This window comes from Acomys minous (genome assembly GCF_964271855.1).
Source record: "Acomys minous genome assembly, chromosome: 6".
In the NCBI taxonomy this organism is placed as follows: Eukaryota; Metazoa; Chordata; class Mammalia; order Rodentia; family Muridae; genus Acomys; species Acomys minous.
The window spans coordinates 22,668,721-22,740,809 of record NC_140487.1 but is presented as its reverse complement, the minus strand read 5'-3'; the positions used below and the strand labels follow the sequence as shown (position 1 = coordinate 22,740,809).

The following is a 72,089-nucleotide window of genomic DNA, read 5'->3' as shown; positions in this document are numbered from 1 at the left end:
TTTCAGAAGGGACAAGTGCTTCAATAGCCTTCTCAGGGAATAGTGACGCTGCAAGAGCATCCCAAGCTCTTAAAATTTAGTTCCAATGTTTGACACGTTTCCCAAACAGATTGCTATTCCCTGTTGAAATTCTTCATTATCTCATCTGGTTTTCTATCAAAATGAAGCCCCTTGAGGCCCAGAGCAGGTTATGGAAGGGCAGAAAGTCTGAAGGGGTGCCCCGAAAATAAATAAACCTTAGATGTTTATGAGAAGTACCAATATGCATAAAAATATCTGAAGCCGTGTCCATCGCTGTGCTGGGTTTGGTGGTCTCAGTTCTTGAGTTGAGAAGCTGTGGAGCAGAATGATGCCGCTAGTGTTCGGATCCTAATTCCAGTTCAGTCACTTAATAGGACTGTGACATTGAACAACTGGCTCGGTTTCTCTGACACTGCTGCTTTTTCTGTAAAATGAGTCAAAATCTAAAGCCAATCAACCAACCAACCAAACCTCATGGAATTTTTAAAAATATGTTAATTGGGTATTTGAGGGTCAGTAGCTAACCACGCATTTGTGGAAATCATTTGTGTCATTGCTGTTCATTTTTATTCTTCTAATATTGTTTCTTTGGCTTTGTCTCCTGGTGGACTTGACAAGTCTACTGAGGGGAACTGGTGAATGTTGAACAGGTAGAGAGAAAACTGAGACCTCTCTCTCCATAGTTGTCTGTTCTGGGTTGACCTTACTCTTCTATGGACCTTTTCAGGGGTGTTAGTTATGGAGAGACAAGTATTTCTGGCATTGTTTTCTTTGGTGACTCCTGAATTCAAGTTTTTATTCAGTACATTATGTTGCCTAAATCTCTGCTGAGCTTGCTGGCTTCGTAGTATCCACCGCAGCTTTGTTTTCTTCTGTGGTTGCCACGTAAGCTCACCCAGGACCCATAAATACCCCACAGCACCCTTTGCAGTTTCTCACTTTTCCTGTCTGGTCTCTCTACCCTGTTCTGTGGGGGCCTTCGTTTCTTGTCTGTATGCAGAAAATGTATTGGAAGGATAATACAAAACAGCTAAATACAGCTTAAAGAAGCAAATGTGTTTTAACACAGGAGACCTCATTCATATGAGGTCAGAAAGCTCTCACAATCTATAATAGTCTCGGGAAATGATTTCCTCCCCGAGTAAATTACAGCTTGATGTTTACCTTGTTTTAAATTTTGTTTTATTTCGCTTATTGATTGTATTTATGTGTGTGAGTGTTTTGTTTGCATGTACGTATGCGTACCACATGCATGCCTGGTCCCCACAGAGATCAGAAGAAGGCATTGGATCTATTAGAACTGGAGTTGTAGATGAGTGTGAGCATCCCATGGGTGCTGAGGAGCTGATCCTGGGTCTTGTCAGATCCTGATCCTGTAAAAGCAACAAGTGTTCGAATCAGTGAGTAATCTCTATAACTCCTATTGTCTTAACAGGATAATAAAAAGTCTATCACAAGGGCTGAGAAACTGGCCGATGTCTCAGTTACTCATATTTACAAACAAGAGTTTAAGATGATGCAATCCAGAAGAAGGCCGATCACTTTCAATTGCCTGTCTGATCCCAGTGACCAGTGTACACAGAAGGCGAGGTCAGGGTTTCCTCAGACAGCAGAAGCAGTTTTTCTCTCCCTGTGAAACCAGCTATGTGCTGTTCCATTCTGCTGGCAGCCACCTTGTGGTCTTGAAGGAAATCAGCTTAAAATTGAGGCTATCATTTGTAGAAAGACAGTGGAGAAAAAAATTAAAACAACAGCAATGGGCAGGAAGCTCCAGCCACTGGTGATTCCAAATCACACAGTCTTTATTGTTGAAGAGGATTTGTGTAGGAATCCCTGTCTCTGGACAAAACCCAAAACAACGACAAAAATCATCCTGTTGACTGATGAGGCTACAAGTGGAGCATCAATAGACATCCTTGCAGTTACAGGATCTGTGTTGGGAGGAGGATGCTTTGCAGGGGTAGATGCATCTATAGATAGATATAGATGCAGAGCCTTGAGTCCACTTGTTACAGTTGGGACCTTAATTAAGTGCTTCTTCCCCCAAATCTAATACTCATGTATTCAAGACTTGCATAGCACTATTAGAAGCTGGTGGAAATTTTGCACGTGGGGTACAGTGGGAGGAAATAGGTCATTAGTTGTGTGCTCCTGACGGTCATCCTGGGACTACCTTTCAGCACTGTCTTCTTCCCTCCCTCTTCCTTCTGACCACCAGGAAGCCAATAGTGGCGGTATTCCGTTCTGCCCTCATACTACAGTGTTCTGCCTCTTTGTAGGTCCGGAAATAAGGGATTTGGCCCAGTGTGGACCAAAATATCTAAAACTCTGAGCAAGAACAAAATTTCCCTCCTTCATGTTGATTTTCTTAAGTATTTTTGTCACAACGATGGAAAGCTGAGAACATAAGTGTGTACCTAGTAGTTAACGATGCTATGACAGTATGGAAATAGTTCATGGGGAGAGTGACAGGAAAATACAACAAACCTTTGAATTGGTGAAGGGTAGCAAGGCCACTACAACAGGAGCCAACATGCGTCAGGTGTGTGTTAGAAACTGACCAACACTTTTCTACATTTGAGACAGTTTTGCTACCTGTAAAATGACAAGAATCCCTCATAGACTTGTTGTAGGATTAAATGAGGTAGGAAAAAAAAGAAGACAAGATACAAGACCTAAGATATTGTCAATGGTATAAGGAAAAGTGATAGGGATTTCTGTTTGCTTCCTCTATTTCGGACTTGCTCCTTTTATTCTCTCTAAAGAGGTTTAGTGTACTATATAGAACTTAGAAGAGAGTGTGCACATAGTAGAAAAAGAAAGTGAGTTAACAAATGTGCAAGTAAGAATATTTAAGGGGAGAGTGCTCACTTAATGCTCTTGCAGACACACAGGCACACAGACACACACACAGACACACACACACACACACACACACACACACACACGTATTTACAAATTAAAAGTATGTAAGATTTAAGATGTCTGGGTGTGGTGGTATACATCTGTGGTCCCAGGAGGATGAAGAACTTAACATCACTTTGTCTACATGATGGGTTCACATTTGAGGCAAACTTAGGCTACACGAGGCTTGTGGTTTGAATTAGAATGGCCACCATAGACTCATATATTTGAACATCTGGTCCCTAGTTAGTGGAACTTTTTGGGAAGGATAAGGAGGTGTGGCCTTGTTGGAAGAAGTCTGGCCTTGTTTAAAGAGATGTGCCATTGGGGGTGGGCTTTGAGGTTCAAAAGGCCACGTTAGGCCTAGTCACACTTTCTTTGTCTGCCTGAAACTCTTGGATCATATGTGAGCCCTCAGCAAGTGAGCTCCCCACTAACACTCTGCCTTGGTCATGGGGTCTCAAAGCAATAGAACAGCAACTAAGAGGATACTATCTCAAAAAACAGCCAACTAACCAAAACCAGGCACAGAGGCCAAAGAAAACACTTAAGCAATTGAGGGTCTTCAGGCCATGGTAGCTTCTACAACACCTGGAAGCATGCAAAGGCTGTTGAGGAAAACACAGTTTCTTTCACACAGACCCATGAGCAAACTACAGTGCAGTGAGAAATTGTTTCTGAGCATGGCTGACGACAGAATTCCAAGTGTCTGGAAAGGAACTTTCTGTTTCTTATAGTATTAGTCCAGTCTCTCTTCCTCAGCAAGGTCAGCCTGCCCTGTCTTCAATTCCACACCAAAACCTGTCTCCTTAATCCCAGTGCCTGGTCGTTGGGCCCCACATGCTTCCTCACACGCCGTCTTGCCTTGCTTGTCTTTGGTGAATTGTCTCTCTTGGTTAGACTGTAAACTCCACCAGGACACATGATCGTATATTTTGTTCAACGGCATAGAGTGGGGTGTAAGGCTTGACAGATGCCTGGGAACTCTGACTGGGTGAATGCGAGAGAAGCTCCCATCCTACAAAAGGAGAAAGAAACCCCAAGTAGGGTAGACTTGGCTCATTGGTTCTGCAGTTCAGCGGTCTCCTCCAAAGCTGCGTCTTCCATCCTCACAGCTTGGTGGTGCCAGTCGAATGCCTCAGCCTCATAGGCTGCTTTTCTTCATGGTTTCCAGATAGCTGCTAAATGAGGCTAGAGCAATGACTACACGAGTGCTTGCAGAGGACCCAGGTTCGGTTCCCAGCAGCTCACGTGGCAGCTCACAACCTCCCATGATTCCGCCATTTCCCATCTACCTCCATATTGTGTATTTATGATATAGTCAATGAAGAGTGACATGTTTTTTTTAAGGCTACACTTGAGTATATGCCTGCATAACAACAAATGTATATAATTGCCTAAGTGTCTAGGCCAGCCCTGACAAAAAAGAACACATATTGTAAATAAATTACTTAATTTTAACACTGTGCTAGTCATGAGTGAGATGTGTCAGCACAGTCTACTGAATGTTAAAGATGGAGTGTCTGGATGTTCTCAGTTCAGTGGTTTATAAATTGGCTTTGAAAGTTTAATAGGTAAAAAAATTACTTAATATCTATATTTTTTTATTTTGATATACTTTTAGAGGCAAGATGTTCTATGTACATGACTAAAAAAGAGGTATTCTTGAGCATATCAAAGACAAAGTACTTGAAGAACTTGTGAAATTGTACATTAAAGTACAACTTCCCATAAGGGCACAATGCAGCTCAAATGTGGAGGTGTGTGTGTGTGTGTGTGTGTGTATAAATAGATGCATTTATTTATTTAACTTATGTTTTATATGGGTTAGGAAAGCTCACTTTGGTAGAAATGAGGACATTTTGCCCAATGGCTTGTTTGCCACATTTGAAGTCATCTCCATAAGGAGGTTCTGTGATGCTCATCATCCTCTTTGAGATAGCCTGGGTGTTGCCAGGATTTAATCTGTCTTATTGTCAGTGAATCTTTACAAATAATAGAAACAATTTTAAATGCCATATTCTGCATGTCTCTGCGGTTTTTGAAGACCTTGTCTAACTATTTTTACTTTATCTTTCTATATAATCATATATATCTGTTGCACCTAAGATGTATATTGTTGTGATAAAAATAGACTAGTAATTGATATGACCATGATTTGATCAACTAACAATTAACTTGTATAATTTATTTGTCCTAAACAGCCTGCAACAGCACTTTTGGCGGGGCTGCACTGCATGGAAATGATTCCATGAACTACATGGGGATCCAGCTATGTCTCAGTGGCCATGTTGTCTTAGGCTCTTCTCAGACATTGTATTTATTAATTAAAGGAATGAAGTTAAAAATAAAAATAAAAATAAAAATAGCAATGTATTGAACCACACTAAAAGCCCATTTGCACTTGAAAATGTCATTGATTAATAAATGTTTGCATGCCTTAAAAAAAAAAGAGAGAGAAAGAAAAGAAAGTTCACTTTTTTCTGTTCTAATAGATTTAATATCAGCTATTTTGAAGATACTATGTGAAAGTGTTCATGAAAAGGAACTCCCTGGACAAAAAGAATTAACATATGTGAGGCCCATGCTTATAAAACATAAAAGTGAAATAACTACAAATCACTCCGTTAATCCTTTCGGCATTCCTGGCTGAATTAAGTTTGTCCTTGCTAAAGAAATTATCTCCTTCCCTGCCTCAGGCATGCATGTAAAACAGTTCCTGTCTGGATAGACATGCGCCTCAGGCGGGAAGTTCAATTACCTGGTGACTGGAGTGGCGTGCTTTCTCCTGACCCTTGCTCTTCTCGTCCCCTCTCAGCCCGGGGAAAGCTGTTTGGCCTATGAAGGTCTTGACCTGAGGGAACCATCTTGGGTAACCACAGCATGGAAGAGGAAAATGCAACACCTAGGAGATTTCAGCAAACAGTAGAATCATGCCAACCTAATCTGTGTTAAAATGCTTGGAATGTGGGAGCCGCTGGTGATGTCTGTTGTCTGTGTGTCTCACGGAATCCTTTCTTTTTTAAGCGCAGCAAAGCCAAGCCTGGGAACCAGGCCAAACGCCTGCCACTTACCTTAAATTGATCAGCCACTTTGAGATTAAAACCCCCGAAAGCTGCCACGCCGTGAAAACAAGGCCTCCTTCACATTAAAGGCAAATTGCGACTTTGGGTTTGCTGTGATCTTTTTTTCCATCTTATCCAGTTTTTCACAGTATGGACTTTTTTTTTCTTCCCCTCCTATTTCCATTTATGCTCCCATGTAGAAGCCAATAGTTACAGCGTCTTGGCCAAGCATTCATTAAGGTTTATAGGAACAAAATTTATGGTTATTTAGGAGTTGGCACAGAGGCTGACTGTGGCTAAAAAAAGAGAGAGAGAGAGAGAGAGAGAGAGAGAGAGAGAGAGAGAGAGAGAGAGAGATACAGGTGGAAGCTATGCTCCTGGACAAAAGTCTGTGCTGTGGAGCAGTGTGCTAGGCTCCTAGCAGCGGGCTGACAGAAAACTGAATACTATTAGAAGCAACTCACTCCTCTGTTGTGGCTCTTTTTATTCTACGGCTCTGGAGAGTTTTGGAACAAGTATTCCGATGATTCCAGGAATTTTATTTTTTGTCTCGTGTAAATGTTACTGATCCCAATGGCTGGGGATTGGAGAAATAAATAGTGTGTGCTAAGTGGTGGCAGTTTAGGTATTGGATAAGATTTAATTCATGTATTCATATGCATTATAAATACATATACACATGCAATGCATATATATGATTAGACCCAAGGCTCTCCTATGAAAAGTTTTAGCATCTTTTTAGTAGACCATACATAATGACAAGGTCTCTGTACCCCAAAATGAAGGCACCCTTAATCTCTGAATTTAGGTAGTAATGTGAATCCATGGTGCAGGCTAGAAGCCTGTAGTTTTCCTCAGGAAATGCTTATGACTTTTCTTCCATCTTTTTGAGAAGTGGATACACTTTGATGTCCTTCATGAGGGCACAAAGAAGCCTCCTTGGGTTGTTTTTGACAATATTTGTGAAACATTTTGTGAATATTTTGTTTTGTTTTTTTTTTTTTTGTTTTTCGAGACAGGGTTTCTCTGTGTAGCCTTGGCTATCCTGGACTCACTTTTGTAGACCAGGCTGGCCTCGAACTCACAGCAATCTGCCAGCCTCTGCCTCCTGAGTGCTGGGACTAAAGGCGTGTGCCACCACACCCGGTGTTAGTATCTTTTATTTCTATTAACTGTTGTTCAAGAGTGATCGGGTTCACTGAAAAATATACAGCTCTCTTGCTTCATGGGGTAAACAAGTATCAAGATATTATTTTTTTTGTTCAACCAACAATAACTCATTATTTGGAATAATACCTTCTATCTCCTCTTGTCTGCCTTAGGCATATCCACACCACTCACCGTAATGCTACAGCCTCCTTAGTGGACAGGGCTACGGCAGTCTCTTTTGTTCCCACCATCTTACACACTCTGTAACCCTTGTGCCTCTCTCCCCCATGGAATTACTCTCTGTTCTTTTGCTGGCTTTGCTTGGGAAACCTTTACCTAGTTCCTTTTAGTCTCCAAATTCACCTCTTCGTGGCTGCATAGTTTGGACTTGCCCTCTGTACCTTTTGTTGTGGGAACGCCCCATTTGAGCATGTTTTTCTCCCAACGGCACACACTGCACACTCTACCAGAGAGAGAGCAGGGCTCACGGCCTCTTGTTATCTTCCAGTCACGACGACCACACCCTTGTGCTCAGATGAGATACCCCTTAAGTGTACAAAACGGGATGGGAATAGAACCCACCAGCACGTCCTTCCACAAACCGTGAGGCACAGCTCTGTCTGCAGACAGTACCCCTCATCTCTTAAGGCACCTGTGTAGATGTCCTAAGAAGTCACTTCTCCATTTTGTAGAGACCGGAGGAAGCACACTCCCAGTCGTGGGTCTTGTCTGCGTCAGCCTTTTTAATCCAGTTTGCCTAGCAGCTTTGGTTTGCTTAAATTTCTGTCCCATTGGAGAGACATTTATTGTGACGGCTGCTTTTATCTTAACTTCCAAGTCTTCATACTTTGTATTTCATATGCTGGTTCTCTGGTATTTTGTCAGTAATCAAGGTTTGATGGAGGGTCTGATGTGTGCGCTTCACGTTAGCCCAAGGGTAACAGGAAATTAATTCTCTATATATCGAGACGTAGTTGGCAAGAAAACACAAAGCAAACAACTGTCTACAGAGGTTCACTTTGTATTTCGTTGCGTAAGTTAGTTATCTGAAGGTCATTCGAGAGATTCATAGTAGAGTACTATTTTATAATGAGACAGTCGGTATATCAGCTCAGAGACTGCAGCAAAGCAATTGCAGACCTTTCACCGAGATGGAGAAGAGAGATGTTCTCTAAGAGAGGAAAACAGTGTGAAGAGAGACACCGAGGTGTATCCTGTGTGGTGTTCTGTAGGTGGAAAAGTGAGCCCGGGGAGAGGACATGGGTGAGTGAGCGCCCAACTAATGAAAAATCATTTGAACAGGAATTAAATCCTGGGGGGGGGGGTGGGAAATGGGGGGGATCCTATTTAGGTGGTTGTTTTTTAACGCGGAAGAGCTCTGCATCTGAAAGGAGAAGATCTGGGCTCCCGTCTTCTTTGTACCATTTTCAAGATGATCTTTTGCAGGCTAGAGACCCAGATCTCCTGTTCATTAATTAAGGGGGACAGTGTCCCCAGACTTCCCACACCATTAAGCCACTAAGCCTTACTGGTGTTGGGGATGAGTGTGTGGAGTGTGTGTGTGTGTGTGTGTGTGTGTGTGTGTGTGTGTGTGTGTGTGTGTGTGTGTATTACTGGAAGAAATGACCCATAGAGATGCAGGCAGTCTGGCATTTTGTCCCATCAGTGACTGTTTTGTGGGGCTAGAAAAGTGCTGATTTCTTTCTCTGAAACTGCATCTCCTTATCTCCGTGTCACTATAAAACACCACATATTTCTCCTTTCTCTTTTACCGGGCTCACTTTTGGAAAAGAACAGATCTTGTCCTTACAGAGGCCGAGAAAGGGCCTTTGCTTGGCCTCCCCAGAGGTCCTTGCTGCCTCTTCTGCTTCCTCCCCACCCCCTCCTATGCACCCTTCTGCAGATGCTGAGGGCATTTCATTGCCCTGCATCGCCTTGTCTTCTGTAGATCTCCAGAGCCTCTGCTGGCTTGCATGTCTAAAGAGTTTTGTTTCACACGCAAAGGAACACTTGTGAGTTTGTAGCAGCAAAACATTGGTAATGCTTTGAGGTGGTTGCTTTTAACATTTACCGTGAGGTTGACTGTAGGTTCTAGCCAAAGCAACTACATAAGAAAAAGAAATAAAAGGTATGCAAGTCAGAAAAGAAGAAACCACCATTTTCTTTCCAGGGAGCTGGGGAGATGGCTCTACAGTTAAGCGGGCATACTGTACTTCTGGAGGACCTCAGCCTGAATCTCCGTTACTCAGGTCAGCAAGCTCACGGCTGCTCTACCTCCAGCTCCAAACCTCTCCACCCGCACCTGTGGCATGCACTCACACAGGCACGTGATTAAATAAGTCAATTAAAACAAACAGGTTGCTCTCAGGTGATGGTAGCATCCCTATGGTCTAGCTCTGGCTCATGTGCTGCAGTTTTGATCCCTCCAAGAAGCAGTGTTCAGATCCACATCAGATTCCCCTTTGGGGAAATGATTGCAGTTTTGAAGCCTCTGACCTCATCAGTGTAACTTGGTGGCCTATTGGGAAGTGATAGGAGCTTATGAGGAGGCCTTAACTGCCGGGAGCCAGGACTTTGGACTACATCCCTGGGGGCTACAGCGCTTCTTCAGACCCTTCTGTCACTCATTTCCTTTCTGTCCTCTGAATACCATGAGCCCTCTCTCCTTGTCACTCTCTCCTTGCTAGGATATCCTGCCTCACCACAGGCCCACTGACTGCAGGCTAAAGGCCCTGAAAATGGAGCCAACGTAAATCTCTCTCTCTTTAAATTGTTCTTTTTCCTTCCAGCATTTTATCACAGTAATGGAAAGCTAACACACACACACACACACACACACACACACACACACACACACACACACACACACGACTTTACCAAAACATGTTAGAATTGAAAAAACAATTCAGAATTCAGTAAATGTAACAATAGTAAAATCAACAAACAAAAGCTGAGCACTGTGGCGTGCACTTGCGATCCTAGTGCTGGGGAGGTGGGTATGCGGTTCCTTGGGGACTGTTGGTCAACCAGCTGAGCCCACTTGGTGAGCTCCAGCCTAATCAAAGACCTTTATTTCAAAAGACAACGCGAATGGCTTCTGAGAAGTATACCCAAGGTTGGCTTGTGACACCCACACACACCCCATATATACACCTGCACACATTTACACCCCCCCACACACCTGCACTAGCATACACATCCACACGAACCCATACCTATACACACACAGAAAAATCAGCACACAAAAAGCATTTTCATGGGCTAATGACTCAAACTATTCAAAGAAGAAATTTACAATAGCCCCGTTGGGGTCGGTGAGATGGTTTAATGAGTAAAAAGCATTTGCTGCAATGATCTGACTCCAGTCCCTGAAACTCATATACAGATAGAATTGCTTGGAGGTCATAGGCCGGCTATCCTAGCTTACCCAGGGCCACAGAAGCCACAGGAGAGATCCTGATCCACAATGTGGAAGGAGACTTCCAAAAGCTCTCTCTCAGCTCCACATATGTGTCGTGGCTTGTGTGTATGCACACACACACACACACACACACACACACACACACACACACATTCTCTCTCTCTCTTTCTCTCTCTCTCTCTTTCACACACACACACACACACACACACAAACAATAAAACAGCACATTTTATAATAATGTCAAAAAGAAAAAAATGCTTCAAAATAAGCTTATCTAAGCATGTAAAATATTTTTAAACTGGAAAAGAAGAACTGACGAGAAGACTAAAAACCTAGCAAACACTAATGAAAAAATATGCCATGTTCATAGCATAGATTCAGATAAATGTTATTGTTAAACTATGATCCATGGGCTTGCTACAATGAACATTTATTTAAAAAAAAAACAGAAAAAAAAATCAGACCTCAAATAACTAAAACAATCGAGCAAAAGGTAAAAAGCTGGTGGTGTCATACTTTCTGATTTCAGCCTACCTTGTAAAACCATAGCAATTAAAGTAATACAAAACTGGTGTAAACGCAGGTAGTTAAACCTGCAGGATACAATAGCGGCCCAAGGGGCGAACTCACATGCATACTCAAGAAATCTCTGACAGTGGCACAAAGAATGAGCACAATAATGAGCCAGTGGGAAAAGACACATTCAACTCATGGTGTTGAGAGTATGAGAGAGGGGAGGAGCACAAATCGAACCCTTCATGTTTACACAATAACTCAAAACATGCGAAAGACCTAATTATTAGATTTTAAACCTAAGTCTAAGAAGAAAAAAATGAGAGAAACTCGTCAACACGGATCTAGCAGTAAGTTTTTGAGTACAATATCAACACACTGAGAGAAAAATAAGAAAGAGGGTCAAGGAATGCAAATTAAATTAGCTCTGCACAGTGCAGAGAGCAATCTTCAGGATGAGGAGACAATTTCTAGGGCAGGAGGAAATATTTTACAGACCCATTCCTTAAGGGGGGTTATGTGCAAAACACATACCGAGCTCATGCAACTCAGTCGCAAAGAGAATCGGTTAAAAACTGCAAAAGGAAAATTCTCCTGAAGAAGACAGTCAATGTTCAACAGGTGTTTGAAAGGAGTCTCAATATGACTAGTGTTCACAAAAATGTAAATTAAAACCATGAAAATGTATTCATTACCCCACATCTCTTAGGATGGTTAACCTAAAGGTAAAAGAAAACAAATATTGGGGAGGATGTAAGTAAAGGAATTGTTGTTCACTGTGGGTGAACAGTGCAAATTGGTCCATCCATAATGAAAAGCGGTGTTGAGAGTCCTACAGAAACAAACAAACAAACAAAAATGAAGCTAGCACATTATCCAGAATTACTACATATATGGACATAGCACCTATATTCAAAGAAATGAAACTATATCTATATGCCCCCAAAGAATTAAATCCATATATTGACTCAGCAGCTGCACTGTGCTCACTGAAACATGTTGGCTCTGTTTCTTAACAATTAAACTTTATTATACAACCCAACTAGCTTACACAAGAGGGAAAAAAGGTTAAAGGGAAAAACGAGTGAACCTTCTGGTATCCGTTCCATGGGACGGGTCCCTAGGTGTCTCTGGCCTGTGTGCTGGTCTGGCCTGTTCACTGATTCTTTTCCTGATCCATGTGCGTTCAAGCCCAGTCTGAACCTGCTACCCCTCATGTCCTCCCCGCCTGCCTGTCTGTCTCTCCTACGCAAGGTCTCCTCCTCCCATTGAGGGTCAATTAGAAACACAATAATCCAGGTGGGGTCCCCTGGTCCACTTCCTGAATTCCAGGCCCAGAATGGCTCTACCCAGTCTATCTCAAGGTTAATCTCAGGGAGTATCCTTGGTGTGTCTAAGGGCAAAGCCCACCAAAACTGCTTTTACCTGAGACAAAGCTTGCAATCCTTCTCACAGAAACATTATTTATAATAGCCAAGAAGGATGCAGGGTGGTTTCAGGGAGATGTCCTCCACAAGGCTTGAGCGTTTGAATACCTGGTCCCCAGTTGGTAGCTGTTCAGGGAGCGTTAGGAGGTGTGGCCTTGCTGGAGAAAGTGTGTCACTGGGGGTGGGCTTTGAGGTTTCGAAAGACTTGCTTAACTCCTCTTTCTGTTTGTAGATCAAGGTGTAAACTTTCTGTGGCTGCTCCAGTGCTATGCCTGCCTCTGGCAGCACAAGCCCCAGACAAACCCTATAAGTTGTGTTCATCATGGTGTTTTATCACAGCAATAGAAAAGTAATACAGAAACCTGTTGACTAACAGAGGGTAGAGAAAATGTGATGTCTGCAGACGTACACAGTAGACTACTATCCAGCCTTAAGAAAGGAGGAAATCTGAGGTTAGGGACATGGCTCACTCAGTAAAATGCTTATGGACAAACATGAAGACCTGAGCATCCTAGTACCCACCTAGTACAACCATGTAGGTCTGTAATCTCAGCACTGGGGACATGGAGACAGGAGGGTCCTGGGGCCTTGCTGGCCAGCCAGTGACGCTTAATTGGTGAGCTTCAGGCAAAGTGAGAGACTATGGCTTAAACAATAAGTTGGAGAATCAGAAAGATATCTTACACTCATATGTAGCTTCTACATGCATGCACATAAGCAAATACTTATGCACATTGCCCCTCTAATCTACACAAACAAAGGGGTGGGGGAAGAAAGTAGAAACAAAAGAAAGGAAAGGAAGAAAGAAGGAAATCACACTTGCAAGAGCTTGAATGGGCCTTGCAGACCTTATGCTATGTGGAGCTAGAACAGGCACAGGAAAAAAATAAAAGCATCACATGATCTTACATATGGAATCTAACAAAGCTGGACTCGAGAGGGCAGAATGTAAGATGGTTCTCAAGGCATAGAAGGACAAAACAGAGGGAAGTTATAAGGCATAAGATGGGTACCATCTAGACATCAAAGGGTCACTAGTGTTGAAAGTACATGGAGGGGCTGGAGAGGTGGCACAGAGGTTAAGAGCACTGCCTGCTTTTCTAGAGGACCCAGGTTTGATTCCTATAACCCACACAGCAGTTAACAACTGTCTGTAACTCCAGTTCCAGGGGCTCTGACTCCCCCTTCTGGCCTTTGAGGGCATTGCATGCATGTTGCCTAGCCACATTGAGGCAAACATGCACACACATAAAAATAAAAATAAATATTAAGCCGGGTGTGGTAGCTCATGCTTTTAATCCCAGCACTCAGGAGGCAGAGGCAGGCAGATCACTGTGAGTTCTAATCCAGCCTGGTATAGAAAGTGAGTCCAGGAGAGCCAAGGCTATGCAGAAAAACCCTGTCTCGGCGGAGAGGGCAGGGGGAGGGGAGGGGGAGAACTCAAAAATAAATATTTAAAAAACACATCGAACACGCGAAATTTCCTAAGCCAGATGATTTCTGGTGTTCTTAGCAGTCCCCCCCCCCCAACTAGGTAACCCTGAGGCAGTACGTTGTCAGTTAGCTTCACCATGGCTGTCATTACACAATATGTGTGGTTATAAAAACATTATATTGCATACCCTAATGTGTATGACAGGTCCATTGTAAATCTTGTCTCAGAAAAGATAGGAAAAGGAAAACATTCTATTTCCTCTACATTTCCAAATCTCTCAGTAATTCTTTCATTCTTATTGGTCACTGGATCCAACAAGATTCTTCCTCCTCCTCCTCCTCCTCCTCCTGCTCCTCCTCCTCCTCCTCCTCCTCCTCCTCCTCCTCCTCCTCCTCCTCCTCCTCCTCCTGCGGACACTTTCTAGGAGCCTAGAGTTTAATGGAGTGTACATAGCAGACACTCACATAACAACATGGCACAGATAAGGAAATTGTGACACATCAGCTATACACACTGAAGGAATTACCCCTGAGAGAGCTCAACGGACTGACTGTGGCGGCACTAGTTGGCAGCAGCACATGGCTGGCCCTTCAAGTCCGATTAGCGGCGTGAGCTGGGATTCATCTCTCAGAAGCTCTTCATCTACCTTGACGGCCCATTTTCGGAAATAGGCACTCCGAAGATGTCGCTGGACTATTTTGAAGGCGGTCTTCCGTTCATGTTTCTCCTGTATGGAGATCGGGAATAACGATGGGCAGGAGATAATATCCGAGGTGTTTTATTGAACAAGCTCGATCGTGTAGTGTTTGCTTTTTATTAAGCTCCATAAATGCACCCTGTGCTCAACAAATCTGTGTAAGGACAAGTTTCCCGCCCTGGGGAGCTTGGGTTCCCGCGCGTGCGTACTTACATCAGTGGGAAGGGTCTTAGCTGGGGAAGGGCTGGCCGTGAGGGAGGGGCTGGTGAGGCTGAGGGGAGGGAAACAAGGCTCGTTTCCTCAGTACACCACCCTTGAAAGGAAGAGGAGATGAAGAAAAGCAGTAAAGGCAGGCTCTTTAGTCCTTTAGCAGCAACTGAAGCGTCGAAGCCACCATATGTCAGGGAGTGGGACCCTGAGGGCATCTCTGCCACACTCCTTATAGCTCCTGAAGTCCATCTCAGCATCCTCCCTTCACCTCCATGGAGACAGGGCCGGGTAACTTGGCTACCTTGCCTAAGGTGGCAGAGCCATAAGAATGGATGAGCATGGCTTCAGAGTCAGATTTGGTACCACAGTTCGTTCATTTTGCTATTTTCCTTCAAGGTAAATGTAAGTACCGAAGAATGAGGCTTAGAATACATAGCCTGATTGTCCCAGAACTTTCCTAGCACCCTTGGCAAATTGTTCTTGTATTTGTCATATTAAAAAAAAGCCTTTTGCAAACCGGGCGGTGGGGGCGCGCACCTTTAATCCCAGAACTTGGGAGGCAGAGGCAGGCGGATCTCTGTGAGTTCGAGGCCAGCCTGGTCTACAGAGCGAGTTCTCCACCAGGGTAAACATCATTCTAATAGACTGTCCATGTGGTGCGCATTTGTATTTTACCAGTGACACGCCAAGTAACCTCTCAGCATATTTATTTTTGAATTTAAAAAAATTTTTTTTTAGTTTTTGTTTGTACGTTGTTGTTTTGCTGTTTGTTGAGGCAGGGTGTTAGATAGTCCAGGTTGGCACAAACCTCTGTGACGCTGAGGATGACCTTGAACTCCTGATGCTCTGGCATCTGCATCCTGAGTGCTAGGATTACAGACCTGTGCTTTGCAATCAGCCAAATTTGTGTGGTTTCTCACTCCCCCCTCCCTTTCAATACAGGATTTCTTTGAGTAGCCCTGGCTGTCCTGGCACTCACTCTGTAGACCAGGCTGGCCTTGTCACAGATATCCACCTGCCTCTGCCTCTGCCTCCTGAGTGCTGGGGTTAAAGGTGTGTGTCATCACTGCTCAGCTCAAATTTGTGTTTTCAATTGACAAATAGTTCTGTATATTTATAATCTATAATATGATGTTGTGATGTAAGTGTTTACCATATCAAGCTAATTAGAATTCCCATCGACTCACATATTCTCTCTCTCTCTCTCTCTCTCTCTCTCTCTCTCTCTCTCTCTTTCTCTCTCTCTCTCTTTTTGTGGTGAGAATACTTAAAACCTCAGCAGTTTGAAATGCAACACGTTGTTGTATTATAATTCACTTGAGTCACCTCATGGACCAGTAGTAGATCTTGAAAGTATATTTTTCCTGGCTGGAACACCATGCTCTTTTCCTTATATCTACTCTTTTCTCTTCAGCCTTTGATGACCAGCATTCGATTCTCTACTTCTGTGTACTGTACTTTTTTTTTACATAAAATTTTTATTGATTATTTGGGAATTTCACACATGTACCCCATCACACTCACTTCCCAGTCCTCCCAGGTCCACCTTCCACCTGTGTCACCTCCTTCCAAAAAGAAGAAGAAAGGGAAGGAGGGGGAGAGGGAAGGGAGAGGGGAAGAAGGAAGAGGAGAGGAGGAGGAAGATGAAGAAGAAGATGAAGATGAAGAAGAAGAACAAGAAGAAGACAAAAGTGAAAATCAAGTTCAATTTTCATTGCCCACATACTTACTGTTGCATGGTCAAACTTCCAGTGGCCAACCTCTTAAAGAAAACAGTCCTTTTAAGGTTTCATATATAGGTGAAAATCTATGGCCTTTGTCTTTCTGTGTCTGATGTATTTCACTTAATATTTTGTTCTCCAGGTTCATCTATGTTGTTGCAACTTATAGAATTCCTCCACTTAAAAGTCAGAGAGTATCACATTGTATATACATAGTGTGTTTTCATTTCAATATCTGTCCTTCCATTGGTGAACACTAGACTGGTTTCAAATCTTAGTATTATGAGCAACAGCATATTTATTTAGAGGAGCTGCCCCCTACTGCACCGCAGTAAGTAGAGGATGAGGTATCTTGAAATCAGGCATCCTTAAGTTTATTTCTAGATCTACTTTTTTTTTCTGTATGATCCTGAAAAAATTATAGAGCTTCCCTGAGAGTCAGTGTCTCGTCTGTAAAAATTCTATAAACATATGAATAAGACAGTATTTGTCAGACACCTGGTGGCTGACCTATAGAACATACGATGATAGCTTTCAAAGCCAATCCTCCCGTGCATGCCTTAATTAAGATACTTAAACCTGTTCCACATTTTAAGTGCTAAATGTGAATACCTTTCTTCTTGTTCCTGGGGGGGGGGGATTGGGGAGTGGGGGTGTGGTTGGGGAGGTGGAGGGGTGCTACTCTTGACTGCTGCCCTGTTGATTATGGCAAGAGCCACCACCAACTTAGCACTCATCCTGGGGAGGACACCATATGTTGCAACAGGGAAGCTGGAACTTCTGCCCGCCTGGAGCCATCTCCTGGCATCTAGTGTCCCGAGGAAGCAGGTAAAAGACATTTGTTAGAGCCACATTTGCCCTTTGTGTTCTTTACAGCCTTCATGTGGCTTGTTATCACTCACGCCCACTCACCTTGTCTCCGCCCCTTCCTTCTAAACAGCCATGACAATCATCCTTAAAATCCAAAGTTCCACCATACCCGGCTACTATGAACCCTGGTTTCTTCTTGTTGAGTCCCTTGCTTTTCCTTCTTTCTGAGAAGATTCTCCAGCCTCCCTCAGATATCCTGTCTCTCCTCTGCTGTTTACCAGCAGAATCTTAGTCTGAAGTAATGTAAACACCTCCTCTTTCCTTCTCTCCCAGGAACTTAACTTGCCTTCATTTTGGGCCTCTACCATTATAGCCTGGCTACTATCGTTGTTGCAAGGCAAACACGCAGCAACCCACTCCCTCTCTTAAATGTGTAATCTGAGAGCAACTATAGAACTTCGTCTCTCTCTGTTGGTGAGAGCCAGTCACACAGGCCCACCTAACTGCGAGCAGGCAGGAGTTGTACTCCTGTGGGCCTAGGTGAGAGAGCACAGTCACAGGCCTGTGGACAACAGACTTCGGTGCTGTGAAGACCGTAAAGTTCACGAAGAGCAGAAGATTCATCAAAGGGAGAAAGACATGGAGATAGATAGGCCAGAGAAGCCAGCATGGTGGAGCATGTGTGGTTCCAGTGACTCTGGTGGTGGAGGAGGAGGAGGAGGAGGAGGAGGAGAAATTAGTAAATAAAAGAAATATGTGCCATTTTCACCATCAGTCTTTTAACCTCAGCAAAAAAAATGGCTTCAAATTATTCTTCCATATGCTGGTGCTTGTGTACAGATGTTTTTCAAATCCAGATTTTGGCCTTCCTATTAATTTTTACTAAAAATCATCCTAGTTGAATCAGGTCATCATTGGTGCCTTAGGTTATAAATTTTAGAATTTGCCACCTAATGTGTTTATGATCTGTTTATAATTTTTTATTCTTTGACAATTTCATACTTGTATAGATTGATTTCTGATCACTTCACTCCCCATTATTATCTCTGAAACTCCCAACTCTCTGTTTCTCTCTGGTTCCCATTGAATTTAATTAGGATTTCTTGTATGAGCATGGAGTGGGTGAAAGGCACTGACGCTTTGTCATAAAAGGAGAGAGTATTACACACACACACACACACACACACACACACACACACACACTCACTCACTCACTCACAGATACACTCACACACACTCACACATTTATTTTCGCTCTGGCTATGGGTGGTCAAATGGGAGCCCACAGTCACACACGCCCTTTGTATTTTCTTCGCTAAAGACTCAGGATAGCTCTTGGCTTTCCCTCTAGGAAGAGGAATCAGCTAATGGTCTGTCAGCCCATGGCTACTGTTCTCTCCATGCGAGTGCACGCGTGAATGTGGAATCCTGGGCAAAGTCCTCATTGTCCTGGTTGTGCCCATCGTGGTACATTTTGTGTTTGTGCTGCAGCCAGGCCCAATGATGCCCAAGTGGCACAAGGAAACTACTTTGCTAATGGTGACAGTGACACTTGGCTATTGAAGAACACGTCTCCTGAGTGGTAGGCAAGGCTGGCTCGTGGGTTGAGGCCAGGCGTGGGACAGAGAGAAAGGCCCCCTCTTTTTGTAGTGTCTACTGGGAACTAGATTCACAGAAGCAGTTTTACAGTATCACAGCTACTATATTTATTTATAGCTCTATATATTCATTTCTTTTCAGGAAACATCAGTGCTTTCTTGGCACTCGATTCTATTTGCTTGAGCCTGCGATTTTTTTGTTTGTTTGTTCATTTGCTACCAATTTACAAACTAACTTTTGCCTCTCGTAACAGATGTTCTCTTTTTACTGACTTCAGTAAGCAGTACTATGTGTCACTATACTGCACAGAATAGCAAAGAAGAATTAAATATAGGCAAATCATCTTTAAAAAAAAAAGAGTATTGGCTGTGTTCATACATAACTGAGCATTTTTTCCTCTCAGACAACCAATATTTATTAAGTAAGAGCTCCGTCAAACGCACTCAGCAACAGATGTGGTGTCACATACCTGCAGTCTTAACAATCATGAAGCTGAAGCCGGAGGAACTCCATTCTGGGGCCAGCCTGGGCTACACAGCAAGTTTGGGATCAGCCTGAGCTACATAGTGAGGTGTGTTTTCAATAAGAGCAAACCACAAGTAAACAGAGAGTGAAGAATGAGCAATGACCTATCCGTGGAGCACTTCTCCATGTGAGAATGAGCAATGACCCATCTATCTGTGGAGCACTTCTCCATGTGAGAATGAGCAACGACCCATCTATCTGTGGAGCACTTCTCCATGTGAGAATGAGCAATGACCCATCTATCTGTGGAGCACTTCTCCATGTGAGAATGAGCAATGACCCATCTATCTGTGGAGCACTTCTCCATGTGAGAATGAGCAATGACCCATCTATCTGTAGAGCACTTTTCCATGTGAGAATGAGCAACGACCCATCTATCTGTGGAGCACTTCTCCATGTGAGAATGAGCAATGACCCATCTATCTGTGGAACACTTCTCCATGTGAGAATGAACAATGGCCCATCTATCTGTGGAGCACTTCTCCGTGTGACAATGAGCAATGATCCATCTATCTGTGGAGCACTTCTCCGTGTGAGAATGAGCAATGATCCATCTATCTGTGGAGCACTTCTCCATGTGAGAATGAGCAATGATCCATCTATCTGTGGAGCACTTCTCCATGTGAGAATGAGCAATGACCCATCTATCTGTGGAGCACTTCTCCATGTGAGAATGAACAATGACCTATTCGTGAAGCACTTCTCCATGTGAGAATTAGCAATGACCCATCTATCTGTGGAGCACTTCTCCATGTGAGAATGAGCAATGATCCATCTATCTGTGGAGCACTTCTCCGTGTGAGAGTGAGCAATGACCCATCTATCTGTGGAGCACTTCTCCATGTGAGAATGAACAATGGCCTAGCTATCTGTGGAGCACTTCTCCATGTGAGAATGAGCAATGACCCATCTATCTGTGGAGCACTTCTCCATGTGAGAATGAGCAATGATCCATCTATCTGTGGAGCACTTCTCCGTGTGACAATGAGCAATGACCTATCCGTGGAGCACTTCTCCATGTGAGAATGAGCAATGACCCATCTATCTGTGGAGCACTTCTCCATGTGAGAATGAGCAATGATCCATCTATCTGTGGAGCACTTCTCCATGTGAGAATGAGCAATGACCCATCTATCTGTGGAGCACTTCTCCGTGTGAGAATGAGCAATGACCCATCTATCTGTGGAGCACTTCTCCGTGTGAGAATGAGCAATGACCCATCTATCTGTGGAGCACTTCTACGTGTGAGAATGAGCAATGATCCATCTATCTGTGGAGCACTTCTCCATGTGAGAATGAGCAATGACCCATCTATCTGTGGAGCACTTCTCCATGTGAGAATGAGCAATGACCCATCTATCTGTGGAGCACTTCTCCGTGTGAGAGTGAGCAATGACCCATCTATCTGTTGAGCACTTCTACGTGTGAATACTGGACCAAGACCTTTGACTTCTATATCTTTCTTTCTCAGAATGACCCCTTGAGATGGATGCTGTCGTCTCTGTTTTGAAGGCCACATAGCTGTGATCATTGTACCTCTTTCTAAGTTCCTGGGGCTAATTAAGTGCTAGGAAAAGGATTAAGAGCCAGCCAACATGCCTGGATCTGTGCCTGTACAGACACTTGTAATTTGTGTTTTGTCATTTGATTCTTCCAGGTTTCTTTCTTTTTTCTTTTTCTTTTATTATTATTATTTTTTTAATATGTTTGCTTTCTGGGAACTTCTGCTCTGAGAACTCTCTGAAAACATATACTGAATCTGGGTGTTTTCTAAGGCCTTTGCTTTTCTTCCTCCTCACTGAAGTGGCAGATGTGAACACAGAGCAGACTCTGGACGCTGGAACTCGCTGTGCTCCCATTGCTCCATGCATTCTGTAAAGTCTTGGGAAGTTATTTTTAATGCAACATGCCAGAGTGGCATGTTGAAAGATCCATAGTAACTAGCTAACAGTAACAGCAGGGCCTGCCAAGCAGAAGTTCCATAAATCAGTCATAAACACAGTTACAAAATCGGGGCCAGCGTCACGTGCGTGAGGGAGTGTCTTTGGAGAAGCACAATTTAAGCACAGTCTGAAGGGATTGCTTTGCATCTTTTCGGGAGTGAAAAGCTCATTGTGAAGGATTTTTAAGAAGGGGGGGAAAACCCAGAGTGAAAAGGAGGCTTTCTGGTTCTATATTCTGATGGCACACTTTCTCCGGGGCCATCAGGCAACCCAGGGAAGCCAAGGCAAAGATGAAGTGATGACTGCATTAGATGCCAGTGTCCCCTTTCTCATGGCTGTAATGGTTTTGGAATCTTTCCCTTTCCACTACCACAGCCCACGTTCAGACCTTAATAACTTGACATACCGAAAACCTCATGGCTGACTTACCCTCCTCCAAACCTACCAAATTCACAACAGTAAAAATAGCCCAGGTGGGATTTTGAACATCTAATCCTTTGAGTGAGAATTTTACAAGGAGCTGCCAAGTGCTACCAAGCCACATAAAAGCTTGCAAGTTTGAAACTCCAGGGGCTTCTTCCTCCCATCTTGTAAACCCACAGCACACACCCAAATTATGCTTTGGGAATTGTAAGTGTTTGTTTATCAGGCAAAGAATGTATTGCCAGCAAATACTAACAAGGAACAAGTTACTTTTGAAAAGGCAGAGAAGTGCCCTGTGCTGGTTTGACTCTCAGCTATAACAGAAGATCCAGGCAGAGAGAGAAGACTACCACCTCCACCTCCCTTAGGGTAGGGACTGTTCCCCAAGGACAAAAATCCATCAGCAGGAAGGATACTGGCATACTGGTGAAAGGAGGGGCCCCATCCCTTCCTATACCGCACCCTTCACATCGGACTGCCATTTTCCACTTTTTGCAATGGCTCTCCTCTTCCAGCCTGCTTGTTTAGAACCCGCCATCCTCTTTGTAAAGAGAGATGTTGTGGGGTGTAGGGTGGGTTACAGGAAGAAGAAGAAGGGAGAAGTCTTGGCGCATGCCACCTGAAGAGAGACTTCACATGAGGTAACGCCCTCTGCCTACTCAACCCAGAGTTCCTGGGGAGTCCGACTTTCCTTACAGCCTTACAGAAGCACTGGTGTTGACGGGAGGAGGGATGTCTGCGTAGCTTGAAAGGCTGGAGGTGAGTGAGGCAGAAAGCTCTTCACAGGGATTACCTGTCGCTGCCTCTGGAGTGCCAGGATCGCAAGTGTACTAATGTGTCTGTCTGATAGGGGTTTCAGGAGTCTAAGTTCCTCTGATCACAATTGCGTGGTGAGTGCTTGACCCACGGGGCCAACTTTATAGTTTACGAAGCTTGGGTACTTATCAAGAATATAAATTCCTTCCAAACCCAAAGGAGGAATACCAGTTGGGTCAGTGGTCCTCAGGAACATTAGGGTGGAGGGGTGGGGGCAGTGATCACATTGGAGTAGAGTGGCAAGTGACAGGAAGATGACTACATAATGTGGCATCTGTAGACTCCAAATGGAGACTTAGAGAGGACATAGTTGACTGTTCATATTATTTTTATAATACAGTGGTTGTTTCTCTTAGCTTATTTTTTAACTCAGCTATCACACAAATAATTAAGACTTTTATAATACATGGCTTCACAACACAATCTGAGCAGTTTAAGTCTGTTCTTAACCCTCTATGCTGTTTAATCTTACTCCAAGCAAACATCCCATACTTCCTCCTTTACCCGTGGCTCAATCCTCTCGATCTATCTCTAACTCCTCCTCCCCTGGCTGGCAGGAAGTCCAGCCCTATTCTTTCCCCTGCTCAGTGATTGGCTGTAAGTTGCTTTATTGGCATACTAGGGAACAATTGGGGAGCAATGTTTACACAACACTGAGACGGAAATCAGAATTTAAACTGCATACTAACCTTATGCCTACAGTTGATGAAGGGAAGGGGTATGTAAGATGAAAAGGATCTTGACTACGCTTAGGTGCTGGTGGGGGTTAGATAAAGGAGGGGACAAATGTCAGAGTGAGGTCTCCAAGAGAGTGTGAGAGGGCAGGGAGGGGGATTGCTGGGACCTGCTTTGAGGATCTACCTTTGTAAACTCAAAGGACAGCCTCAAGTCTAACTCAGCGTAGGCATGTAGAGATTTGCTGAGCTTGGCACTGTGTGGGAAATAAAAGGGCAACACGCTACTGCACTTCAGCTCAATGGACGAGTGCAGGCGTGGACTATTTACAACCGACAGTGCAGGCATTATGTCATGAGGGAAGGGTGGGGAGCAGGTCCTGAGACCCTCAGTGCTGGTAGAATGAACTTCTTGTTTTAGAGGAGAAACGACAACAGTGGAAATGAAGCTCTTCATCATCGGGTAGACACTTCGGGGTGGGATTTGAGAGCTGGATAGACACCGATGTCTGGTAACACTGGGGTGAAGATCAGGTTTCCAAGCTGTGTTTTGCAGTACTTCTGTACATTTTGTGTAAAAAAAAAAATTGGAGATGGCAGTCAATTGAATTTGGAAAGTGCTGTGTACATGAAAGCCACATTGTACTTTGATTTCAGGCATTTTTAAGTGCTGAAGACACTGTTCTATGTTGTGACAGCAGGTGCAAATTGAGACTATCCCAGGAAGAATGGACTGGACTGGACACTTGCCCTGATTCTAGACTGTATTCACGTTTGGAGATTTAAATGAACATTCATTTTCATAAAGGAAGGAAACTGTACAGAATTTCAAAGAATTAGGATGCTCAGGAGGGTAATGGTATGGCCCTGTCTTGCTCTTCTATTTCTGTTTCACCTTTAATCTCTTAGATTAAGGGAAATGAAAACCTTCTATTAATGTCTTTCCTTTGTTTATAAGGGGTTAAGGGCTGAGCTGTAAGGTTCACCGCTGAAGTTGTATGTGCCTTCTCTGAATTTGGTTTCATTTTTGAGGTCTATGGGTTAAAGGGTGTGGCAATGCCCAGGCTTGGAAAAGTTGCCTAGATTTGTGCTGTTGGTGTTCTTGACAAGGCCATGCCAATGTGGGCATCAGGATTGTCACTATATAACTATAGCTGAGCTTTTCTTAAGCAGAAGTCACACCCCTGGCAACCTGGCCTGTGGAACAACACACGGATTGATTGGTTTTGTTAATATATTTTAACTAGCATACCAAATGATTACTTCCATTCTCTTCTTCCCTTTCCCACCAACCCTCCCTCTGACAAAGTCTCATGTAGCTCAGGCTGGCCCCAAGTCAGTGTGTAGTAGAGGATGGCCATGCACTTCTGCCCTTCCTCCCTCTACCTTCCTCATGCTAGGATTACAGGGGTCACCATGCCTAGCTATCGTTTTCATTTTTATCCTTAATATATTGCTGTACGTTGTTCATGTTTGCCTCCAAACCCACCCCCCCCCCCGTTATGCCCTCTCAAACTATTGTTAGTCCTTTTTCTTCTACCACATTTATGTCACACAGCCCCATCCTCCAAATCTATATGCAGACGCTGTGCATAGACCACATACATACTAAAGACCTACACACAAGTTGCAGAAACAGACACCCTTTTCTTTCTTTCTTTCTTTCTTTCTTTCTTTCTTTCTTTCTTTCTTTCTTTTATAATTGACGATAGACTTTTTTCTTCATCTGCTCTATCCTGATTATGGTTTCCTCTCCTACGTCTCCCAGTTCCTCCTGACCTCTCCTCTCATCCAGAGGCAACCCCTTCTGTCTCTCCTTAGAAACCAAACAGGATGCTAAGGGATAATAATACGATAACATATGACAAAATAAAACATAATAAAATAAAACAACTAAGACATCGGAATTTGGACAAAACACAAATGGGTGCAAAACAGCCCAAGAGAAGGCACAAGAGTCAGAGTCCGACTCCTTTACACACCCAGGAATCCCATGAAAACACTAAATTGGAATACATACATACACATACGTACGTACATACATACATACATACATACATACATACATACATACATACATGACCTGGTGCAGGCCCATGCAGACTCTGTGCATGCTGCTCAGTCTCTGTGAGTTCACGCGAGCTTAGCTTATGTTGGTTTTGAAGGCCTTGTTTTCTTGGTGTCTTCTCTGCCCTCTGGCTGCACACGCTTTCTGCTTCCTCTTCCTTGGGGTTTTCTGAACTCTGAGGAGCTGAGAGCTCCAAGGTCTCTCACCCCCTCTCATTTGCGCATACGCTTTTAGTAAGATCCATGACCCGGACTTCTGCCACACAAATAAATTTAACAGCAAGTTAAAAGAAGGAAAAATTAACAGTGGTAGGTACAGTTAAATGAAAAGGAAATATATAACATCATAAAAATCCTATGAGAGAATGCGCATGGAATGCTGACGGCTTTCTAAAGGCAAATGATCCAACAGATCTCAACAAGTCTCTGTGTAATCTACTTGGCTATACTATAGAACCATACTCACTTATAAAGTGTGTTTGCAATTCATTAAAAGGCACTAAAGCATGTTCAATTATGGCAAGAAGGCATATAATACATCTTAGGAAGGTTATGATACAGAACTCTTGTTATTTTAAAGCGTTAGCCACTTAAAAGCCTCTGGTGAAGCTGATATTCAATCCAGGTGGTTTTCCCTTCAGAAAGAGGCTCATTGTTTCCCCCCCCCCCAACTGTACTTCATCGTCAATAATTAACCCTATAGGTTAAAAGAGGCTTAACATGGCAACAAAGTGTTTTGAAAACAGCCTCTTGTGATTTGAAGACTAAATAAATCATTAAATCAAATGACTCTACAATCAAATGTTTATGACTGTTAAACTAAGCCAGCCAGTGGCAGTCTACAAAGAGATACCGGCCAAATTATGTCATAAAATACAGCAGCCAGGCTTTATCTTATCATCTTAAAAGCTATTCGTGGTTCTTATAGAGGATGTTGGCTGTTCAGGTTGGCAGGCAACAATCCTCAGTGCCAAGAAGCAGCTGTGGACACTGTCTCAGAGGGCCACTAGGACAGTCCTAGAGGAACCTTTGTTTGCCTCTTCAGTGTTTGATCTTGGATATGTCTTCCTACTCTAAAGGCACTTGACAATTTTTTTTTTCTCATTAGAAAATGAGGGAAAAACAAAACAAAACAAATAAAGCTGCCTTTAAGGTAAACATAGGAATTCGGAAGCTCTGAAAGAATAACATTAGCACTCAGTTTGCTGCTGTGAGAAACGACAAAACACTACGCTAGCATATGGCCACCATCCTGATTCCTGGCAGACAATAGCATTTCCACTTCCCGTTCCAGATTGAGCTGACAGCCGAGGAGTAGGTCACCATAAGGAACCTGCATTTTCTCTCTGCTAACCGGACCCCACCAAGATTTATCAGTCTTTTATCTCATAACTTAAATAGGTTTACTTTCATCCATTCATTATTTTTAGCAGAAATATAAATTGAATTCTGATTTAAAAAAACAATAACCTTTGTGTCTAACTTAGTAGCAAATGCTGGCATTTAAAAATGTCAAGCTCAGGCTGGAGAGATGGCTCAGAGGTTAAGAACGTTCCAAAGGTCCTGAGTTCAATTCCCACAAACCACGTGGTGGCTCACAACCATCTATCTGAGATCTGGTGCCCTCCTCTGGAGGGCAGGGGCACATGCAAGTAAAACACTGTATACTTAAATAAATAAATCTTAAAACAAAAACAAAAACAAAAACCAAAAAAAAAAAAAAAAGTCAAGCTATAAAGACTTAGTTTGAAAGCATGTTGGAGGGGGAAAAAAAAAACCCTACAACCCTCATTAACTGGCCCAGAGGTAGTTCTTGATAGTTTTTATGTTTTACGTTAACTTGACACATGATAGTGTCATTTTCGAAGAAGGAACCCCCTCCCCCACACATCCAATAGCTTGTAGACAGGCAGGTGGTGTGTTTTATTGAGTGATGTGGTAGGGCCCAGCCCACAGGGAGTCAGTTGTCACACCTGGGTGGGTGGTCCTGCGTGCTGTAAGAAAGAAGGCTAATTATGTCGTGGGGAGGAAGCCAGTAAGCAGTGTTCTCTCCTTGTCTCTGCTTCAGCTCTGCCTCCAGCTTCCTGCTGTGTGTTCCTATCCTCACGTTTCTTCAAGATGGACAGTGAGTGAGACGTGTAACCCGAACTAAACCCTTCCCTTCGCAAGTTGCTTTTGGTCATGGTGTTTTATCATGATAGGAACCCTGACTAACTCAATAATTGACCTACCGGGGCCATATCCTTAAATAAGTCAAACTCCATCTCTTAGGAGCTTCTATCAATAGCACTTAGGGCAACGATGAGATTTTGTGCACACCTCCTCTCTTTATGCTGAGATTTTTTTTTTCTAGTTTAAGACTGCACAGGTTTTTCAAAAACTGTAGTAAGCCCTGTGGGCTTATATTTGCAACTATCCTGTTTTGTCTGGAAAAAATACCATGCTCTTGTAGTTATTCACAATCTTTGGCTCTTAGACTCTTTCTGCCCCCTTTTTTTTAAACAATAATTCTTGAGCCTTGTAGAGTGAGGGGCTGTGATATAGATGTCACACTTAATGGTGAGTGTTCAGGAGCCTCCTATTCTGTGTACCTTGGTCAGCTGTGGATTTAGTTGCTATCTACTTCAAAAAGAAGCTGCCCTGATGAGCTTGGTAGATACACTAGTCTATGGTATAATGTTAGGTCATTAGGAATAATTTTCCTACTATATACATTTAGCATGATAATAGGAGGTTTTTCTTTGTAGCCTATGTTATGCTTGGCCACACATTTGTGGCCTCAGTAATAGTGCCGGGTATGGGTTCCATCTTGTGGAGCAGGCTTTACTATCAAACAGAGAGTGGTCGCTCACTATTGCCATACTGGCTGTTATTGTAATTTACAAGATTCACAACCAAGACTGGTTCCTTTTGTTTATTTATTTATTTATTTTATTTTTGAAACCATGAAAGCTAGCCAGTGGGGATGAAACTTCTAGGTGAGGATCAACTCGTTTCTCCGTGTCTGTCTATATGGTGTCTTCAGCAATGGGGTCTTACCATCTTACCAGCAAGTCCTGGAGGGTAACTAAAAGAATAGCAAGCTGCTTGTGTTGGGGGATGGTCTGATGTATTTTGATGCTAATTACTGTTTGCTGTCTCTGACCCACCTTTTGCTTAATAAGAAGCCATCCCACCTGGGCAGGGCAGAGAAGATAGATGGGGCTAAGAGAGAGGAATTCTGGGAAGAAGAAAGACCACCACTAGGAGGAAGGAGAGAGACCTGAAGTGAAGAGAGGAAGGCCGCCATGGCTTAGCTGGAGGAGAAGCCAGCCCAAATGAAGAACATTAACAAGTATTTGGGATTATGGATGGGAGGTAATTTGATAAAAGTTATTAAAAACAGATGGCATGGGATTGAGACAAAGATCTCATGCCTGCCCTACTATAGAAAGTAGTTTAGAGGCTAGATATCTGCCCTGCCCCAGGTTAACCAATATAACAAGTATCTGTGTCTTGATCGCTTACTAGCCGGGCCTACAGTTAATACAGATAATTTTAAAAACAATATGCTTGTGTGTGTGCGTGTATGTGTGTTAGGAAGCTTCTGCAGTAGTAGGTTTTCATATGACTTTTTCAAAGCGTCTTCAGTGTTAGTTATTCTCCCCTGCATTCCTTCTTCTGCCTTCTACTCCCAACCTCCATCCCATCTGACCCTTGCTCTTCCGCTGTTTTCCTTTTCCCTTTTGTTTCACTGTGTTCTACCCTTGCCCTGACACTTATGGTCACTTATGGACACTTTAGGTATACATACCTAATGATTCAAAATTAACATCCACAAATGAAAGAAAGCATGCAATGCTTATGGTCCTGGGTTTGGGTTCTACTAAGAATGATTATTTCTAGTCCAATCAATTTACCTTCAAGTTTCATGATTTCATTTTTCTTAACAGCCAAATATTATTCCACTGCGTAAATGTACCACATTTTTATTATTCAATCATCCATTGATGGATATCTAGGCTATTTTCCATCTGTTGTGAATAGAGCAGTGATGAACATGAGTGAGTAAGCATCGCTGTATTAGGCTATAGAATCTTTTGGGTAGATGTGCAACTGCGGTATGGCTTAAATTAGTCTTCCAGCAATGCGGCCAACTTTGCTATTCAACAGTCATTTCACCCAGTAGGCTGAGACTAGCTCTGTTTTTAACCAAACGCCAAAGGCTTTAAGAATACCTCTTGTTTAAATTACATAAATGATACATGTTTAGTAAGGAAACATAAGAACATCGCCAAATTTTTGGGATGTAACTTTCTAAATAGAAAAAAAAAAAAGGTCATTGGGTTTTGAAACAACCAAAAAAACACAGCTTTTAGGCTCTGGGGGCTTTATTCATATTCTAGTTGCTGTCCACCATTGGAAATAATGCACCACCCTCAACCCTACACAAGGAACTACAGACAAGTGAGGAAAGCTGCGAGTGGGACAGGTGGTTCCTCGCCCTCGCCCCCCCCCCCCCGCCGTACAACCTGCCCCCCCCAACCCCCACGAGGGGAGAGGACTCCAATTGGTAAAGGTCAGTCCTTAAGACATACATACAAGTAACATTATACAGATATAACAGGTTATATTTAGGAATATATATATGTAAACACATGTATGAATGCAGTAACTATTAATACAAAAGAGGCCATGAATTTGATAGAGAGTGGGAGGGGCATATGGAAGTACGTAACCTTCCTATTTCCATTCTGCACTGGTAAAATGGCAACAATAGCATCTACCTCATTAGTTATTGCACTTAGATAAGAGGCTGTTTATAAACCAGAGCTCCAGACACTACCTACCACTTACCATTGGGGTAATTATCATATGAATTTTATGTATATTTTCTAAAAGAATTCTGTTATGCTTTCTGAGTTGATACCACTTTTAAAGTAAAAAAAACAAAACAAACAGGTTTCTCTATCTCTCTCTCTCTCTCTCTCTCTCTCTCTCTCTCTCTCTCTCTCTCTGAGGTACCCTTTCTCCCATTTTCCTTCTCCCCCCATGCTCATCTAATAAACTCTGTATAACATACAAAAACAAAAACAAACAAACAAACAAAAAACCAAACTCTTTGTTTCAACAAATTAGTTCCCTTTCACTTGACATTTTTATAGATTTTGGAAAAAATATTGCAAGGAGTCCGATGCATCCTTCAATTATCTTTTTCATAATGTCAGTGCCTGACATGACTATAATTACAGATTATCAGGAATTTGACATTAGTATAATATTGACTAGACTCTAGGTTTTGTACATAGTGTGGTGGTCTTAATAAGCTTCAGTTAATTTTTAATCGATGTGTACTATGAGGCACAGTTTATACAGTCATTGCCATCTTTTGTTCTGGGGAATATGTTTGGTGTGTTATGGACACCTACAGTGTGGTAACTGTTTAGAAATAAGTAACTATGTGCATCCTTCAGTATTTAAACTGAGAAACTCCTAGAAGTGCAAGTGGAATCACTACACATTTCCAGTTGTTCCAGGAGGACTTGGCAGTCCGCAGTTTCACATGAAGTATATTCTAATGCTGGCTTCTTCAGACTCTTGTCAGTGCTGAGACTTCCTTACCTTCCTAATCTTATCAGTATGGTAGGGGGAGAATCAAGGGTTTAATTTTTTCAGTTAGTATGAGAAAATTTGTTTATTAATACTTTATATTTCTTCTTTATATGGCTATCAGTTTAAGTCAATTCAAGACTGATTCTTTAAAACACCACTCTTTAATCCTGACACTTGGGAGGCAGAGGCAGGTGGATCTCTGTGGGTTCGAGGCCAGCCTGGTCTACAAAGAGAGGTCCAGGACAGCCTGGGCTATTACACAGAGAACCCTTGTCTTGAAAAACCAAAACCAACACCAACAAAAAAACCCAACACCAACAAAACATGATGCCATCTCTCTCTCTCTCTCTCTCTCTCTCTCTCTCTCTCTCTCTCTCTCTCTCTCTCACACACACACACACACACACACGGAAGCACACAGCCTCTTCCATCCTGTATTTGCAGTGCTTTTGTATGGGCCAGGAACTTACATTTCCCTGTTGTAACTTTTAGTAAATTCAGTCAAATGTTTCAGCTGCCCGAGCTCTGGCCACAGCTTGTGATACCTGAGTAGGAACTGCCCCTCATCTTGACATTGGCCTGTTAGTGAGATGAGTTTGTTAGATTGCTTTTTAGTAGAAAGAGCTGCTGTCACCCCCTGAGGAGGTACTGCACACCCCCAAAGCCTTGGCATCAATCACTATCCTGGTGGTGGGCCATCTGTGCAGCAAGATCATGGCTTCCATTTCCTGGTCTTCTGTACACATTGGCATCCCGAAGGCTCTAATACCAGTGAAGGAATGCCTGCCTCAGCAGCAGGGTAGGTGTACTTGCCAGTGAGTGTGAAGGCAAGCAGGCAAAAAGCAAAGGCTTTCTTCTTTCTTGTTCTTTTATATAGATTGCCACCAGAAGGTGTGGCCCAGAGTCTTGGTAGGTCTTCTGACCTAGGTCAAATGATCCAGGTTCATGGTGAGTTTTCCCACCTCAAATGATCCAATCCAGAAAAGTCCACTTTGGGTGTGCCCAACTTCTAGGGTCTTAGTAATTTTCCAGATGCAGCGAAGTTGACAACCAAGAAGAGCCTTAACAGAGGTGTTCTAGGAGGATGAAGAAAAAAAGTAAAACAGGAACTGGTTAGATGGCCTAGTCAGTACGGTGCTTACCACACAAACAGCAGGGCCTGAGTTCAATCCTCTAGGACCTATATGAAATGCCAGGTATAGTGGTATATGCTTGTAATATCAGTACTGACTGATCTGTGAGACACACTGGCCAGCCAGTCTAGCTTAATTGGTGTGTCTGAGATCCTAGCGTGAGACCCTATCTCAAAAGAGCAAGCTAGGTGACTCCTGAGGAATTACTACTTCTGGCCTCTACTTGAATGTTTGTGCATACATGCACACGTACTCACACACAAGCTCGCACAGAACAAAAGAGGCAATACTCTCCCTGCTCCTCCACTATTTACATCATGTATTGCAGCTTTCCTTTTCTCTGGTCTGTGAATACGTGCGCACGTGCATGTGTGTATTCATACTCACACCCCCACTCACACCCACACTCACACCCATACTCACACCCACACTCACACCCGCACATACATATACTTTGTGTTTCTTATAGTGAATCGCGTTCACGTAAGTTTTACTATTCTTTTCCTTGAATAAGTAGATCATTGTAGGGGACTATACTAAGTTGTAGACAAGTGTAATCTAGCCTCCTTGAACTATTGGGGCACATAATATCCTATGGGTAGACTAGAGCAGTGAACACTGCTTTTCAAGAAATGCCCAGGCAGCTCTCTGCTTCTCCCTTCTCTGGCCTGAGTTCCAGGGGCATTCGGCATCACACTAGGCTCTTGTTTCACTCAGGGCCATACGTTCCTTTTCATTACCCACTTGGCCCCTGTGGGCATTTTCATTTCTGACTCATATGCATACAACCAATTTCAGTTTTTCCTGTCAGAAGTTGAACTTTTCTAGGCATTTGTCCTAAGCATCCTAAAAAACAAATAGCATTCGTTATCCTACATGCTGAAGAGCTGAAGTCAGACCAAGCCTTTCTTGGTCGTAACTCATCTGTGACACTTTTCTTGGTCTGGATAATTTTGTGTATTAACTGTGAAAGGAGATCTGCCAGGAGCTGTTTTCAGTCTGGCGGTAGGCCAACAGATGCCGTGAAGTCACGTTGACATATGCCAAACTCTCACGTCTACCCTTCTGTTCATCAGGGGGCTCTTTGTACAAGTCCCCTGTATACTGTGACATAGTATTTCCTTTCTCAGATAGATAAAGATCCATGTGCAGATGAATAGATTCTTAGGAAGGACCTATTTTTATCCAATTCCCCGAACCACATATGCATGACAAATATTTCCATAGGATTAATGACTAGGTGTTCCAGCCTCCTCCGCCTTATTAAATACTAGCTTTTTCTTTCATACTTGGAACTCTGTTGACTTTGTGGATGAGAAACATTTTCCATATGTAATGCATCCAAAGTTTTTAGCCTGCTAGATTCTGTTGCATACATTGGTTGCTCTTTTAAAAGAATGGTTTCCAATCTAACCAAGAGCCAAATAGCTTCAGAATCCAATGCTCCTTAGATAGAATATTTTCATATCTTCAAAGCATGCTTTATTTTTTGATAAGATCAAGAATGAGCCAAAGGAACTGGTAGCTTTAACCATCCATATTTTTATCATTTGCCAATTTTTTCCCCCTAGCTTCATAGAAACCACATAGACACCAAATGATTTGGTTTTATTTCCACTTCTCTAGGCAGCCAACCAATATCTCAGTCTCCATGGACACTCAGTCCAACAACAGTAGTTAGATGTGTAAAGCCAGCCAACGGACTTGCAATCCGGTGATGACCTGACAGTCTGCCCTGGGATGGGGAGGAAGGAGTGATCCCTTGAGGAACTGCTGAGGCAGAGGTTGCACTAGAACATCCGGGACAGTGCCACTCCAAGGACCCTCCTCCTGCTGCGTTCCCTGTTTCTTGTTTGTGGACACTCATAAATTTATTATGGATTCTGTCTTTATGGGTAGGGAGTTAGGAATTTTCAAAAGAAGCCAGTAGGGGACACACACACACACACACACACACACACACACACACACACACACACACTGGGCAAAGTCAGGGAGTCAGGTCTGGCTGAAATGCTTTTACTTTTACACTTAGTAAAAGAAGAAACCTCACCTCGGGATGGCTATGCTAACTCAGTTAAGACGCACCTATTTGGAAATTCTTGTGGAAAGCTTTCAAACAGCATCTGAAATAGAAATGCTGGACTTTTATGCGTTAGTGTATGTGAGGGTTGGCTTAGAATGCAAACGGAGGCCAGACAGTGTGTGTATTTTCATCCTCAGCAGAAAAGACAGAACTGAATCTCTCCTGTATGTATTAACTCTCTAAGGCTGGTTCCTTTCAACTGAGGGTTGTGATTATTCAAACGATTAATCTGGCTTCCAGGTTAGGCTGTGTGCATCTGTGCACTTGCTTGTGTAGAATTACACACTTCATTTCTTATTTTTCAAAACTAAAACATGAAAAGCGAGGTGTTGCCTAGGATGTATCTTTCTATGATAAGTTAGACTAATATCTGACATGACTATTCGTCTGATTGATTAGCCATTAACTTGTATAGGTTAATTATCCTAAAGAGTTTGTAATAGTAGCTTTTAACAGTACTGGAAGTAAACCCTACATTTGTGAATGAGTTGTTTAGGTCCAATGCCTCATACCGTACTAGAAACATACCTACCTATGTGTATCAAAAATAACCTTAAATTTGAATCAATATATCAAATTCTGTTCCCATGTATCAAAAAACCTTATTTCTGTATCAATATACAGAACTCTATACCAATGAATTTAAAAAATATTTGAGAATGGCAATGATTTTATAGTTAAAGAACATATTTGATAATCTATTCTTTTATTATTTCTATAATTGTCTATATGATGTTCCTATAGTCCCCTCTTTTCTTTTTTTATTATATTGATGCTTTTATTATTTCAGTTTACATCCTGATTCCAGCCCTTCCCTCCCTCCTCTTCTCCTTGCCCCACTCCCCCACCTTTCCCTTTTCCCCCCTCCCCTTCCCCTCAGTCCCCTCTGTCTCTCCCTCCCCATACCAACCCACCCTAGCACGTCAAGTCACATCAGGACCAAGTGAATCCTTATCCACTGAGGCCAGACAAGGCAGCCCACACAGGGGAAAGTGATCAAAAGCAATCAATAGAGTCCATATCAGCTTCAGTCCCCACTCCACTTATTAGGGGACCCACATGAAGACCAAGCTGCCCATCAGTCACATATGTGTAGGTCTTAGATCCAGTCCATACACGCTCGTTGGTTGGTGCTTTGGTCTCTGTAAGCTCCCTTGGACCTTGGTTAGTTGACTCTGTTGGTCTTCCAGAGTGGAGTTCTTGTCCACCCTGGGTCCTTCTGTCCTTCCCCCAACTCTTCCAAAAAGACTCCTTAAGCTCCACCTAATGTTTGGCTGTGGGTTTCAGCATCTGTTTTGATCTGTTGCTGGGTGGAGCTACAGGAGCAGAGGGCAGTTATGCTAGGCTCCTGTTAGCGAACATAGCAGAGCATCATTATAGTGTCAGGGGTTGGGTCTCACCCAAGGGGTGTGCCTCTGGCCAGGCCAGTCATTGGTTGGCCATTCCCTCAATCTCAGTTCCATCTTTATCCCTGAACATCTTGTAGCAGGGTAAATTTTGGGTTGAAGGTTTTGTAGGTCAATTGGTGTCCCCCTACTTTCACTGGAAGTCCTGCCTGCCTAGGAGGTGACCACTTCAGTCTCCATATCTCCCGCTGCTAGTAAATATCTAGAAACAAGCAATGTTAGCCTATTCGGATTTACCATAGATAGATAGATAGATAGATAGATAGATAGATAGACAGACTTGATTATAGACTATGTAAATGTAAATAGAAAGCTGGTCCTTAAAAATTTCAGAGATATACAGAATATGGCATTTAAGGATTTTAAAAAAGTAACTTAAAGACTTTTTGACTTGAGACATGTTAGCTCCTGGCAACAGCCCCAGCCTACCTCAGCAAAGATGTTGAGCATCATAAAATCTCCTTTTGGAGATAGACTCATTAATGGTAAGCTGGCCTCTAGGCAAAAATGCCTCCAGCTTGCTCTACAGACAATATGCTATAAAAATGAACAAGACTCGGATGCAGGCTGAGTTGACTGCCAAGCTCTGCCATGACAGGGTAAGCAGGTCCTTCGTAGTCCTGCTTCAAAATTGTGTCTGTCAGATATACTGGGCCAGAAAACTGAAGATGAGAAAACTGAAGATGATGCTCCAACATTATAGAGAGATATTGGGTGACTGACCAGGCAGTAAACTGTCTCTGTCACCTCTTAAGTTTTGGAAGCTGCTTGTCTGCACTTTCTACTTAAGTAATAATTTTATCACTTCTCAAGTCTCTGATGGGGTTGAAGACTAGATAGTTATAGTTTCACAGTTGTTCAGGATTTAAGAAAATGTTTTAATGTCTAGAAAGACGTCTTTTAAGTTAACAAGTACAAGATATGACAAACAATGATTTAGGTACAAAACTTTAGACTCACCTAGATAGGAGAGACAGTATTTTCTTCAAGGTTGCTCAATACAAATGAGCTAAACATTTTGAATGTAACTTTTACATATGGCTTTCCTGATTCTTTCATAACTGTTCTTACTGTATGTAGTTTATTATGAACAAATAAAGTTCATATGCACTTGGAAAAAAGTAAATACATACTAAACAAACAAACAAACAAACAAAAAGCTGGGTGTTGCAGACACTAGCCAGTTGGGGTGGACCATGCGGATTAGTGACAGGGATACTTTCATGGTGTCAGAGAATGTGATTCAGCCATAATGCCGGGCTGAGGTGTGTAATGACACCTTTTCATCTGAGAAGTTCTTATTCAGCACCAGGTATATAGGTGTATAAAACAGGTATACAAATTAAACCTTACAATAATAAGTCAGAAATGTATTTAAAAGTAATTCTTTGGAATATATATATATGCTTTTACTACCATCTAGTAAATTAAAATTGTGTGCTAATCAGATTAATACATTCATTTGTTTTCAGATAAAGAGTTAAATTGTGGCTGAATATTTTGTATTTCAGGGCCTAGAACATTTTCAACATGTTTCAGATATGATTGAGGTTTTTCTTTTATGACGTCAGAGCTAAGAATGTTGCTGTGTGTAAATAGGTCCTAGAACATGGAAGAAGTGGCCATGTCACAAATTGCTGGAAATTATCTCCTAATCCAAAACCAAAATTAACTTAACATTTTTTTTATGATCAAGTAAGCAACTCAAATAGCATTAAAAAAAAAAAAACAAACCAAAACAACAAACATTCTAAGCCAATATAATAAAAAAATACTCATTTGTTTGCTGAGAAATGATGTAGAAAAATTAATGGTCTTTATTTTCTGTAATTAAATAATTGTTTTTCTTCTTTATAAGAGTATAAAGCCTTGTATGCGTAGGAGAAACTCATAACGTGTAATAATCCCACATCCAAGCCAAGGTGCTCAGGCCACGCCTATTGGCTTGCATGGTGTAACATGTGCAGTACAAAGTGTGCATGATGAGGCTGCCGAACCAAAGCTGCAGTTCAAGTGTATAAAACAACAAAGTCAAGCACTGCCAGGAGTATCTTGAAGAAGCTATACATTTGATTTTGAATTAATTTTTTTAGTTGTGTTGTATTCAGAAACCTTTTAATGTTTTTCTTGAGACACCGCTACATTCCGATTACGATCTTGTTGGAGTTGCCAACCGTCGCTTTAGCTGCTTTGTGTTAGCTCATTAGAAGAATGCCATTTGTCCTTCTGAGTCCCACATCCTCATCTAAAGGGATGGAGAGCAGCTGCTAATATCCTTTTGGCCACTAATATTATACTTTCCAATGGGAGAAACGATTGCTTCACATACAACAAATGGCACGACAGAAGCTTGAGAGCTCTAGTTTTCCATAACAAAACTTTCAAGTTCATACACAAGGAATCATACAAAAGCGTCAAAAAATTCTCGTCAGTTTTTCCTCTATGAAGGTTCCACAGAAAATGGATTCCTGAGGGGGGAAAAAAAGTGGTACATTTCTCAGATATTTTTTTATCTTTTTATTTTATATTATTTTATTTTATTTTTTCAAGAGAGGGTTTCTCTGTGTAACATTAGCTGTCCTGGAACTTGCTTTGTAGACCAGGCTGGCCTTGAACTCGTAAAGATCATCCTGCCTCTTCCTCCTGAGTGCTGGGATTAAAGGCGTGCACTACATTGCCCGTCTAGCTTTTTTTTTTTTCAAAACAGAATTCTAAAATGTAACATTTTTAACAAGAGGAGATAATAGTGTGTTAGTCAGCCATTAGAACCCAGCCACAGTTTTTAGAGTGTAAAGACTTGATGACGTGAGATCCATGATATGTTGTCATGAGGAAAAAAAATTGATGAGAGCAGGAGAAAAGTTTGGGGGATATGTTACTGAAGGAATGCTGAACTTTTCAAACTCAGGGATTGACACCTTTCCATAATATTGTGGTTTCCTGAGCGCCCCCTCGCTGTGAGTTAAGTTTCTGGCTCCACTACAGTCATGTGCATGAATGGGAAGGACACACATTTCAAGAAATCACACTGTGGGCAGAGGGGATAGTGACCGAAGCAGCCAGACTTGGAGGAATAGCGCAAGGGGCCGTTCAACTCTCTGTAAGATGAGGAAGGGGTAAAGATCAGAAAGCATGTTACCAATTTAAAATGCAGAAAGATTTAGTACAGGCTTAAGATGCTTTCAGATTCACAGGGAAAACAGCAGCCTCCTGTACGTCTGTCCTTCAGGTATTTTTGGAGACTTGTAAGCAGAGTCAGAACCGAGCCTCCCCAACCAGAACCATTCTAGCCAAATGGAGTCCCCATACCTTACCCTCTTACTCATTTAATTCCGGGGCAATGTTACAAGAAGCCTCACAGAGGGGATTGGAATAGAGGCCAAGCACGTAGGTCTGTCAGCACCTGTGGTGATGGGGAAGCCCTGAGTGGTGAGTGAGGACAGTAAGGCTGGTGTGGAGTCAGTTGACATTTCTGGAGTCAAACCCCCAGCACCATTTGAAAGTAGGAACAAAGGAAATAAAGGAAACCCAGTGTGGCAGTTCAGTCTTCACTTTAAGTTAGGTGAGAGGGAAAGCAAGTTCGTGGGGGGCCTGGGGGAGGGAAGGATGCAAGAATAGACAGTCAAAAATGGAAGACATCGATGTGTTTAATGCTATGGGACTTGAAGCATGCGTTGTGGAGCCAGTAGATGGATAGATCCCACATGATGTTTCAGAGAATGCCTTGAGCATTCATGGAGATTGAGAAGTCGAAGATGAAAAAGTCTGAAACATACCTTAAGCTATTGAATTAGACTCTCCCGATATGGCTTGTGGGAATAAAAATGGCTTAGCCACTTTGGAAAAGTCTGGCAGATTAGACATGCGTATGTGCATTCATGTGAGTGTGTGTGTGTGTGTGTGTGTGTGTGTGTGTGTGTGTGTGTGTGCATGCTATAGATAAAAAACATATAGTACTCAAAGCTGCAGTGTGACCAGCTGCCCTTGGCTCCTGCTGCCGGTCTTTCTCCATCAGAATGTATTATATCTCTTTTAGCTGTGATCCCAAACAAACTCTTCCTTAAATCGTTCCTTATCAAGTTTTTTCCCCCACGGCAACCAGAAAACTAACTCATGGACAAATCTATGGTGACAGGAAGCAGCTCATGGGCTTCCTGGAGATGGACTGGGTAGACAAAGGTGAGAGGGAGATGATACAGAAAGACACAAGGCCCCACATTCAATCACCAAAACACACACACCTCTTGGAGGTGATACATATATTAGTAAGGATGGCGTTATAGCTACAATCATAGACTAAAAGATGTATCTTTAAAATTAATATTTGGAGAGTTCTTGTATCATCAGAAAATGCTCATACTATTCAAGGGTTATATGATTCTCATTTGTAATCGTTCATTAATAAATATCAGGTGGCCATGGGAGAAAGCCAGCCCCTGACACTATTAGCGACACTCCGCTATGCTTACAGACAGGAGCTTGTCCTATCCTCCAAGAGGCTCCACCCAGCAATGGACCAAAGCAGATGTTAAGACTCACAGCCAAGCATTAGGTAGAACTCTGGGAGCCTTTTGGAAAAGTAGCAGCAAGTATAAAAGGACCCAGAAGGGACAGGAGCTCCACAAGAAGACCAACAGAATCAGCTAACCAGGGCCAGGTGGGGCTTGTGGAGACTGAAGCGCCAATCAAGGACCACCATGGACTGAACTAGACCCCCTACACAGATGGCGCTGATGGCAGCTCAGGCTTCATGTGGGTCCCCTAGCGAGAGGAGCAGGGACTGTCTCTGATATGGACTCTGTTACCTACTTTTCGATCACTTCCCTCTGGTGGGGCTGCCTTGCTTGGCCTTAGAAGAGGATGCGCTCAGTCCTGGTGTGACTTGATGTGGAGGCTCCCCTTTTCTAAGGAGTAGGGGAGGGAGCATGCGGGAGAAGAGACTGAGGGAGGGACCAGGACGAGAGGAGTGAGGGGCTAGAACTGGGATGCAAAGCAAACAAATAAAAAATAAACAAAAATAAATATCTGGTGGGTATTGTGATTTGAATGTGTCTTTCCCAGAAAGCTCATCTGTTGGAAAATTAAATGCCTATATTTGCATGTTGATAATATTTGGATGGGAAGTAATTAGGATTATGTAAGATCAGGAGGGTGGGGCTGTCATTGCAGTATTAACAATCTTACAAGAACAGAAAGAGAGACTTCAGCTGGCATGTTTATTTCCTCTCAGTGAGTTCAAGGCCGACCCGGTCTACCAAGGGGGTCCAGGACAGCCAAGGCTACACAGAGAAACTCTTTCTTGGAGGAAAAAAAAAAAAAAGATAATATGTTAGCCTGGCTTACACAACAGGGGTCAGGTAATTCAACGGTGGCCACTTGCATGTTGGAAAGAACCTGGAAATTGCTCAGTCTATGGTGCTGGATGTTTCAAAACTGCCGTTTTGGTGCTGAAAGTCCAGAAGATCACTGGAGAGTTGAACTGCACTGGTAGAAGCGGCCAGCCTCCATCTTGAGCTGGCCACAGAGCTTAGCAGTATCCATGCAGTGCTCATTTTTGCTAGAGGAAGCGTCTATGCTGCATTCATTTTTGCACAAGTGCAAAATGCAAGCTGAAGACTCACAGAGGTTTTTTTTTTTTTACACCACGGTTTGAGAAAGCTGCTGAGGTCAGACCATGTGTACCAGGACTGAATTCATTGCAAGAAAAGCTTGCAAGAAAGTAGGAGGCCACCTCATGAAGTTGTGAGCATCAAGCCTACTTTTGAGTAGAGACCTCGGGGTGTTTGAGATGCCAGGACTGTAGCGTGTCCAACAAGGAAAGCTGCAAGCCCAGAGAGGAGGCAGCAGAACTGGAGAGGCAAGGCCACAGAGGAGGTCCCCACAGGCTCCAGGTGCTGGACGTGGTGGTGGTTTCTCTCACTGGGATCTTACTTTGGCTAGGCCTTTCCTAGGTGCCTTGAATGTGGGCTGCTCCATTTCATGGGCTAAGGTCCTAGACTGAATAAAAGGAAAACAGAGAAAGTCACCCTGGTTCTGCCTGCCCACACCCCTTCCTCTGCTCTGATCCCTGCAACCATAGTTGTGACCTGCTCCCATGGCATGCCTTTCTTGCCTCTGTGTGGAGTCTACTCGAACTGCGAGCATAAGTTGATTCCATTAGGAATTTGTAACCAATGCACTCTCTTCTCTATTATAATGCAGCAAGAAAGCTCTCACCAGATGCTGAACAGATGCTGGCCCTGTGCTCTTAGACTCCCCGCCCCCCTTCCAGAACTGTGAGCTAAACAAACCTCTGTTCTTTACAGGTTACCTGGCCTTGGGTATTTTGATATAGTAACAGAACACAGAAGACAAATGTTAAGTGAATGACATTACGTTAAATGGAAAAAGGCAGAAAAAATATGTAATACAATGTGATCCCAATTGTGGTAACTTTCTCTTTTCTGTTTCATGGTTGAAAGGAAATAATCAAAAATGTTAATATTGGCCGTGTCTGTTTGGCAGAATGACACATGATTTTCATTTTCTTTCTGAGACTTTTGGAGCTTCTCTAAAATTAAGCAACCATTACTTCCAAAACCAGACAAAGAAAACCCAACATTAAAAACAAAACAAAACAAAAACAAAAACAAAAACAAAAAAAACCTCTTGCCCACTCAAGCGAATTCAATGATTTTTAGAAAATATAACAATCAAATTAGGGCACAAAACCTCTTTCCCTGTGGTTTGAGCATAGTAACATGGCCCACTGTGATTTTCATGGGTCTGAGTGTGGAGTGACGGACATGGCTGGAGAGGGAGGCTGTCTCACCAGTCTCAGCCTGCCACCATGTGACACATGGGCCAGAAATGCCTACTTATAACCGCTCTTCGGGGACCTCAGGAGCTCTGTTACCACTTCCCTTCTGGCAGTGTCGTGACATAATAAGACCAAAAGCAAGCACAGGAACTTTCCCGGGACTCCTCGCCAAACTCTGTCAGGAGATGTTCATCAAAGATTTTCTGATCAGAAAAGGATTTCCTGTGAAGTGTAGATATTTCCCAGGATTCTGTCTGATCAATGCTGAGCCTTGTGTACATTTTTTTCTTAAAAAAAAAAAAAAAAGAAAGAAGAAGAAGAAGAAGAAGAAGAAGAAGAAGAAGAAGAAGAAGAAGAAAAATATGTAGAGGTAGGCCAATGGAGTTAGAGACTAAGTCCTTCGCTTGTCAGTGTGGGATTTCAGGTGAGAAGTATGCTCCTGAAGCTACGCCTTAGGGACAGTTCTCAAGATGGTGACAAACATTTGTCCTGAGTTTTGTGTTATGACTTTATTCCTATGTAAAGACAGATAGTGACTAGGTGTCAACTGAAGGGCAGTACAGTCAGCAAGAAAGTGTGTAATGGAAGACATTGGTAAGGCCATTCGGCTCTGCCAGAGTTTTGAGACTGAATTATATAACCGAATCCAGTAGCGTAAACACTCAAAATGAAATAGATTGTAAACTTCTTGGGAAAACCATTGGGTGGCTTATCCTATTTTAATTCTGTGTGTGTGTGTGTGCACGTGCGTGTGCATAAGCACATGCGTGCCTGCGTGTGTGTGTGGAGGCCAATGGTTATAACTGGGTATCTTCCTCAGTAGCTCTTCACGTCCGTGTTTGAAACAGGGATCGCTAAATAACCCTGGAGCTCACCGTGGGCCTCTAGCTGTCCTGTACCTCCCAAAGGCTGCCTCTGCCTCACTAGCGCTGACAGTACAGACCCACGCTACCATATTGGTTTATGCCCATTGGATAATAGAGAGCGCAACTCAGGTCCTCTTGCTTGTCCACCAAGCTCTTTACCAACTTAATTATCTTTTCAGGCCCATGTTTAACTTTTAAACCACCCCCTGTAAATGATTGTTGACTTATAAGTAAGTCCTTAAAAATATGTTCTGTGGTAAAGATTAAGCTTTGTCACAGGTGGAAGCAATCTTGGCGGGCTTTACCCTTGGAGCCATCCTGCGCCTGGAATTCAGGAAGCAGCCCTGGGAACCCCACCTGGGCTATTGTTTTCCTAATTGACCCTCAACGGGAGAAGGAGACCACCCCCTTCCCACGTCACTCAGGCAGGTGGGGAGGAGAGAACAACAAGTTCAGTCCAGGGGAGAGCGCGTGTGGGGAGCATTGACCAGGCCAGACCAGCAAGCGGGCCAAAGAGACACCTTAGGACCTGTCCTGTGAAACAGATACCGGAAGGGGTATCTCTTTTATCCCTTTAACCTTTTTTCCTTCTTGTGTAAGCTAGTTGGGTTGTATAAGAAAGTTTAATTGTTAAAAAACAGAGCCAACAATGTTCCTTCGGAGCTGGAGAGATGGCTCAGAGGTTAAGAGAACCATCTGCTCTTCCAGAGGTCCAGAGTTCAATTCCCAGCAACCACATCACAACCCATCTGTAATGAAATCCAATGCACATGGAGGCAGAATACTGTATAAATAATAAATAAATCTTAAAAAAATATGTTCCTTCAAATACTCTAGAACTCAAGGCTTCATGCATGTTAGGCATGCATGCTACCAACTGAACCACACCCCAGCCTATTGCTTTTTTGTTTTTTGTTTGTTTGTTTACAAAGCATTTAAGCAAATGTGTAATGCTTCTTTGGTATTGTAAGTTCAAAGGAGGATAGTGCTTAATTAGTTAATATCTGCAATTCCTGTGAGTGATAAAAGGTTGAGGGTGAGGATTAAGAAGAGCTGTCTATCATGAATCTAATCTTTGGCTTTGTCGGTTTGCAAATCACTTCACATTTCCTTCCTTCAGATTTCCTTAGCATTTGGAGAAGGACATCAGAGCTCCGCAGCCTTCTGGATATCTGCCCCTTCAGCAGGAGCATCAGAGCACAGACTGTTGTCACTGCGCAGAAGAAATGGAACTCCAGTTCCTGTTGCTTAACTACGGCCAGGGATGGTGTATAGACTATGGAGAAGAAAAACACTCTCTTTGGAAACAAACGCACATGTACCCAGGTGAGAATTTCAGGAAATTTCTGCCTTATGAACATTTTGTTATGTGTAGACAAATTTTTAGACTGCTGTGATGGTGGGAAGCAAAGCATTTGAGGCTAAAGAAGTTTCACTGAACTCACATGAGCTTCGAAAGCCTTTGAGAAGTGTCATATTTATCTGTATATTCATATTATGTATCTATCCTATAATTAGATCTGGCATGGTGGCACACACCTGTAGTCCCAGCACTCAGGAGTCAGAAGTAGGTGGCTGTCTGAATTCAAGGGCATCCTCATCAACATAGAATGTTCCAAGCCAACAGGACTATATAATGAGGCCTTATTTCAAAATAAAAATATTATATAGAATACATGTGTGTGTGTGTGTACGTATATATATATATATATATATATATATACGTACACACACACACACATACATACATATACAACTACATAATTTTTAATTAAACTGTTGGTTTATTTAAGTGAACTTTTACCAACACATTCTTCAATTATATTTGATGATATAGGTAGCCGTATTCAAATGAGAAAGAATCAGATAATGTACAACAACCATGTGTTCACAAATGTATTTCGCTCCATACAGAAATATTCTATGTTACTTTTTTCTTTCAGTATAACAGAACGTCTGGTCACTGATTTGAGTTCTTTCATTCTATATAAATAACTCGTAACACGTAGTTAGACTATAACGAATTCATAGCTCAGTCTTTCAGACTCTTACAGAAGTATTTAATTTTGTAAGGGCGGGAGTTGTTTCATGAGCTAGAGTTTTTTTTTGTACCCAGGTGGATTCCACATGTGTGAACAAATAGTGGCTACAAGTATATCATGCCGTTGATTAGAATGCATTTTTAGGCATTGGTGAGAATCTAAGAAGTCATCCTGCTGTACATCAGCATCCAGAAAGTGAGGGAGCCAAAATTATTTTAGCGTGGGGGAGAGCTTGCTAACAAAGTAGACTGCTGTGTGTAGCCTTCAATAAAAGCTTTTAGGAACTCATAATATTTGTGATCCAGGTGTTAGCAATCAAAGTTAGACTATTTTAAAATAGTGTTTTCAGCCATGAACCCCTTATGTGTATTTCTCTTTTTTCTTTTCTTTTTTCAGTATCAGGGATTACACTGAGGGTCTCAGTTATGCTAGGGTGTCCCTTTACCCATGAATTTTCTCCCCAGTCTTCCTAACATAAATGCCCAAGAACAGTTTCTTAGGGTACCCAGTCAATGGGTTATTGTTCATTCAAAGCATTTATCTGATGAGAAATTGTCTGCTGCATTATATTTTGAGTTCTGAGGATTATATACAATTGTGATTTATGCTATTTTTCACACACAGAGAGGAAAAAGTTATTTTAAATCAGAAAACTGCTTCATTGAATAAGCCTGCCATTAAGGATGATTCAAGATGTCAAAATTTGGATGAGATAACCAAATTCCTCAGATGAGTCAGCTGAAAGCAGCTGTTTCCCTCAGAACCAGTTAGAGATATTTGAGTGAGAAATGGTAAACTGGAAAAATGATGAATGTACAGTTGTTATTGAAAACACGAAGTGACTAAAAATCGTGTGACCGTTGTATCAACTAAGAAGTCTTCTACTCGTTGCCTTTTCAAGAAACCGCTTTCAAATGAAATGCCCTCAGAGCTTGTTGGTTGCTGACATGTTTAAATTATTTTTTGAGCATACGTTTGAAGTCCTTGGCAATCATTATAAAGAGAGTGACCCCCAAGTTCTTTGCAAAATCTCTGTCCATGAACGTTTGTGTTTGTTGATAATAACTTTTCATGTTATAAAGAGTCTTCTATTTGACTCTCAAGTCTTCATGTGTAGGTGAAGTGTTTCACTGACCGGTGATATGTCACCATCTGCACTGTGTGACTGCCATGTTTCAGTTCTTTGCACATAAAGCAACTCTTTATTTAGTACGTGAACACACAGTCTCTGCCCTGTCACACAAATTCTCCACAAGTCTCACCTTATTGCTGTTCTTCTATGCTGCTCACACTGAGGCACATCGAAATCTTTCCTTAAAGCAACTTCTCAAAAAAAAAAAAATCCTTAAAAGCAAAACACCTGTGTTTTCTGGCAAAGCAACAATGTACCAGTCAAAACAGTTTTATTTAATGACTGAGCATGGTTTGCTGGCTCCCCATAATTCATTACATAATTGGGAAAAAAATGGACCACTTCTGATAGCGTTTGAGTGCTGCTCTGGAGCCTCTGAGCAGGAGTTTCCAGCAGCAGCAGCAGCAGCAGCAGCAGCAGCAACAACAACAACAACAACAACACAACAACCCATTTAATTTTCCACTTAACAACTCAGGAAGAATTTAGGACCAGGGCAGTTATAGACTCTAGGAATTGTTTTGATTCCCAGGGTTTTGGTTCAATTTTTGGACAAGGACACTTGAGCATAGTTTAATTTCCAAAGCGAAGTTTCATTTGTCAAGTTTCACCTCCTTCTGCACACGTTGATACCCATCTTATGTCTGATGGAGTATCTTGTAGCACCTGAAACTTACATTATAAAAAGGAATGAAATTGCAACCTTCTAATTCCTTTAACGTTTTCTCCAATTGCCCCCTCCTGTGATTAGAATAAAATCCATAACTAAGACCCTAAATATTAGAGGGACTGCTGTATTTTAAATCGTTTTTCAGTGAAAGGATCAATCTTTAATATTTCAAGCCTCTATTTGGCCTTAATTTAGCCACTAGTGTCAGCTCTGTACCGTGGTGAGTTTGTTGAGTACTTTTTATGGAACACTCTGACTTTTTGCCAAATACTGTGTCTGTACTACTTGAGATGCTCTTCTGGATTTTGTCATTTATTCTCTTAATATGTCCTATTGTATGACTTGATTTAACAGTCTTGCATTTCTTTTTTTTTATTTAATTTATTACATATGAGTGCTTTATCTGCAGAAGAAGGTATCAGATTACATTATAGGTGGTTGTGAGCCACCATGTGGTTGCTGGGAATTGAACTCAGGACCTCTGGAAGAGCAGGTGGTGCTCTTAATCACTGAGCCATCTCTCCAGCCCCAAGTCTTGCATTTCTTAAGTAAACTCTACTAACTCATGGATTAAGATTGTTGGATTTAGTTTGTGGGTGCTTTATGGGGGAGTTTTGTTCTGTTATGTCTTTCTTTGTTTTTGGCAGCAGCATAACACTGGCCTCACAGATTAATATGGGAAATGTTCCCATTTTATTCCTAGTCTATTTAATTCCAAATATCTATTTTAAAAGCTTGGTGCTATTTTTTTTTTTAATATTGGGTGGAAAGCATCACTGAAGCCAGCTGGTGGTTGGCCTTTCTTCGCAGGACATTTTCCCCACTGATTTAAATTTCTTTAATTGCTCTAAGTGTGTTTGGATGCTTTACTTCTTTTTGAGACATTGTGGCTAGTTTTTCCATGTCTAGGCACCTGTTGAAGTAAACCAGCTCATTTAATTTGTTGTCTTCCTTTCTTTTCTCATATTCTATTAAGCTTAAGGTTTCTTAGTTTTAAAGGTGATGTCAGAGAACCAATTTTTATTGATTATATATATATTAATTATGATCACCCCATTCTTTCTGCTTCCTTTGCATTTAGGTTTCTTCATCTTTTTCCCCATATCCTTAAAATATAAAATTAGGCTTCTGATTTGACATTCTTATTCTTTCTAAAATACAGATATCTATTCACTTATAGCTTTGCTTTCGCTTTACTTCATTCAGTTTTGATATGCTTTGTTTCCATTTGAATTAATCTCAAAGTTTTATGTAATTATTATTCTTGTTTCTTTTTTTTTTTGACTCATTAGTTATTTGTAATTGTGCTTAATTTTCATCTGTCTGCAAAAGTCCCAAATACCTTTTTGTCTCTGGTTTCCAATGTCAATGCACTATAACTGGAAGTCATGCGTTCTATTATTGCAGTCCATTTAGTGTAGTCTGGCGTTTTTATGGCTTAACATGGGGTTCTGGTGACTTCCCTGCACACTCGAGAAGAGCACGTATACTTCTGTCTGGAAAGTTCTGTAAATGTTTGCCAGGTCTATTTAGTTCACCGTGGCGTCTTCTATTTCTCCAGCTGATACTTTTCCTGGTTCTTGTGTGTAAAAGTTGTCTATTAAAGACCCTGAGTAGTGTGGAGGAATTGTGTATTCCTGGCCCAGCCCTTCAGTTTTGTCCGATTTTGACATCCTCCTATTAGGGGCAGATATATACAGATGCGCTTACTATTGTTATGACCGCCTAATGGAATACCCAGTTTATCATTGTATGTTTCTCTCTAATAACAAACTTTGCTTTGAGCTCTGTGGTGATCATTGTTGATTGTCAGCTTGACCAGACTCTAGAATCACCCAGGAGATGGGCTCTGAGGACACCCGTACTGGATTGTCTTGGTGCTGGAAGATGGGCTCTGCACATGCCCGGAGAGGATTGTCTTTGTGCTGGGAGACTTGTCTTGACTGTGGGTGGGCCTACCCCCGCGGCAGAGGATGCTGGGTTGTACACAATCCAGACTGTACACAGAAAGTGAGCTGAGCACTAAGAAGTTTTCATTGTTGTTTCTTTACCGTGGATGGAGGTAGCCACAGCTTTAAGCTCCTTCTGCCTTGATTTCCCCTACATGGTGGACTGAAGCTCAAACTGAGAATAAACTCTTTCTCCCTGAAGTTGCTTTTGTCAGCTTGTTTTATTACAGCAACAGTAAAGAAGCAAAAGTCTCATTGGTCAGATATTAGTATAGCCATTCTAATGTGCTGATTAGAGCGTTCCCCCCCCCCCCCCATCTCCTGGTATTTGTCTTGTTTAAGCCTTTCCCCATCCTTTTGCTTTTTATCTTAATTGTGACTTCAAATCCAGAGTACGACTCCTGTAGAGTTGTTTTGTTTTTTTGGTTTTTGTTTTTCGAGGCAGGGGACTCCTGTAGAGTTGTAAAGATATAGAGTTGGTTAGAGCATTAAAAACAAACAAACAAACAATAAATGCCGGCTGAAAATGTTGCCTTTTGATGAGAATTTTTAATTCATTAAATTTAATATCTTTCTGATGTTAGAATTTGTTGTGTGTGTCATTTTCTCTGACAAATAACCTCTTTAAAATTCTTTCCTCCAAGTATAGTCACATTCTGAAGTGCACTGAAGATTCTGATACATGCGTTTTAGAGGGCACAGCATGGTGATGCTATTGATAGTACTTTTGACAATGATGTCTATTTCGCCATGTGATTTGAGCTATTGTTTTGTGTTCTTCAGCCTGAAAGACTCTCTGAGAATTTTTTAAGTGGGTCTGCCAGCAGTGAATTCTGCTTGGGTTTATGCTTTAGTGCTTTGAATTTCTCATCTCGTGAATTCTGGCTTTCACAGTTTCCATTGGGAAATTAGCAATAAATAACTTGGAGGATCTATTCTGTGTGATGAGTCAGTTCCCTCTGGCTTCACCAAGTCTTTGTCTGTCTGTAGCTGTCTCTGTCTTACTTGGACCTCACTGTGTTTCTTAGATGTCTCCATTAATGATTTTCACTATCTCTGCAAAGTCTGCTGCCATTATTTCTTCAAGTACCCTTTCTGTCCATTTGTTCTCTTCCTCCTGTACATCCCACTGTGCACAGGATGATGTTTATTGGTAGCCCCTTTCTGTTGTCACCTCAGTCCCATCCTTTCTTCTAATTCTTTTTTGTTTGTCTTGTTTTTAGTTATTTTGTTTGTTTTGAGGCAGGATTTCTATGTGTATTCCTGGCTGTCCAAGAACTCACTTGGTAGACCAACAGACTTTCCTTGCCTCCATCTCAGAGATCCACCTGCCCCTGTCTCTGCCTCTGCCTCTGCCTCTGCCTCCTAAGTGCTAGGATTAAAGATGTGCACCACCACTTTCCAGCCCCTGTCCAATTTTTCAGGCATGATTTTGTATCATTTTGGAATGTTTCAATTGTCCAATTTTGAATAAATGACTTTATTGTAATTAACTCACAAATAAAAGCATCACACAGTTAGATTAAAGTACCACTCAGACACTTACCCAATCCCAAATTCTGTACACTTCAGTAAATGTCTACTTAGAATGGCCTTTCTGAAACCATGGAGCTTTGCTTAGAGTTTTACACTTTCACTATCAACTTCATTTTTTAAAAAGAATTTATTTATTTATTTATTTATTTATTTATTTATTTATTTATTTATTATGTATACAGTGCTCTGTCTACAGGTACACCTGCAGGCCAGAAGAGGGTATCAGATCACATTAGAGATGGTTGTGATCCACCAGAATTGTTTAAGTGGTGATTTGAATGCTTTTTGCCAATTTATTTGTACTTCTTTTTTGGATAATCAGCTTCAGGGCCTTTTCACCACTCCCATAGGCACACCTTATCTGTTCCTATCCAATGTAAGTTTTGCATTTGTACACTTGCTATTCCCTTTAGTGTGTATCTTGATGATAATAAGTTAATTCATCATCTGGGATGACTTTCTTCAGCCTTCACTTTTTGAATCTCTTTCACTGTAAGTGGTTCAGTGGGAGAATGTGTTAAAGGTGTTACTTTGTCATCTCCTGTGAAAGCAACGTGTGTTCTTTTCCTCCGGTAGCTTTTGTGTTTTGTTCTTTTCAATTAAGTTAGTGAGATGAGTAGTGTGTAAAAACACTTGCTATGAGAGCTTGATGACACCAGCCTCAAACACACACACACATACACACACACACACACACCATACTAAAAACAAGACAAAAAAAGAAAAAAGGAAAAAAAACCCCAAAATCTGCTACTATCTTCATTTCCATGACTTTTATCACTTTTACTATTAGGTGTCTGATGTGATTTTTTTGCCCTTATCCTGTTTTGGATTTATAGATCTTCTTGACCATCAGTCTTCTTTCTGTTGTTACTATAACAAAATACCTGAGCCTGTGTAATTTATTTAGAGAATGACTTTCTCTAGCTCATGGTCTGAGAACTAGAAGTGCAGGATTAGTTACTAACTTTTTAGTTTCTAGGAAGGAGCAAGAGTGTTGTCCTGCTTCACCTCACCCTAGATAGTGGAAGTGTGTGAAAGAGGAGATGAAAATTTGTAGCCTGATTTCACAAAAAAGGGCACTAATTTGCTCATGAGGTCTCTAGTGCTTCATCTGAATATATTTCACTAGACCTTACCTCCCAACACCACAATATAAGGAACCAAGCCTCAGCATGGTTTAAAGTAGAAGTAAACTATAGTCAAGCCATTGCATGTATTTTAAGAGGTTTGGGAAATCTTTAACCACTATTTAAATTTTTTTCATACAATATATTTTGATCATGTTTCCCCCTCCTATATTCTCTCCCAGATCTACCCCTTTGTTTTTCAAAAAAAACCCCACAAAATGAAAATTCTGTCTCTGTCCCTCTGTCTCTGTCTCTGTCTCTTTCCTCTCTCTCTCCCCCTCTCTCTTACACACACACACACACACACACACACACACACACACACACACACACGTTCATTCTGTGTTGGCCAACTACTCCTGGGCAATGGCTCTTGCCCTGGAGTCTGGTTGATATTCCCAGGAACCAACTTTCCCTTTGTCGGTTGGTATCAGTTGCAAGTAAGTTGCATGGTTAGGAATGGGACCCCATATCTACTACCCCCTCTTAGCATTTGAACTCCATCTGGATTGAGCCTGTGCAGATTTTACTAAAGCTGTCACAGTTTCTGAGAGTTTATATGTGAATCAGTACTGTTATGTTTAGAAGACTATTTCCTTGGAGTCATCCATCACTCCTTGTTCTTAAAGTCTTTGTGCCTCCTCTTCCACGTAGATCCCTAATCCTGGAGGGGAGTGGTTTGATAAAGGCATCTCATTTAGGAAGGAATTATCCAAGTTCTCTCACTCTCTGCACATTGCCCAGTTGTGGGTCTCTGTGCTAGTTCTCATCTACCATAAGAAGAAGCTTCTTTGATGCGGGCCAGTTGATACACTGAACTATGGGTAGAGCAATTAAAAGTAATTTTACTGCCATGTTCTTTTAGCAGAATAATAGTAGTAGTTTTCTGCTAGGCTCATTACCTATATAATTGCAGGTTCTTGGCCAATTTATCAATGTCAGGGATGAGTTCTACCTTATGGAGTGGGCTTTAAATCCAATCAGAAAGTTGTTGGTTACTCCCATAACATCTGTGCCACTATTGCACCAGTATATTTATAGGCAGGTCCTTCCTTTAGGTGACAAGGTTTGTAGATAGATGATATTGATGATTACCTTTCTCTTCTGGTAGCATGCAGAGTTTTTTTTTTCCTGCCCCATGAATGCTAATCAGTAGGGGTGAAGCTTCTAGCTAGTCACCAGCTCAATTTCTCCATATTCAACGACATATGGAAGTGCTGACATCAGCAATTTCAGCCACTATTCTTTAATTATTGCTTACGCTTCATTTTATTGCCCTTTCCTTTTTGTGATTGCCCATAGCATATACATTATATATTTTAGCTGATACCGCACACTATTTTCTGAAGTTTTCCTTACTTTAGCTTTCTGTGATTCTGCTCAAGCATATCTAGTAACATATTTGCAGGTTCACTAATTCTCTCTTGGACTGTATCAAGCCTTTTCATTGCTGTGCTCTTTACCTGAAATTTTACATTTTTTTTTGAATTCTATACTCACCATACTCTTATTTTTGCTATTTCTAGTTCAGTGGCAAAATTCTTCATCTTATTTATTTTTCTCAACATACATACTAAAGTAATTTTAAAGTTCAAGTCTATGCACTGTAATAGGTGAACTGTCTACCATTTTGTGCCTACTTAGTACTGACTGAATGGTGGTATCATGCATGGAAAGCTGTGTAGGCTCTAGACGTGTTGCTTTCTCACAGAAAGAAGTTGGAGTGATTTCTCAATTTAGGGACTGAGATGGTTTAAAACATTATTACATTAAAAAATGCTGCTTGATCATCCTCCATTTTATCTTCATCCCTCAGCTGTAGCTTTGTTGAGGCTCCATTTGAGATTCTGGAATGTCCTAAAATTTCTTTGAGTTAGCATTTATCGAACTTTTCTAGTCTTCTTAGGACTGCAAGACTGTTGCAAACTGCATTCCATTTCAGACTTTTCCAGAGCCTTCCCCAACATCATAGCTCACTGCTCTGTGCAGGGTTCGAATCTAGTGAATATCTGGGCAGGGACTTGCTGAGCTTAGTTAATAAACTCTCCTTTTAATTAAACCCCCAATTTTTACATTCCTAGGAGACTTAGAATCCTTAAACTCTGTGTATACTTACCAGCTTCTGAGATTTTCCCAGAATCTCATTGGCCTCTCAGTCCAGTAGTATGCTTACATGCTTGGTCTTTTCCTGTGTAAATCAGTCATGACAGCCCAAATGGAAAAGCAACAGACAGTTGCCCCACTTTTGGGGACTCTCTAGTGCCCTTCAATTATTAATTTAAAGAGAAAATTCTGCTTTTCTAGTTTTGCTTGACATTATATGCCACCCTATGAACTGCAAGCAGAATTTTATTCCCTTGAAAATTGAAATAGGAAAGTCCTAATTAATATAGTGGGATAGACTAAAACTCAAATGTATTCAAAATTTAAATGTTTTATACTCTTCTTTCAAATAGTCATACCTGAAGTGTGGTATTTTAGAATCAAGTAAGTCATTTTATTTTAAATGTAGCTATCTTATTTGATGAACTTTGTAATATCCAAAATAGGCTTCACTCTTATGTTGTATGTCTGAGCACCATAATTTCATATGAATTACTTAGAAAACTAAAAAACAAAAAAGCAAAACAAACAAACAAAAACAAAAACAAAAAACAAAACTCAAAAAAACCTCCAACTTATTACTGGATTATATTTCCTCAAACCTCTATTTCCATGTGAGTTTGTGAACATTCAGTCATCTTTCCACTTTATTTCTTTGCCTGCTTTTGTTTTGTAATTGTGCTTTTACTGAAACAGAAAAAAAATCTACACCTAAGAACTGAAATAAGGTCATCTGGATGTTTCCCTTTGTCTCTTTGTCTTTTTCCTTAACTTATTCTATGTCTACATTAGCTTCTTCCTTAGGTAGACATATTCTCCTCAACTCAGATTGTATGTTCCCAGTGTTTTCAACAACATCTCAGTTGAGTTCACCTCTGTCTCTGAATCTGTCCACGTGATCAGAAATTTGACTGTTCCATTACAGTGACTGGACAGAGCGAAGCGAAGCCCCAAGGTCTGTTTGAGTTTCTGTAGAATTCCTTAGAATCAGTAGCTTATAAATGACAGCCTTTCTTGCCGTTTGAAATGTTGAAAAGATCAAGATCAGGACATCGTCTTCTTGCTGTGTTCTTACATGGAACAAGCAGTGAGCAAGCTTGGAGCGTGAAGTGAACAATTCTACTTGGACCTCTCTTCTGAGGTCACAGATTTCTTTCATGAGGTCTTTTCTGTCCTGGCAGGGTCACTTCTGGAATGCCTCATCATTCAACGCTTTAGAAATTAGGTGCCATAATAAACCAAATTTGTAGAAACCCAAATATCCAGATTATAGCGATGATGTGAAGCTAGCGATGGGATCAACCATAGCTACCTGGAGGCATCAACAGGCAAGGCTGAACAGCTTCTCAAAGGGATTCCAAGGATCTCTTACCAGAAATCAAAGGAGACATGCCAGCAAAGCAAAATGTCTGCTACCGTTACTCTTCTTCACCAGCTCATGGGCATTTGAGAGTTACCAGTGGAAACAAATATCTGAGTACATCTATGCAGGCATTTTAAGAAAAGTTTAAGTCATCAGAGAAGAGCCACCCTGAAAGTGGGTGGGAACTTTCCATGGGCTAGGGTCCTAGTTGTATAAGAATGAGAATATAAACATTATATATTATATACAAAATATATAAAATATATGAATATGTAAATATAATAATTATTATTCTCTCATATATCCCTCACTCTTCCCAAACTGCTCCCTTCCCCCAGATCCATTCCTTCTTCATTTCCCTTCAGAAAAGGGAAGGCCTCCCAGGGACATCAACTAAACAAGGCACATCAAGTTGCAATAAGACGAGGCACCTTCCCTCATATTAAGGCTATAAGAAGCAACCCAGTAGGAGTAAAAGGGTTCCAAAAACAGGCAAAAGAATCAGAGACAGCCCCTGTTCCCACTGTTAGGAGCCCCACAAGAACACTGAGCTACACAACCATAACATATATGTAGAGGACCTAGGTTAGACCCATGCAGGCTCCCTAATGGCTGATTCAGTCTCAGATGACAACTATGTTAGGCTCTGGTCTTAGGGCATGAGTCTCCAGCAGGACCAGTCATTGGCTGGCCACTCCCACATGTTCTGCTCCACATGTACCCCAGCACATCTTGCTGGTGGGGGTGCACACTTGTACAGCCACTATGGAAATTAATATGATGCTTTCTCAGAAAGTTGGGTATAGCTTTATCTCAATACCCAGCTATACCACTCCTGGGCATATACCCAAAAGATGTTCCATAATACCACAAGGACACTTGTTTAACTATGTTCATAGTGGCTTTATTTATAATAGCCAGAACCTGGAAACAACCTAGATGTCCCACAACCAAAAAATAGATAAAGAAAATGTGGTACATGTGTACAATAAAGTTTTACTTGTTATTTTAAAAAAATCATGAAATTTTCAGGCAAATGGATGGAACTAGTAAAAATTCTTCCTGAGTGAGGTGAACTAGACCTAGAAAGACAAACATGGATTTGTGGATAAATATTGTCTAATTTTCATTTTTATCGTGAAAGATCTTGTTTTTATCCATCTATGGTGATTGAAAGTTTTGCTGGGTAAAGTAGTCTGGGGTAGCATTTGTGGTCTCTTAGAGTCTGTATGACATCTATCCAGGCCTTTCTGACTTTTAGAGTCTTTGTGGAGAAGTATAATTCTAATAAGTCTTTTTTTATATGTTACTTGGGCTCTTCCCTTGCAGCTTTTAATATTCTTTCTTTGTTCGGTAAATTTAGTGTCTTGATTATTATGTGGCGAAGGGAGTTTTTTCTTTTTCCCAGCCCAATCTATTTGGTGTTCTGTAAGCTTCATGTATCTTTATAGACATGTCCTTAAGGTCAGGAAATTTTTCTTCAATGGTTTGTATTAAAAATATTGTCTGGTTTTTTGAGCTTGGATTCTTCTCATTCTTGCATTCCTATTATTCTTAGGTGTGGTCTTTTCATAGTGTCCCAGATTTTGTGGATGTTTTGTGTGAGGAATGTCTTAGATTTAACATTTTCATTGACCAATATATCAATCTATCATATCTTCTATGCCTGAGATTCTCTCTTTCATCTCTTGTATTCTGTTGGTGATGCTCTAGCATCTGTAGTTCCTGCTAACTTTTCCTAGATTTCCATCTCCAGGATTCCCTCAGTTTGTGTTTTCTTTATTACTTCTATTTTTATTTTCAGGTCTTGAAAAGTTTTTTTTCCTTTAATTCAACTGTTTGTCATTTTTTTTCCTTAACTTTTAAAAAAGGATTTATTTAATGCCCTCCCATTGTGTGTGTGTGTGTGTGTGTGTGTGTGTGTGTGTTTTCCTGGATTTCTTTAAGGGATTTATCCATTTATTCTTTAAAGACCTCTATCATCTTTATAAAGCTGGCTTTAATGTCATTTTCTTGTGCTTCAGCTGTGTTGGAATATCCAAGGCTTGCTGTAGTAGGATAGCTGGGCTCTGGAGGTGACATGTTGCCCTGGCTGTTGGCAATTGTGTTCTTATGCTGGTCTCTAGGCATCTGTTTTTTGGTTTTTTTTGTTTTTTGTTTTTTGTTTTTTGATAGGTGTTTTTTCCATTGGTTCATGTTTTCTCTATGGTCTGCCTGCCCGAGTTGCCTGTGGTTCTGGTGAAGATCTTCAGATCTAGTACGGTGTCTCTGCGGAGGGGTGACCTCTGGAGTCTTGGGGGCTGAAGTTACCTCTGGGGATCTGGAAACTAATGCAGTCTCTGGGATCTAGGTATCTGTGTGGCCTCTGGTAGAACAGGGAAGTGGGGAGCTCTGGGCCAGGATACAGAAATGAGGAGAGGGAAAATATTGGGAAAAGCTGAACGAACTCTGAGGGATGTTGGTGGGCTGTGGGAAGGGTCTTACCTGGGAGTCTGGTACCAATGTGGCCTCTGGTAGGACAGGGACCTTCTGCTGGAGTTGGGGGCCTGGATAGAGAGACAACATGGGGGTGCTGTTGTGAAAAGCTGGGCAGGCTCTTAGGAAGTGTTACCTGGGGTTCTGGGTACTGGTATGGCCTCTGGTAGAGCTGGGGTCCTTGCCAGAGTTGGGGCCTGGGATATGGAGGTGAGGAAAGGGCAGAAAACTATTTTTTATGTTGAACACTGATGACTGTTCCACTTCAGTCATTTTTTTTCTTTCAATGAAATATAAATAGTTGGACTTTTCTCTGTTTCTATTTTAAGCTATATTCGGTGAAGTTCCACATTCAAGTTAATTGTTGGTTGCATTTAGGCTGCATAAATGGGCACTTGAAATTTAGAGTTGGACAGTCTGAAATAGACATTGGTATTCCTCTTAACCAAGAAATTATTCAATCCTTTGTTTGATTTTTGCAATATAAAATTAGAAGTCTATTTTATTTTCAGGAGAAATAAAACAAAACAGAGACAGTTTTAACCTAGCTCCCATTTTCTCCTTCTGGTTGTGCTTACTGGCAATAATAACAAAGGCAACAGTACCAATACCTACAGGAACAACTGTAGTCAAGTTAACATTTACTACATCTTTTCTGTGTGGCTGCCATTGGAAACACTTTACATGAATAATTTCGTTAAGTCCTATCAGAACTCTGAAGTAGTTGCCATAGTAAGTTCTACTTTATGATGAGGAAATGGAGGCACCAAGGAAATTAAGTAATCTACCCAAATTCACACAGCTATAGAGTGACAGAGAGAGGGTTTCAGGACTGTCAGCCTGTCTCCTAGCACATCCAACCTACGCTTTTGTTCTAGTGACTAATGGCTTTACAGTGCCAGTGGGGATATGCTCAATAGGGTGCTTTCAGTTAGCACACAGGAGGATGGAGGCTGCAGGCTTCAATAAAGGCTGGGTCAATGGCCTTGACTTCATTGACTCTGTGTTCCACTGAGTTGAATGAGCCTAGCAGACTTGGTGTCTCAAAACACTCGGAAATGATGAAAGCCTTGCCTTGGAGTTAAAGGCTGTTGGCCTGGGAAAGATGGTGTGTTAGGAGGCCCTTCTGTTGGTGTGGGATGGAGTAGATTTAACAACTACAGGCCAAGAACATGCAAGTGGCAACCTGTGCCTGTTAAATGCAGTGAAAGCAAGAGCAGAGCGTGTTCATTTACGGGCATCACCAAGAAGTCCTTATTATTCAAGCCATGTCTCCAGGGGAAATGTTTCCACCGTTTAAAACAAAAAACAATTCATCCCCACATTAATTTAAATCCTATAGAAATGATGATGGAATCTTCACAAACTCCTCCCCCCTCCTCTCTCATCAGCTTTTGGACAAGGTAGATGTTGACTTGTCCTCCCCAAAATTGTTTTGAATTTGATCCACAACCCTGAGTCCATTGACCATGAGTCAATTTGAACTTTCTAATGCTTCCTCACCTTACTTTTTTCTAAAAGAGATAAAAACAAAAGGAAAAGAGAGGCTGCCTCAAAGATCTCAGGAAAGAGCCCCCAGCTGGCTTTCTCTGCAGTCGTTGTCATCAGCCCTGAGAAATGTACATTTCTGTTGCAATAAGCAGGAGCTGGGGCTTGCTTAGTGAGGATGTGCTGAGCCTCCCGCAGGACTGTGTGAATGGAATTCAGTATACGTCGCAGCCTAAAAATATTGTATCAGCGTACCATTTTTCTCATGCGACTTTTCTTTCTTTCGTATTCAGTTGTCTTTGGATCCCTGTGGGGAGCAAGCGAGAGTAGAGTCTGAGGGTGCAATGAGATGGAAAAGCATTGGAGATTTCCAGAGAGCCCTCGCTGCAGCCTTGAAGGTTTTCATTTGTCCACAGCACTTGACAGATCAGTTTAGCCCCAGAGTTCACCAATACAGGAGAGATATTGACTTGCCCCATTGTCCAAACACAGAAGGCCCCACACCGAAACCCTTGCCACTGACCCTGAGCCCCAAGCTCGGTGAGCTGTGGGGTTGAGACAGAAACTGTGAGAGCCAACAACAGCCCTGACAACCATACGTTATTGACTCAGACTGATTGGAAATTAAAGCACTAAAGCCTGGGGGGGGGGGGCGGGAAATCCTGCACAGCATTTGGATGTTCGCTGTTCACGATTTCACTGAGTCATTATTACCAAAGACAAGTGGACAGAGTAGCAAATGATTTTCGCCCTCCCTCTTCGCCAAAGTTTGGCCTTCACTAGGGTGCTCTGAGAGGAGGAATGTTAGGTTTCACTTCTACCTTTCAATTCATGTGACTTTGGGAAAGTCCTGTCACCTCTGGATGTCTCTGTTTTATTAATTTGAAAAGAAAATGAGCGGTTATATCATCGTCTCTCTCAGTCATCCAAGACTGCTATCCACTGTGATGTGGACAGTGATGTGTTTGGTGCTGATGAGAGACACTGATGACAGCAGGCGCTCACTTCTTCCCTTGCTCGGCTCTTCCTTCCTTAAGAATTGGGTAGCTCTTTGCATCTGACAGACAACAGTGTAACACAGATCTGTCCTGTCTTGTTCTAAGTATCTTCCTTCTCCATATATTATCAGTGACTTCAACAATAGCAAAGCAGACCTTGGGAGAGTGTGTTTGTCAGGTAATGTGTACTCCCTCTGCTGGCTGGCTGGCTTGTATTTCTTTTTTCATGATTCCTACTCCTTAAGATGTATTTACTTACATTCAGTAAAGGAAGAAATCATGGGTATTTTGAGATTTTTCTGACAGTAACATAGACAATGCTTTTCATATTGTGTTTCCGGTGTCTACAAGACTTACCACTTTCTTTAGAAAAAAAACCAAATAAAGACCAGGTTCATGAATGTTTTACTGAAGTACTGTTAATAAGGATTAGCAATGCTAGCCAGCACCAATTAGTGATGTCAGATATGAATAAAAGGGCAGTGAGGTATCAGCTACTGCCATAAAAACACTGTAAAAGTAGCCCCAGGCACACGGGAGGAATCTGATTTTAATGGCTGCCAGAATCTTAAAAAATTTGCTCACATCCATCAGTTTATAGTAATATGAAAGAGAGAGCTCTTTATCTATCATGCCTGGAAGACTGGAGCTACTAGTATTCCATTTGTGCGCATCCCTGGTGCACTAGGCGATCTAAAGTAGACAGAGAAATTGTCTCAAAAAACCCAAAATAATTAATAATAACAATAATAATCATGCAGTATCTGATGAAATTTAAGCTTTTTGTGAGGGGTACGTTTTTTCCTGCTCACTTTTGGAAAAGTCTGTGTTAGTTTATGAGATAGGCTGTGATGCAAGTAGTTCAATTAGTATTAAAGTGGAATAGGTGCAATCTGTTAAAAATGGAGGGAAAGGGTGATACTGGGAGCCTGGGGTGAGTGTCTTACTTCATCTGGGTGATGATACGCTGGCTGCTCCATGCTAGTTTCTTTGGAAGTTAAGGCACGTGTGTGTGTGTGTGTGTGTGTGTGTGTGTGTGTGTGTGTGTGTGTGTGAGCATGTGTTTATATGGGAGAGTATACGTGTGTGAGGGTGTGTACGTACGCACATGTATGTGGCCTCCAGAGGCTAACTTTCCATGACTTCCTTAGTTTCTCTCCACCCTGTTTTCTTTGAGGCAGGGTTTCTCACTGGCTTTCTCTGCAGCTCCTTGGCAGCAGCTTTCTCAGAGAGCCTAACAGGTCTCTGAATCTCCTTTTCTGAGCTCTTAGGTCTTAATCTAACCTTTGCCCTTTGTTCTTCCCTGTGGGGAGTGGGGCGTAGCTGTTCCTTGTCAGCCTCGTCTCTAGGTTCCTTCCCGCTCTCATCTTCTTTCAGTTCTCTGACACCCACCTTACCGATTCCCAGTGTTTACGGTTTCTCTGACGAAATGTGGTTTATAATTTTCTGGTTGGACATTAGGGCCACTGTGATTTGAACATTCGTCCCTACCTCCAAATTCATATACTGAGATCCTAATCTCCAAGGTGATGATGTAAGGAAGTGGGAGCTTTGGTATGTGGGTAGGTCATGGGGGTGGGGCCCTCACGAGTGGGATCGGTGCCTTAGCAGACAGATCTAAGAGCCTTGGTCTTCCCTTCCACCATTGCAGGACACAGCAAGACGCATTTGAGAAAACAGGCCCTAGCCAGACCCAGACTCTCCCTGTAATTAGATGTTATTTCTAAATCTAAGTCACCCAGTGTACAATGAGTTTTGGGTTGGGCCCAGCGATCTACACTACTCTAGAACGTTGGTGCATGTCCATCGGACAAGATAACCTGTGAGTCCTCTTTGATTGTAAAGATTCAATTATTTCATAGAACTAATGCATTATTAATAAAGGAAGTCAGGGGCATGAACTGTGCAAACTTCCTGGGTTTTAAAAGACGCAGAGGATCTGTCTACTATGGTGTCACAGTCAGAGAGCGCGAGAGCCTCTAGAATCTACCCATCTGAGCCTGACTTCTAGGCCCAGAAGGGCTGAGCAGCTCTCCCAGAAAGAAAATTCAGTCTCGCTTTCTCAGGGGCCGGCCGTGCCTCTGATGCTCCCACAATACCAAGTTGTGACTAAGCCTTGACTAAGACCAGATGCCAGTATGTTTTCAACCCTTGTGAGAAGAGATGGGGAGTGTGTGTGTGTGTGTGTGTGTGTGTGTGTATGTGTGTGTGTGTGTGTGTGTGTGTGTGCCCATTATATAAATTGCAGTGTTCCTGTCTTAAGAGATATCCTAAGCCTTGAGTTTATCTTTTAAGCATGGAGCCACTTTATTTTGGAAGAGCCACTCGTAACTAGGGCAAAGGCTGTCTTTAAAGATGGAGTTGAACAAAGTTTGGCTCAGGGACTTAGAATGAGCCCCTTGTGAAACTTTTCTCTATGGTGGGAAGTGCTCTGTTTCTACGGAAAACCTTTCCTTGGGCTGAAATGTTTTTGCTTTCTAGGTGTAAATTTAAACCAGGGGATGGAAACAGGGCTGGTGACATCATTCGCTCTGATACCTGTCTCGGAACAGCTTGTAAGCCGAGCAAGCTTATTTACACTTTTAATGGGTTAAAAAAAAAATCAAAAGGAGATCATTTCATGACAGTGAAAATTACATGAAATTCCAATTTAGTGTCCCCAGTTAAAATTTCAGCGGGATCTGGCCCTGCCCATTCACTTGCATATTGCCTAAGGTGGCTGCTGTGCTCTGACTGCAGAGACCAAGCCTTTCATAGATGACATGGATAGCCCGGAGAGCAGGAAATGCTCAGATTGTCACACTTTACAGAGAGTTTGCTGACCACACTGTTGGAAACTGTGTTTTGTTCCTGAGGTGAATTCTTCCTCTATCCCTCTCCTTCTCTCTCTCCCTCTGTCCTTTTCTCCCGGCTTACTCTACTCCTGTGTGTGTGTGTGTGTGTGTCTGTGTCTGTGTCTGTGTGCGCACGCGCGGGCACATGCGCACCCTTGGGAACCAGCCATCAAACCATTGCTTATTGAAGATGGGGAATGAAAATGCAGAAACAACAGGTAAGATAGAGTTTTGCTTTTGAGGGCATGGTGATGAAATCGTCTTATGGGTCCATTCGGGCAGAGGAGGTGTGCAGGGACTTCACAGCTCCAAACAGCCGCAGGAGCAGTGTGCATCCCACCCTCCTAGTACAGAACCGGAGCACCTCTGCAGAGAAGGGCTGACATTTTCCAGTGCTGTTTTACAGACATCGCACCACCTTGCCTATGCCTCCTGCTGTCTGCTTCTTGCTCTGTATTATCCAAAGACTTCAATTAGAGTCTTAGAGAGGCCTCAGAAGTTTCTGGTACTGGGACTAGACTGAAAGCTGGACACAGCAGTGTCCACCTTGGAAAGGACCTTCCTTCCGCTGAGGCCATTGCTCATCTGGGAGCTGTAGCACCCAGAAGCTTACTCCCTTCGCCCAGCTTCCACACTTTCTTGATCAAATATTTTCTTCTGTGGGAGGGAGAGAGAGGGGGAGAGAGAAAGAGAGATAGAGAGAGAGAAAGAGGTAGGGGAGAGAGTAAGAGAGAGAGAGACAGAGACAAAGGCACAGAGAGACACAGAGAGAGACATAGACACACACACAGAGAGAGAGAGAGAGAGAGAGAGAGAGAGAGAGAGAGAGAGGGAGGGAGGGAGGGAGGGAGGGAGGGAGAGGGAGAGAGACCGGGATTGAGGCCTAGAGGACAGAAGCCAGAGGACGACACTGGGTACCCTGCTTTCTCTCTCTCCACTATATTCCTTCATGACATGGTCTCTCTCTAAACCCAGACAGGAAGCTACCAAACGCCTTCTTTTCTAGCCTCCCACAGTGCTGGATACACACACACATACACACACACACATCACACCACCCATGCACATACACACACACCACATACACACATACACACCACATACACACACAAACCACACATACACCACACACATATACACACACACACTACACACATATACCACACACACACCCACCACACACCACACATACATACACATACTACACACCACACACACACACATACACATCACATACATATATCACACACACACACATGCAAACCACACACACACACATACACCACACACATACACATCACATACACACATCACACACACACACACACACACGCATACAAACCACATACACACATTTTTCTTAAACATCATGGATTCTGGGTATTTGAACTCAGGTCGGCATGCTTTTGAAGCAATCACTCGTAGCCACTTCCAGTAGACGCTTCATGCATACAGCAGGAAGTGTAGGCAAGGTGATCCTATGTCTCTAAAACAAAACTGAAAAATGTCAGTGTCTCTCCAGACTCATTTGCTCTTTTTTTTCCCCTCTTGCAAGACTGAGCTCCCTTCTGCAGCCTCTAGCATCCTTCCCAACAGGGTCTCGCTACGTAGCTTATGCTGGCCTCAAACTTGTAGCCTTCCTTCCTCAGCCTCTCTCGTGCTGAAATGACACACGTCCCACCAGGCTGTCCTCTCACCTCTTTGCTTCTCAGTCTCTGAGCACCTGTTCGGTTCCGTCCTCCTCAAGTCACCACAGTCAGCCCGGATTTCAGCAACTTCATTTTCACCATTTTTCGCGCTTGCTTCCTTGCTAGTTCTCAGCCTCCCAGAAATCCAACCATCTGGCCAGTTCTTTATATCCAACCACTAAATGCTCCTGCAGAAAACACACGACCGAGAACGATGGCTCAGCAGGTAAGGGCACTCAACCTGAGATCGATCTCTGAAAACTCATGTAAATGTGAAAGGAAAAAGATAACTTTACAAAGTAGTCCTCTGACCTCCACACACAGGCTGTGGCATGTTCATGTGCAGACACACACACACACACACACACACACACACACACACACACACACTCACCAATAGCAAATTTAGAAAGAATCATGCTTGAAATTGCAGCCTGGCCATATCTCCTTATTCTAAGAGGAAAGCGACTGGCGGGGGACTTGTCCAGTTTGTTGACACAGACATAAGAGTCCACTTGAGTCTCTTCTGCCTGCCTTCAGTGGCAAAGACTCTCCCAGCCTTCCCGTGCAGGAGATTAATTCCTACTCCGACAGTGTAGGCTGAGCTCCTTCCCTTCCTACATGGCTGATCCCTTCCTCGTCTGCTGCCCCAGCTTCTTTATCTCGTACTCCTGAGTGTGTCGACATACTCTGCCCTCACCTTAAACAAAGCTCTTTTCACCAGGTGTGGTGGCCCAGCATGCAGAAGGCTGAGCCAGACTGCTCCTCATGGCAGCTTCCCAGCCAGCCAGCACTGCGTGATGAGGAATACAGTATAACACACACACACACACACACACACACACACACACACACACACACATTCCTGAGCAATTCTGTTTTTGTGTAAGTCAAGATGTTTACTGAGATTTTTTGGACATAGTTAAAAAAAAAAACAACCCAGAAATAACCTGAAGTCAACTGGGGCTTGAATCAAACAAACAAAATGCTATAGATCCGGTACAAATAGGGGATTAATTCATTCTTATTTACCTGGAGATATGCAAGATATACAGTTTAGCAAAAGGAGCCAGTTAGACACACACACACACACACACACACACACACACACACACACACACGCAAGTATGTGTATGTCTGTACATATATATGTACATCTAGTAAAAGCTTAGGAAGGGGAATATGATCAAAATATATTATATACAAATTTATAAAAAATATGAAAGTATATTTAAGTACAAGTATTAAATGTGAAAGAATTGCTAGTGAGCAGATCTTTATGGCCCCACACTTAGGTATATATCAGGCATGTTTAAATTTTTCTTTTTGCAGTTAAACTTAATTTCTCCAGTCTCCTATCTGCCAAGTGGCACAGACTGGTTCTGACTCAAATCAGAGGAAAGATACAGGCGCTGTTTTCTCCATTACCTTCAAGGTTTTCTTCTTCACATTCACAATGATTGATTTCCATGGAAGCTTACACAGCTGCCAACAACATTAACATTCAGCCACCTGCTCATTCATTCATTTGTTCCTATAGTCAATCAATTTTTCATTCATTGTATGCAAGAGTCCAGTTCTGACTCTAGAAGCAGAGCAGTGACGAAAACACTAAAGTCACAAAAGCAGGAACAAGAAAACCTTGACTCTGAATGTAGATTAAGTGACAGCATCAGGTAAGTGCTTTAGAGATAAGGGAGGAGGCAAGCAGGGTGAGGGCAGTGAAAGCCTAGGATGTTTGCCTAAGATGGACAAAGACTCTGATAAGCTGATGCTTAAGCAGAGACTTGAATTGGGGGGCAGGGAGAGAGCAGAGGTGGGAGAAGAGGATCCCAGTGAGCGGAACAAGAGGAAGTGTGCCAAGGCAGAGCTTCCGTGTCATGTGACTGACAGCAAAAGACCAGCTTGGCAACAGTAAACACAGATTGGGCGTAGAGTGTGTACACATGTGTGTACTATGTAAGTTTGTGTGAGTATGTGGGCATGTATACATGCTTGTGAAAATATGTATGAGTGTGCTTGTGTAAATGTGTTTTGTGAGTGTGCATGTGTGTGAGAGAGGTTGTATGTGTGAGAGTGTGTGAGTGTGTCTGTTGGAAGCGAGTGTGTTAATGATAGTGTGTGTGTGCATGTTAGTATGTGTGAATGTGAGAATGTGAAACGTGAGTGGGTATTTGTGATTGCTTGAGTGCAAGTGTGTGCTGGCAAGTGAGCGACAGTGAGTATGAGCATGTGCTACTGTATGAGTGTGCCTTTATGAGAGCATATTGATATGCGTTAGTGTGTTTGTGCACGTGTATGGATACGATGGGTGTGTGTCTCAGTGAGTGTGTTTGAGTGTGTGGGAGATGAGCCTCTGTTGACCTTGGTCTTTCATGTCACTCAGTGCAGGACAGCTAATGGTCCTGGTGTCAGGGTCAGTTAGTATCTTAGTCACTGTGTTTCCTTTTGGCCCACTGTCCCATGTCTCCTACAGTAGGAAAACACTGCTCCCCCATTTGTCACCCATCCGATCCAGCCACTAACTTCATTGGGTTTTGAAAACCTCAACTCTCAAGTCTCTACTTTTTCCTACCAGAGATTTATCTCTTCTTTGATTCCAAATGCTATCTGAATCTCTACACTGAAGGATGGACTTTCTTCCTTGCAGCGAGAAAATTTTCTCTTGATGCTTTCTCTGAAAAATGTGTGTGTCGCTTGATGAAATTAATGGAAATAGAGAAGATGTGAGTGCCAAAGAGTCTCGAGTGGGGAAGACCACAGTGATTAATACTGTTACCTTAACTTCCCATCAAAAGCACAAAATGTCTCACTAACTGCTAACAGTAGTTTTCTCTCCTGCTTGGAGTTTTTGTCAACTATGCTATAGCTCTGCTAATATGTAGATGCTTTCAACAGATGCCATGCAGCCATACAAAGCCATAAAAATAAGCAACCAATGTAGAGAGAAGGAAGATGTTGCTAGTTGGTACAGTTGCCTTTTCTGCTGCTTTCTCTTCTGCACATGTCCAGCTAAATGTCTTAAAGAGAAGCTGGCTATTTTCCTCCTTCTCTTCCTCCTCTTCCTCCTCCTCCTCTTTCGCTTCCTCATCCTCTGCCTTCTTTTTGAAGTTAACTACATCTTTATTCTCTTCTGAGGTGCCTTTTGCCAAAGTTTCCTTTTCTAGAATAATTCCAGAAAAATCTATAATTACCTCCAAATCTTTGTCATACTGCTCATTGGAAATATATAATTCAGCTGCTATGCTGCCATCATCCACAGAGACTAAGTCTTGGCATTTTGAGAAAAATGTCTTCAGTTACGTTTACAGTTGAAGCACTATCATGGCTGTCCTAGTAACTTTTGCCAACTGCATAAAATGTTCTGCATCAGAGGAAGGCAACAGACTTAAAGTATACCTCTAACCACGGTGGCCATTTTATGGTCACCCATCTCTGCCACAGGTGACAGACATCAGTAGGTTCATATTTAAGAGCTTTCATATAGCAAAAAACAGTCCCTTTAATATTGTCTTGTTCCAGAGACATTTCTGCCAGCCTAACTCGATCTTCTGTGTCCATGGGATTTAAATGTGCAGCAATCAACTCAAACTGCGTCGATTTCTCCATGTCACCTTGATCCTCGTATATCAAGGCAAGGGTAGAGGATGGCTCTTAAGCTAAAGGAGCCTGCCTTAGGGTTTCTGTGTGCGTCAGTATCGCCTCTTCTTGTTCTCGGTGGGAAAAGCGATTATTGGCTTCACCCATGCGACCTTTCAGGGCTGTGGGAAGTTTACCCTGAACCCTTTTCTTTTCATTTGTTTTTTTTTTGTTGTTGTTTTTGTTTGCCTGTTTGTTTGTTTTGTTACATGGTTGAGAACCATCTCCAACACAAACACATCACCTGCAGTGGTTGCTCAGGTGTCTCGTCCTCCTTCTCTTCCTCTTCCTCATCGTTTCAGGCTCTCCAGCCATGGAAGCAAAGACTCTGTGAACCGCCTTACTCCATCTGATGTTCCTCCTTCATTGGCATCTTTGTCCTAGGAGCCTAGGAGTTGGCAGAGTCACTTCTTGTCTATTATGGGACCTCAGAATCATTTGGAATTTCTTTGGGCGACAATTTTCCTCCTTCACCTCTCTGCCCCCCTTGCTTTTCTTTGGTATTTCTCTCTTCTTTCTGCCTTTCAAACTCTTAAAAGGAGATTTCCCTTTCCAGGTAATCTGATAAGTTCTGGGCTGAACCCTAACATGTCTCTGGGACTGAAGCAGGGCATCAGTCTTGGAAACTAGTAACATCCTCCTCCGCTTCTTCCAACTCTCTATCAGGATTGTTCCCTGTATGGTTGTCCCTAAAAGACTGAAAGGTATTTTAATTATTTTTCGAGAATTTCATATGTGAGTACTGTATTTACATCATTTTCCTCATCCCTCTCCCCGACAACTCCACCGGTGTCTCTCCAAATCCATCTCAAATTCATGACTACTTAAATTATTGTTACACACACACACACACACACACACACACACACACACACACACACATCATAAAAACACAGCTTGCTGAGTCCAGCTGGTCTTGCCTGCATATACATGTGTTTAAGGTTGACCGCCAGCAGTAGGGTAATTTACAAGGGATTCATTCCTGGAGAAGACTAATTCTTAAAGCAGCAATTACTTGCCTATAGCTCTTCTTCTAGGGTTAGGGCCCTGTGACACTTCCCCCATCCATATTGGAATGTGAACTTATATTGTTGTTGAGCGGGTCCTGTTTGGGCAAATCATAATTTTGACACTTCACTGGCCCAGCTTCCATGTCATACATGGAAGAAAACGACTCATAACAGATGTCTCATCCCTCTGACTCTTAAAATCTTCCTGCCTCCTGGTAAGTGATGTTCTCTGAGCCTTGGGTATTGGGATTATGTTGTAGATACATTAGTTGGCTGTTCTCTTCATTTTGACTGGTTGTGGATGTGGTCAAAATAGCATCCATATGTTGAAAAGACTGGCTGCCTTGGTGAGGGGTGAAGGCTATGCTTCTCTGTGGGGGTGAGGATGAGAATTTAAAAGCAGCTGGACACTGTACTAGTTTAGGGAAGTGGCAGTGGTTCAGCTCTAGGGCCTGTGACCTCACCAGCTACAGTCGATAGCTAGATGATGTACTCGTTGCTTTTTATTGACGCAATAAGCAACATGACCAAAAGCAACTTGAGGACAAAAGGGTTTATTTGGCTTATACACCCCCAATCACAAACACAAAATATTATGAAGGGAAGTCAGGGCAAGAATGCAAAGCAGGGGGCTGGAGAGATGGCTCAGAGGTTAAGAGCATTGGCTGTTCTTCCCAAGGTCCTGAGTTCAATTCCCAGCAACCACATGGTGGCTCACAACCATCTATAATGAGGCCTGGTGCCCTCTTCTGGTGTGTAGTTGTACATGAGAACACAACATTGTATGTATAATAATAACCCTTAAAAAAAAAAAAGAATTCAAAGCAGGAACTGAAGTAGAGACCATGGTAGAATGCGGCTTAATGGCTTACTCTCCGTTGCTTTCTTATACAACCCAGGGCCACTTGCCCACGAGTGGCACTGCCCATGTGCCTAGATCTTCCCACATCAAACATTGACCCCACAGGATTTCCACCGGGTCAATCTTATGAAGGCATCTTCTTAATTGAACTTGATTCTTTCCAGATGACCCATGTTGTGTCAAGTGGACAAAAAAATTAACTAGCACAGCTGGGCATAGTACCAGGCATGTATTCACTCCTACTAAGTGTGCCTTACATGTAATTTGGCAGCTGTTAGCTAACCTCAAAATTTTAATGTCAGTGCTGTACCACATATTTTGGACACAGCACTTGTCATATCAGAGGTATGTATGCATTGTTGCATCTAAGTAGACATAGAGTTGTATGTTTCTTTATGGCTTTTTCAAGCACCCATAGTGTTATTTATCCCTCTTCCTCCCATCTCTCTTTATTTTGACCTGCCTTCATCATTCCCAGTTTAAATAACACTACTCATTTCCCATGCCCCCCCCCATAGCACCTCAGTCCTATTGCCCCCTTCCCCTCTTCTGTCCTATAATCCCTGGTTATTTTCTTGGTTTTTGTGGTTACTCTGAGCCAGAGCCTGAAGTCACAAATAAGAATGTGATATTTGTCTGAATTTGGGTTACCTCACCGAGTATAATATTTCCTAGTTCCACTGTTTATCTGAAATTTTCATGATTTTATTTTTCTTTACAGTTAAACAGAATTCCAATGTTTATGTGTGCCATGCTGTCTTTATCTAGTCATCAGTTGAAAGACAGGTTGGTTGTTTCCATTTCCAAGGTATTGTGAACAGAGTGGCAATAGTCGTGGCTGAGCAGGATATTGAGTCCTCTGGGCATATGGTAGATCTATGTCTAGCTTTTAGAGATTTCTCCACACTGCTTTCCATAGTGGCTGTACTGTATAGTTTCATTTGTCTGTGAACACCACTAAAACCTATTGGATTCTATATTTCAATTGAGTAAAATGTGTAATGAATTCTATATCAGGAAACTGAAGCCAGTGGCCAGTCACTTACTCCCTTCTTATTCTGATCTTGATGCTAGCCATGACCTGATCATCCTTGGGGTAGACGTTTCCCTAAATATTCTGCTAAGTTAACCAGGAAGTTGCTGAGGAGCACAGGTGCCTAGACAATGCCTGAGGAGTTCTGACCCACGTACAAACTGCAAATAAATAGGCAAGCGTAGAATTTAACTTTCCATTCCAGATAAAGTATAGAATGACTTTTCCTGTGTTCTTCCAGAATGGAGGAGACATAGTATCTGTTGACTATCTTAGGCCACTTTAGTACAGAATAGGAACTTTCAGAGAGATAAATGAGATTGGTCAAGGTTTCTCCTCCTCCTCCTCCTCTTGCTCCTCCTCCTCCTCTTGCTCATCCTCCTCCTCTTGCTCCCTTCTCTTCTTCCATTTTTCACTTGATGCTTTTGAAACTATTGCATTTGGAAGGAGGAAGGAGCTCATGGGAAGGCAGCTTGTGATGTCATCACTTGAATCAGGCCTTCTGTATGCCATCCTACTCAACAGGGTTTCATTGCATACTTACTCTTGGTTGAGAGAGACCTTATGGATAACCAACTGGAGTTGTGCTCTTGTAGCCACTATAGATCTATGTATTAGAAATTAGCAAATGACTTGTTTAAAGTCATTAAATAGATTTTTAATTTAAGTTTTCTGTTACATAATTGTAGACAAGTATGTGGTATAATGTAATGTCTCTATACTTGTATACATATGTGCAATGTAGTAAAATCAAGGTAATGGATTTCCTTGTTTCTATGTTTGTAGCCATCTGGCTCTTCATAAATATATAATAGTTTGTTGTGAGCCTTCGCAG

At 42.1% G+C, this 72,089-nt stretch overlaps 1 long non-coding RNA gene and 1 pseudogene across 2 annotated transcripts; both read right to left on the bottom strand.

The window, feature by feature from the left end:
• Positions 1–1,074: 1,074 nt before the first annotated feature.
• Positions 1,075–5,853, bottom strand: LOC311599273. The gene is made up of 3 exons (XR_014779849.1): positions 5,687–5,853; positions 2,509–2,616; positions 1,075–1,394 (listed from the first exon to the last, which is right to left on the bottom strand). It is a non-coding gene; the product is annotated as an uncharacterized lncRNA (long non-coding RNA).
• An 8,620-nt stretch (positions 5,854–14,473) lies between these two features.
• LOC311599031 (general transcription factor 3C polypeptide 3-like) lies at positions 14,474–68,939 on the bottom strand (annotated as a pseudogene). Its single transcript has 3 exons — positions 68,110–68,939; positions 67,689–67,922; positions 14,474–14,662 (listed from the first exon to the last, which is right to left on the bottom strand). The product of its transcript is annotated as a general transcription factor 3C polypeptide 3-like (transcript).
• Positions 68,940–72,089: the final 3,150 nt, after the last annotated feature.